This window comes from Bacillus rossius, chromosome 3 (assembly GCF_032445375.1).
Source record: "Bacillus rossius redtenbacheri isolate Brsri chromosome 3, Brsri_v3, whole genome shotgun sequence".
NCBI lineage: Eukaryota > Metazoa > Arthropoda > Insecta > Phasmatodea > Bacillidae > Bacillus > Bacillus rossius.
Genome location: NC_086332.1, coordinates 89787154 through 89859242, shown reverse-complemented (window position 1 = coordinate 89859242; position 72089 = coordinate 89787154).

The following is a 72089-nucleotide window of genomic DNA, read 5'->3' as shown; positions in this document are numbered from 1 at the left end:
ATTAATGACATGCGCCGTACTTGGTGGCAGAGAGTGAAGATGTCACCTCAAACAGTGATCATTGATGCACTTAATAAAAAATGAAGTGAAGCGCCAAGATCATTATCTGGCTCGGGCCAGAAATGTTTTTTGTTGTTAAATATGAATCATTAAAGCTGTGATAGTTACTTTCACATTTTATCGTGATGTTCGAAGGCATGAGAAGAGTAAATGTGAGAAAAATCCTTCTCGTATTAAGTTACGTTGTGACCAGTGTCATATATGTTTTTCTCATATTTACAGTTTGAAACCAATAACTCTAAATACGAAGTTCGTTTACCTACTGTACAATTACCTGCATACATTTCCTTACTCTGATTGGTTTGAAGCTTCGCAAGCGTACAGTCAGTAAAGCATATGTTCGGCACATATCTAAACAACACTGTGCTCGGATTAGCAACATTTGCTTATGTGAGAGTTTAAATGTCTACTACTATTTAAATAACTTAGGTAAGACAATATATATTTATACTTTTTTTTGGTGATATCAAGCTGAATAAAATAAATCATTTAACGGATGATGTAGTGACACACGGAGTTTTAAAATATAATTAATTGTTAGACTATGTATTCGGTAAACCGGGCCCACTTGAAAACTAAGTGAAGAAGTGTGATTACATGAGGATGAATACTGTCATTTAAATTTCTGACTAAGCAAAGCAGTCTGTAAAACAAAGTATTGAGAAACTCTGCCGGGAAGAAACAGACTTTATGGAAAAAAAACAATCTTTCTGGTTGTTGACTTCATTTGACTGACTGAAGTTGAGAATCGAGGAGCAGGCTGGAACAACGTTGTGACCTGTGACTTCTAAATGTTATAGGAACCAAAAAAAACTGTATTACACAAATTGTGGTTTTAAATAATGCATTTATGTCTATAAAAACTGTTATTGTTTTAAAATATTATAAAAAGTGGGAGCTATTATAAAAGTTGCAGTTCAATAATTTTATTGTATAATTTCTTGGAACATTGTTTCTTAAAATTATAACCTTTGACAAAACCCATATTACTATAATGTTCTTCGCTGCACACATTAATATCAATAATGTTCTGCACAAACATACTTTGCTGACAATATTGTTATAATAAAGACACGTCACACACAAACTTAAAGTAGTGGTGAGGAATGGTTCAAAAGATTACTGATTGACTACTTTATTATGTAGCATCCAAGATCGTATAAGAGATGAAATATTTTTTCTTCACTCTTAATTTTATATGTATATAAATTTCTATAAACAAAAAAGTTTTTTATTAATATTTTGTACCATTATCGAACCAACTAAAACACTACACTGAAAATATACATTGACACATAACACTCTGCAGTAGTTATAGCACATTAAGAGCCTTATAAAACTAACTAGCTTCAAGCAAGTACATGAACCTAGTCAAAAGGGAGATACATCTTATACATTTACTTATTCTCATTGAGAGCAAAGAGCCTATCGCAGGGAAGGAATCAGTGGCTGCTTGTTAGAAACTTTTGGCCTACTTGTGTGAAATAGCTCGATGCAATCAATGAGGAAAACATTATAAGCATATTTCAGTTGTTGTTCTGGTCTACACAGCGTTCAGACCAGACAACTACTTTTCGCTCTTCGCCTTACCTGAGAAGCGTAAAATTTTCATCAATGTATCGCAGGAGGCACGATGCTATTTCTGTTGATCCATGATCACCAATAGCTTCATGCCAGAACTTTATAGTGGCTGTGTTAGATCCGGTATCTTGTATGCATTAATTGTAACTAGAAAGCTCTCTCTGGCAAAACATGCGTGAATGGTGAAGGATAGTACAGAACAATACTTGCTGCAGATCAGTGAAAAGAACTATCAAATGAGGAGAAAATTTCGCTGCTTTAGTCTTTCTGGAGATGCCTTTAACCTTGTTCAGATTTCTTGTGGTGTATAGTTGTTTCATTGAGTGTTCTAAGTTTGCCTTCTCCATTCTGTGCTGCACATTAATTGACTTAATATACATCACAGGTGCTGCATGTGTAATATCTGGGCACTCCAAATCGAAGATGGCAATCAGAATAGAATATGTTTGAATAGGTACGTCTGTAAACTGTACTAAGGTATACTGTGAGGTTCAGATCTTCTGGAAGTTAGTTTTGTGACGTCGAACATCTATTTTAATGACTTACCACAACAATGGCAATATGAGAAAACGAAACGAGTGCCTGCTGAGCGAGTATACACGGTTATGGCATTCTGAATAATAATAATAGTGTTAAAAGTATGCACATTTATGGGCAATTACAGGCTAATTTATATTTATAATAATAACAAATGCGTTCATGAAGTTACAACCTTATTAACGGACCTCAAAAGGACCAATTAATGCAGGAACAATGCCACTTCGTTTACTGGTATATTCTTACCCAGCATCTATAGCCTTCTTTCTTGAAATAAATTTCCATTCTGAAATATTGCTGCACCACTTTTTTGCCTTTAGTTCATGTGATTTGACATAGCTACAGACAACTTGATATCAGCATCTGTTGCCATGGTGATAATAATACAAAGTTATTCCAGGATAAACAATTTTCACAAGACAGTTATACTTTTATTTGCAGTCTGTAGTAACATCTCTTTTCTCGCAGCGTATACTTCGTCAAATACAATATTTTTTTCATGCAAAACAGGCATTCCGGATAAATATAAGTTGCAACGTGGTTCTGGCCCCATCTTAAATTAGTCATTTAAACACATTACAGAAGTAGATGTACACATACAGCTTACTTTTGCAAATGGTCTTGTAGAATACAATTTATTTATAAATATATTGATTTATTTATTGTAATCTTACATAGAATTTAACCTGGGGGTTTAACTGTATTCGTCGAAACTTATTACTTATTTTATATATTGACCATTCATTGAACCGTAGACCACAATTCATATAGTCAATCAATATAGGAACAAGTAATTTTATTTAATGTCTTTTGGAATCTTTTCTGAATTTTTCGAATGATAATTAAAGACTTTTAGACCGTGTCTAATATGGTCTACAAGAGGGCGATCACTAAATACCTAAGTTTAATTTTTAGTGATTTTCGTTCGTGCTCTCTAGCAGATGGTTAATAATCTAATATATTGGCAGAACACTGTACTCAGTGAAAATAGAATCTAACATGGCGGCATCCAAGATGGCTTTATAATAACGGAAATTAAACATATCTTGGTGGTAGGCAGTCTGTTTAGCGGAATTGTTTATTGAAATAATTATATTGTTTAGTTTTACATGTAAATTCGCTGATAGTCGAACCAAGCTAATTCAACAACAATGACGTGAGAGATTTTTTATATAAAATATACTAAAAATTTTTTATGATTTTATAAAATTTATGTTTAAATACCTTTATTAATTTGGGTGGATGTGTTTATTTTTTATAATATAACTATTTTAAAAAAAAATTAAAGCCGAATTGGAATGTCGGTGTCGTATTTCACTCCAGGTATTATGCAAGGCACAGTCCCAATTTTTGATTTCGGGGAATAGTAAGTCACTTTTGGGATTTTTCCAGCCTCCGTTTATTTTTGGGGAGTGAAAAGGGAAACTTTGCTCAAAACGAGAATTTTTCCCTTGAAAATCGGAAAATTTTAAGACAGTCTGTGGATTTGTGAAAAATGTTTGGGGGCTTTTAGTGGTAATTTGAGCTTCTGTGGCGTCAAAATCCAAGTTGGTGGTCGTGACAATGGCTCCGCCTGAAGTCTGTCTCCGATTCGCCACATCTATGCTACTACGTTGTATATAATTACTTAATTTTATATAATAAATTCAATGTATTAAAATAAAATAATTTTTAAAACCAGTTGACGGAATTCACTAGTTATTAAACACTCGAAATAAGCGGTCGACATCAAACGTTTACTATGTTGATTAATTTGATCATATTTTGAAGGACATGACATTAATTAAGTCCTACTTAAAAGCTATGAAGTGAGAGGGAACACCCTTTGACGTGTTCGGTTGAAGAAGCAGAGCCTTAGGAGAAGACAAGCCGTGTCGTGTGGGCCGAGCTGATCGCTCGCGTGTTCCACACACAGCGCGTCCTCACGGCCGGGTTGCTGTCGTTATTTAGAAACACACGTGATATAATTTTCTAAGTCATGCCTGTTCTAAGTTGTGTGTTTCTAAGTTACGTGTTTCTAAGTTACGTGTTTCTAAGTTATGTGGATTTTTTCGATAATTTTATGTTATGACGTTCTATGTTGTGTGATTATAAGTTAAGTGTGGATCCTTTCACGGTCCCGAGTTGCGCGACCAGGCATCGCGAATCCATTTATCGACGGCGGAACCCGGGCAAGAGAAGTGTGCATTTGCTCCCGAACCCCGCTTGAGGACCGGTGTAGGAGGGTTGGGGGTGGGGGGATTCCCGTTCCCAGAGTTATTCAAAATATGTGCTATTCATCAGGAGCATGCAGGGCACGGCCAGGCGCGCCGTGATGAATGCGAGGGAGGATTGAGGCCAAACTGCGAAACTGGGCCGCGCAACAAACAACGCGGCACAAAGAGGCGAAAAAAATGTATTTTTATAGCAAAGAGACAATGGAGGGCAGCAGTTGGAGAGGCGAATATATAAAATGTATGGAGAGGGTAATTAATCACGGAGGACAAAGGACGCTTGCGAGACGGTTGATGGAGGGGGGAGAGGGGAGGGGAAACAGTCAAACAACGTCATGGCAGGTTTCCAGGGGATCGGGATGGTGCAAGGGGAGGGGGAGGGGTAGATGAGCACTCACTTTTGTTTCGAAAACAATTTCGAGGCAATTACAGGGGGCTGCGTGAAGCGAGGAGTTGCAGCTGGGAGCTGGGCGACCGTCGCCTGCCGCGGCTCTGCTGCCCAGGTAGGGCCTCTGTAGCCTCGCAAGGGGAAACTGGCGTATGTTGCAATGCATTTCTGTGCCACAGCTCTGCTTGCATAAAACTTGCTTGTTACTTAGCCATGTCTCTACGTACGTAAACGTTTGAAATAATCTGCTTCCGTAAAAAAAAATCCATCACATCAACTCCACAATATGTCAATAAAATAATGTTCCAGTTTTAAAATTTAATGGTATAAACTGTAAACGTTGTAGAGATTTGGTTCAGGTCACAATTAAAAATTAACTAAAACAGTTTTAGGTTAGCTCATGCGCGATTACTGTTTTTTTTTTCTCGCTTGCAGAGCGAAATAATGGCTCTTTCACCAATTAGCAGAAGGTGATCATGTAAATTTTATTTGAGATCAGGATGGAGCCCCTCCCCTTTGGAATCTCTTTGTGCGTGAGAGGTTGAACTTTCCAAGTCCCTGACCGTGGGATTGGTCATAATGGTCGGGACAACAGAAATCTTTTTCGCTGGCCTCCACGTTCAATTGACATAATGCCATGCGATTTTTTCTTTGGAGCTTTATAAAAGAGCGTGTCTACGTTCCGCCGCTACCTAATGGTTTTCAATAGTTGAGACACAGTATTGAAGTGGCTTTTGCTTCAATTACTCCGGATGTGTTAACCAAAGTGCGGGAAGAATTGGTCTTCAGTTTGTACGTGTACCGTATAAAATTATAAGTTCACATAGTTTACCAAGAATTTGATGTATGATTTGTTGTAAATAGTAAAACTGTTACAATACACCATTGAAACTGGGACATACTTTCATTGGACATCCTGTGTTTTGGAGAAAGCATGCTTTACTGAAAACCAACGTGAAATATATTAAAATGACCAACTCTTGTAGTTTTGATCGCAACACTCAGGAATGAAGATTTCTTGGCATAAAAATACCATAGTTAAAAAATGTTTTAAGGAGAATCAAAAATGTTCATCCTTCGCTCATTGATATTTAAATGATGTGAGACCTATCCCGTAGCACAAATGACACTTCATTACTCCACTTAACATGCAAATATAGTTATATAAGAAGGCTTAGAACTTTGTTAGTTCTACACTATGGTTTTTCTTGCTAAAATAAATTGGTCAGAGTGTACAAAAATGAATATTTTTTTGGTGATAGTTGATACAAGGGAAGCAGTTGAAAATTAACAAGTAAACAAAGTAAGGTTTAAAAAATGATTTGCAAATGTATATGAATAGCATAAAAATAAATAAAAAACACTAATACCAAGGGAAAAAATAGTTAATTTTACTTAAAAAACTGTTTACAGTGGTAACATATGTATGCTGAAAATATGTCAACAATGGTTGATTTGGCTGAACGCACCATACTTCAGAGACTCAAATGAAACTACAGTTAGTTATCGCTTAAATATTTGCTTTAACGCATTCCCATAAGCGATCACTGCAGGATGCACAAAAAAAAAAGCAAAATGGAATTTGCAGGCGTATGGTTGTATTAGCCAAAAGAGCTCCAATTAAAATATCTCAGTGTCGGTATCATGGTGGTTCGGAGTCCGTTATACGCTTGGAGGTTCTTTCAATTTATTCCTCACAGCGTACCCAAGTGGCGTTAAACTGTATAAAACACATTTAGCTCACTTTTACGCAACAATAAAGTCTCCAAACACAGATAGTTTCCAGTGGAAAAAACAGTACTGAAACTGTTAAAATATAGTATTAAATAATAAAATATGGACATATCTTAATGAAAATTACAGTCAAAGGATATCAAGAAGTTAACAATAAATAATCGGTTATAGAAATTAATAATACAGCCCCCCAAAATATAAATAAACATGGGTATACAAATAATTATATATTAGCTGCCACACAAATTTAGTCTAAGGTTCGCAATAATATTTTTTGACGAGTTGGTTTTCGAAAATTATTTTTGCATAACGTAAAACAAGATACGGTATATACCAGTCAAATCATGAGCACAATTTCAAATATGTTTGTACTGAAGACATGCCCTAAAAATTAACCTGTAATATTTCTTTAAAGAAAAGGAGGGTGGGATAAAATAATGTGTACATGAGTGAATAAAAGAAATAATTAAAGGAAGTTGTAAGTTGTAACATTTCGTGGTGTTTACACACTGCCACCGCTTAGGTAATAGGGTTTGGTTATTTATGTTATGCTGGTCAACATGTCGGAAATTGTAGTCCCTAAGTTTGGTAGCAAATCATAAATCATATTAACACTTTTTTTTTGGATAATGCATTTGTGATGCAGGCAATGGAGGCACCAGTAGGCCTAATGTGATGTGGGAATTTGGATGGCAGCAATGACCATGCATTGTTTACGAGAAAGTTTATTTCTGCAGCTGAAACCGGTTTGTTGCAGACAACGTGCGTAAGCGTGCGTCATAATAATTAAATTTTAACTTCCTACAACTTTCCCCAACAATTGACTTTGCTAAATTTGTTATTTATCGATTTGATTGTAGATAATAGGTAAATTTTATGAGTGACTTTAATTGATTTTTATAGTGACTCTCAAACGTAAATCGAATCTTTAGCAGAGCTCAAATAAACTTTATTTATGTACATAGCCACACAGCAAGAAAGGTCGCTTCATGCTGAACAGCGGAGAATTGAACAGGTGGTGAAAAAAAAAATTGGAAAAAACCTAGCAAAGTTTTCCGAGTATACTGGATATGAGTGGCAAAGTGTTGATTACTATAGGCTGTAAAAAAAAATTAACGTTACAACAGATTATGTCGTGCAATACAAATACTTGACCGGCATTTTAGTTAAATTTTTACTGTTAACCGCAGGTGATACTACGGGGCGCAAGCTGCCGTGAATAATATTTATTGTGATGGTTGTTCGATGGATGTCAGATAGCGGACAGGCTGTCGCTGTGTCCTGGCAGGTTGGCGCGCACACAGACTCTAAACTGCAGTCCTGGAACAGGCTTTAAGCCCCTGCTGTCCATTCGCTGAGCGTCCAAAACCCAGCAAGGGTTGTAAAAGGGGGGGGGGGGGGGGGTGAGGCTGCGGTGGCCAGCACGAGCGCACAGCAAAAAAGGGGGGAAAACTTTCGCTAATGTTTTTCCCTCCTCGCTTCAGTGGCGAGGCCAGAAAGTTGTTTTTTTTTTTTTTTGTTCATCCCTTGCGGCTACTAAAACGAGGGTGCCTTCTCCCCTAAAAAAAACTTCACCCCTTGGGTGGTCGTACCTGCGCGCACTAAATCTGTAATGGGCTCACGTTTAAATGCATTACTTCCGCCCGGCAGGAGGACGTACCCCGTGCGTCGGTCTCTCTGTCAGGGAACACTCGCTGTCACTTACGGCCGGCCCGCTGTCCGGGCTGGAACAATAATTAAAATGGGGGTTAGTGAATATTCGTGCGTCATGTTTTAATGTGTTGTTGCGTGAATTGGTTTTCTGTGTCTAACATTGTTGGCGTTATTGGCAGGCATAGTTTTCAATATGCAAGTGTTTGGGTCTGTGAAATGGAGTGAATTGGCATAGTGCAAACAGCTGTACAGCGAGGAGAACGATTGGTTACTTTGGCTGTGGGTGAAATAGCGACCTTCACTCTAAGCTCGATCATGTGCGTATGATAGAACTGGTTTTATAAGTTTTTGTTTCGTTTATTTGGATAAGTTTGTCATTTATTATTTACATTTTTTATATAAATAAGTTTATAAATTGGATTTATATTTCATATATAAAATTAACGTCTGTGTGTTCGTATTCTACACGCTCAAGCATCGTTCATCCGATTGGGTTGAAACTTTGCACACTTGACCTTCGAAACCGGGGAAAGGTCACCGTCTAGGTGATATTTCGATAAAACAAAACCTTAAAGCATAATTTAATTATTCTTGGTGAAATCTCGCCCTTCCATCGTCGTAGTACAGACTAACCACGAAAGAATGAGGGCTATTTATAATGTAGTTCACTCGGCACGATACAGAGCGTGCGCGTTGAATGCAATCGAGCATTCAATATCGATAATGAACAATGAGAGCGCTCTCTATTCAGTAATAATAAACTTAACCAAATATGAATGCGCTATAGATAAATACTACAGGATTAAAAACGTCTTTGAAAGAAACTTTACATATTACCAACTTCGTATTTCTGATAATTAAATAAGTAACCGGTAATATCATAACAAATAATGGTTTTCAACTTTAAAATATATAGTTTTATACGAGAAAATTATTTTATTGGCAACATCTTCAATTGAAAAAAAAATTATAATAACGCATATCTTATTATTAGCGGGAACGAAACATTTGACCTTTTATAGGTCATTATTATTGTAATGGTAAATACCATAGTGCGTCTAGATGATATTCTGAAAAAAATCCTTAAAAAAAAAACTTTTTTAATAACATTTCGTCATATTGATAAATCATAGCTCATCCATTCTCTATGAAATTTTGCATGCTTGACCTATGAAACCATGGATGTATTATTATATGGAATAGTCGTCTGTTCTGAAGTATCAGATATATTAGCTGTATAAATGCTAATATGCTACAGATTTGTTTAATAGCTTGAAAATAACTCGCTAAGAAGAATCTTAAATATGTCATCATGTACTGAATATTGCTAAAGAAACAATACCAACATATCTACAAGAAATTAGGGTTAAACGTTATTATAACCAAAAATAGTTTTGCAATGCGGAAGCGAAGAAAGGGGTTAGACGTCGTTCTCATTAAATGAGTCAAATTTTGACTTCATGTATTTAAATGGCAAAGTTTTTATAATTGTAAACACTAACTCTTTTTCACCTTACCTCAATGTTTAAAACACGAGGAAGGTAAAATTTCGATAATACCAACTATTAAAGCAAAAATTAAGGTGGCACGCGAGTAGAGTTGGATAATTACCAGTAAGTACTTTATGTCAGTCACTCTATTCTATGGTCCGAATAATAAATTTGGCGTGCGAGTCGTGAGTGAGATAGAGATATAAAGAAAGATAGATAGAGAGAAATGAGAGAAAGAAAGAGAGGCAGATAGTGATGGAGTGAGATTGAGAGGGATGGAGATAGAGAGAGTGAAAGAAAATCCAGAGTGATGGAGAGAGATATAGATATCTAGGTAAACAGAGAGGTATAGAGCTAGAGAGAGATATAGAGAGTGATATATATATAGATTAAGAGAAATATAAATATAAATATAAATATAAATATAATATATACAGATAGGCCATAGATACATCAAGAGATAAAAATAAAGATTAGATGTATAGAGAATTATATAGCTATATTTTTATAGAGATAGACATATATATAGATATACTTATATGAAGATACATATATTTTTTGGACAGATGAATATAAAGAGATATTAAGAGAATTTTAGAGTTACAGAGAGATAAAGAGAGTGATAGAGAGATATGCTTTGTATGTGTGTACAATCTTTAAAAAAAATTTAAAGTGGCATTGAAACGCATGCTGGGATTTAGCTAGTTTTTATATAATTACTAGCTAATGCCCGGCAATGCCTGAATAAATTTTCTTTGTAATTTGTTTGAAGTAGGTACAAATATGCAAGGCCTCTTTCTATCTCTCTCAAATTTGTATCTCTTCATCTATCTCTCTTTGTATATCTCTATATCTCTCTTCACTCTATGTATCTCCATATCTCTATTTATCTCTCACTATCTCTATTTGTATACATCTATATCTCTATACATCCCTCTATATATCCCTATCTCTCTCCTCCATATACCTATATCTATATATGTCTATGTATATAATATACTCTATAGAAATGAAAATATTAAATATCTGTTTAGCCCTATTTATATTATTATCTATCGTTTCTTCTGTTACAGGGGTGACATAAGTATATAAAACACGTGCTACTTCGAATGTAACGTTTTTAAAAATTTAATATAAAACGGTGAAGAACTTTCGGAGATTTAAGATTTTAATAGAAAGAACATTTAAATTTTTATTTATATAGATATATTATTTCACTACGCCGAAATGACAGGTTTTTTCTTATTGTTACCACAAATTTTAATAACGTTAAAACAAAATAATGTTTCGGGTGAATTTTAATATTGGTCATTCGTTTTCTCTGTCACTATTTGGTACGATTGAAACAGGTCTGCTTTACGCCTCGCACTACCATTAGTGGCCGAGCTTGCTTACATGGCCTGTGAATTCTTCCGCGAGTAAAACTATAAATGAACCGCACTTGTAGCAAAACGTATCAAATATGTCGATTCGCAATGCGCAGTTTGCAGTCAAATAAATGTATTCACAAAACGCAGCCAAAAAGTCGTCGGTCGAGCAGTTGGCAATCGTAGATGGCTGAGATAGATCTTGGAAGGCTGCATTGCCAAAAGCATAAAGATTAACCAATTTAATGTGGTTTTCTGCATATATCTTCAGTACACTGGTATCGATAGCTAAACAAGTTTTTAAAACAATGCAAAATTAGTGAAAATAATTTACTACCCATAAAATATGTTTGTTACGTTAACAACTATATGACGGTTCACTATGTCATGGTACGTGCACATATTGCGCATACCAACTGTCATCGTTGCGAATACACACCGATCTCGTTTGTCAATGAACAAAATTGTTTTACTGAGTACGAAATTGTGGGAGACATTTAATGCATAATTAGCTGTTTGGGACAGTTTTTTTTTACTTTTATGCAGACACTCGTTTAAATATATTATGAGATATGGTCTCAGCGGTTTTCGTGATATTAGTACATTGTTTTTAATTTATAAGTGATAATTTTGGTTGTAACTTATAATTGCGTGAGTAATTCATAGTGAAAATCCTACCTATTACTCAAATATTGATACTACTCTTCACAGTTATGAATGATACCAGTACGTGATAGAATGCTGAAACCGGCTGAAACAGTGGGGGGGGTGAGTTGTAAAACATTCCATTAAGAAGAAAATATATCTCCAGAACAAATGTCCATTAAACTGATAAACGTGATTTGGTCGTATCGAGCTTCACGTTGCATTGAATAAACTTTACGGTGAACTGCATAAGTCATAGTTTCTTAAACCCATATTCTTGCACTCAGGACTATCACACGTTGCACCGCATGTTGTGTGCAGTTTAGTGACGGGTCACTATATCTGCACATAGCATGAGTGGAGACAGAAGCCAGTTCTGAGCCCTGCGTGTGCAGGCGATCGCGTTCTGCATCGCTATTTTTTTTTGCTTTTTGACGTGAAACGTCTTTGAAATCACACCGAAACATACAGGCATCCTAACAGAAATTTGTACCGAAACGAAAATGTCTATATCGTCTTGCAACATTAATTCCCTAACTATTAGACTTAGAGACGTAAGTGTGGTGTCGTTATTTAACGTATGAAGTCAGCCCACTGATATGACCTTTAGTTTGCATCGCGGGCGGGCTGGCGGGGAAGGGGAACCGCGCAGATTGGTCAAAACCGGCGCTCACGCTCCTTTCTACTCAGTGCAGCTCATGACTCAGACGTGATGGCGCAGTGATTCGTGTGTTAGTTTATTTATATTGACCGATTTAAGCCAAACAAGTGTATTTTCGAAAATATTTATATAAAAATGTAAAGTAAGTCTATAAAATGTTTTATAATACAGTATGACAGCCTCAGCCGGAACTAAACATCACGCCTATCGTTGGAAAGAGGAAGCTATGGGCCACACATAGGAACCTAGATGTCTGGTGGCGACCATTACGCTAAGAACAACTCTCTGACACAGATGTTTCACGTTTAACTAAAGGCTGTGGTGTCCCGACACAGCCCCACCCAATTATTCTCCTTAGCCTTGAACACACACTTATCAATATAAGAAAGGAGAGAGTTTGTCTACCTGTATTTCGTGTAGCGCAAGACAGAGAGGCACAGACCCGTGAAATTCGTTACAAATATTCGGTTTGCACCTAAAAGAGATTAAAAAGCGATATTTTTATTCGAATTTTTTTCCCCCCAAACATAGATTATTAACAATATTCAGTGTGTGTATTTAAGTTGAGAATCAACCGACAGCCTTTTGTTGGTTCAGCGTTGCCATATTTGTTCCCACTGTAAAATTTTATATTCGGCATATTTCATTTGAACAGTATGCCTATATCTCTGCAGCAGTCGTGTGTGGACGTTAACATTGTTTTATTTCTGAACTTAATCGAAACTGCAATATACATGTTAATACTTACGATGTTGTATTTTTGTGTGAATAAAAAATGCTATCTTCTTTACTTAAAAAAGGCAAGTTTTAAATACAAAGATATTCATATTCTTAAAACAATGTTTATTCTTAAATTAAAAAATATAATTATTTTGGTTTATAATTGTCCCCGTTATTTTTAGTGTACACGCAAACACACACATATATCATAGTTACTTTAAAGCACTATGATTTTTTTTCCAATTAATGCATAATGAGCAGAGTGAGAGTGTTCTGCCTGTGTACGTCAGCCCATGTACGGCAACCATTGGTAAGCTACTACTATTCGCTTTGGACTCTACCAGGTCACTTCCTGCGTGACGTGACAGCCACCGGAATACAGTTCCTCATTTGAATACAGCCACTTGTGAAACAGATTCAACGCTTGCTCGTGCATGATCATTACATCTTGAATGTTTTCTGTCGCATGGTTCGGATAACAAGTTCCTGTTGCGTGCTGCAAGATTGCACAGTCATTGCAAGCCCAAATTTCGTTCGCTACCTTTTGCCATGCGCCACTGATGACAGCTGTTTGAAATTACATATCGTCAAATAAACTCCCTGAAATTATTTTCAAAAAAATTTCGATTTAATATTTAACTTATTCGTTATGTTTATCAGGACTACGCACACTGTTTTGTATGTTTTAACTTAAATGCTGGAACATTTGGCAGAAAAAAACATATTTTATAAAAGAAACGTAATAATTTCTTCAACGAACAGCTGCACTAAAACGTCGGCTTGTTAAGTCGGGTTGCTGTTGCTCGCGGTCGGCGACTAGTCGTGCTCCGAGAACGTTAGCTCGACACGAGAACCGTATTGCTTCTCTCCGCCGGCGGGAGTTGTTTGCGCAGAGCAGAACCCCCTGCGGAAACACCGCTGCGGGTAATTGCTCGCAGTCCGGGGACTTGACGAAGTGTTTTACGCCCTCCGGCTTAATTCGTGCGCAAACAGTGGTTTATGATTCGTCCCAGGAGCCCGGTGCAAATAACGACATCTTCTCTCATCTGGGGACCGCCCTCAGCCGCCGGCTCGGAGCCACCAAAAACCCCCTCCCCCCTCTAAACCCTTCCTTGTTCGCTCGTTGTCTCTCTCCTCGGCCTGGTAGACGCCGACGTCTTCATCGCGCCAGCCTTAACTCTCCCCCGCGCTCCCCTCCTCCACAGGTGCGTCCCCTGTGTGCACAGGCATCCCAGCTCGGCAGAGCTTCTGATCCGACCAAACGAAATAACAGCTAACAAATAACAACGGTTAACGCTTTGTTTAAAACCAGCATTGTCTTTGCGATTCTCCAGAGTACACTTCGTGTACTGTGTGCTATTCATGTACTTACATGCATGTGATTCGCTACTACTGCATAAAATTCCTTTTTTGACGTGACGTCTAATAAATCGATGAATGCCGGCTGCACGCACGAAAAAGTGTCCCGTAACGCTCATTTTCCCGTTACGCTGTGTCCCGTTAAGCTTATTGTACGCTTGCGCCGCATCTATCTCTCTTCCACTCGATTGGAACAACCATCGATTTGACTTTTTCGAGGCACATTAAACTTGAAACACTCCCATTCGTTTCCTACTTTTCCAACCATCGTCCTATCCTTAACAGAATAACACAGATTGGAAGAAGTTAAATAGCAAACATGTATAAAAGTTATAGTTTAAATAATCTCTTCGTTGAATTAATAAACATATTTGAATTAATGAGTGCAAATAAAATTAAATTTATCAATTGAATTGTAGATTTAATTTCACTCCTTATTTGTATCCATACAAAATAGTAATAATTCAATAAAAATGATTCAATTTTATTCATAAAAGTATGCAATAATTTCATGAATATTTGTTATGACGTTGTCACGTTAAACTATCGTCCGTAAACCACTTTACAGACAACCCATTTTTTTATAAAGTTATAATTCTTTGAGCGCGTTATGAAAATAATGATGAGAGTAAATTTTTACCCTACGCGCACATCAACGGATGTTCACAGAATGAAAGAAAAGGCTCCATCCAAATAAAAATTATATATGTCCTATTAAACCTTATACTTAAGTGATTGAGATTGAATATTGATCCATATAATAAAAAAAAGAAATTTATTTATTGTAAATATTAGTGTAAGAAATGTTGTTATTATATTTTTCAAGTGTATTTAAGTAAGTAAGGTTATGTTCCCCTAAGTATAATTTATTTGCATTAAAAGTTATTACATTATTATTTAATAAATATTTAAATTTAATAAATTATAATACATATTCAATTTTTTTTATTTTTTAAAACTAAAATTTATCGCGAGTATTTTACTAAATTAAATATTTATTTCATACACATATTTATTATAATACTGTGCATTGAGTATTTACTTAAAATTTTAGTTTAGTTAGACTTATACTTTACCCATGTTATTGATTATATCAATCCACCACTTAATTATCATAAATAAATTAATTATTTTTATGCAAAATTAAAGATAGTGTTTTACTACGCCAAGTAATTATAACTTCTAACGCGCTTACATTAGTACACGTACTTATTGTGTGTGTGCGTGTTTGTGTGTGTGTGTAGTGAGACACTACATTAAATTATTTTTATAATTATTCTTTCCAATAATTTCCCTTTGACTTACAAATCAAATTTATTTATTATAATTTTTACTTTTATAGGTCAAACATATCTTTCGTTTTGCTGAGCACTTACATAAAAATTTAATTTCGAACTATCACAATGCGCCAACTGCGTTGTTTTGTAAAATATTCCGATATTTCCTTCTATGTTTGTAGCCCAGAGTTATTTCCAGGCAAGAAAGTGCTGAATTAAAGAAAAATAACTTTTACAAAAAATAATTTGAATAACTTATAAATAAATGAAAAAATCTTTAAATAAAACAATAGGAAAGTCTTAGATATACATGGAAAAAAGTTGTATTTATTATGAAGGTATTTTAGTATCTATTTTAATGCTTGCTACAAGTATTTTTACGAAGACGGTTATTAGTTATGTTATGTTTTGTAAAACCTCAAAACATTTTGAAATTATTTATTGAAACTTATATTTTCATGTTTAAAAGAATGTATTTGTTTAATCTACCAATTTTAAAATCTCTTAACTCGTGATTTTAATGTTTGCCACATAGAATACCAAGTATTTTCACTTGTACTAGAGCGGGAATTTTATATATTTTTTTTTAATATAACAAATTTTACGGCGTACTGTTGCCAGGAAATATTTTGGCAATTTGTTTTAAAACAATTCTGCAAATGTACCACTAAAACATTACCTTTTCAGTAAAAATATTCTATTAGATTTAACGACTCAAGAAAATATCGTGCACTGTAAAGAAACATATTTCTTGGTATAGACTACTGACGTTAATATGCTCATCTGCCTAGCTATTAAAAACTTACATTTTCTTTCCGGCTTTTACATATAAGAGGACTAGAATGGAAGCACACAGCATACTTATATGGTTTTATATGACAATATTCATTTTGAAGTAATGTTTGGTAAAACTAAAAATGCTCTTAAACAATTTCTTATATAAAATATTAAGGTTAAATAATTCATTGTATTTATGATATGTTTGTGTTTTTGCTATGTATTTTTGATGAATAATCGTATGTAAAGAATCAATATTTTCTATTAAATATAGTCACAAATTTGTGCAAGTTGTTAATTTACGCATTTTAATATTTTATTAAATATAAAAGAACTTTAGTTCAAGTTAAAAATATCGTTGAGTTATGCTTGATATGAGAAAAATTAAAGAGTATATACACCTTTAACGATTAGGATTGAAGCATTGTTCGTTCTGTCTATATCATATATTTTAAATTCATAAGAAATTTAAAATTTTTGTAATTACAGTTAGGAAAGACAATTTTAAATTTCTTAGTTAAAAAGTATTTTAAGAAGGAAAATAACACATCAGTTCAAAGTGCTTAAAATAACTAAAATATTTGTTACATTCAAAGTAATCGTTACAGAAATCATTTCAATAAAGAATGTAGTTATTGTGGTAAACATAACAATGTTTAATGGTTCTGATATTGATCCAGTAAGGTTTTATCATTCAACAAAAACATTTACTGAAACTAAACGCAAATTTAGTTTATTTTTTTTTAATATCTTTAAGCTAATTTAGGGCATTTAAACAGCTATGGTTATATCGGACTTATAAAACTAATGGTTCTGATATTGATCCAGTAAGGTTTTATCATTCAACAAAAACATTTACTTAAACTAAACGCAAATTTTGTTTAATTTTTTTAAATATCTTTAAGCTAATTTAAGGCATTTATACAGCTATGGTTATATCGGACTTATAAAACTATCAAATAACAAATTTCGTGTAGTAATATGATTTTTATTTTATAGTGTTGTAATAATAAATTGGTATGTAAAGAAAGTAGGTCCTGTTCCCTTTTTTCAATATTCATACAATTTTAATATTGCATTTCAAGATAAAAAATGTTTTTAAGTAGCTTGGCTTCTGGGTTGTAGCTGTGTCCTTGGAAAATAATACACCGACGTTTCGGCCCACATTTCAGTCGCCATCATCAGGGAGCAGTTACCTACTGAGGTTATTACCAGTTGTCCTGCCTTTATACCTATACTCTCGCCTGAGGGGAAAGTGCTTCCTGATTGGCTGCTGCTATGGGCCAATCAGAACCTTCCTTTTTTTCTGGTTGGCTGGGCTGTTTTGCCAATCAGGGGCGATTTGTCTGATGTTGGCTGTGGAGTTATGTTTTGAGGATTTCTAAAGAGTGGGTTCCATATTTTGCTTAATTTGTAGCCATCTTCTCTATTAATGTTTGCTGGGTGTTTTAATATTTCTATTGATTCTCGAATGTATCTTTTATTGTATTGTCGGAGAAAAGATACAAGAATAATTAATTTGTAGATGCTAAAAAAAAAATCCAAAATCTATGGTAGAGTCAATCGTTAGCCATTAGAAAACTCAGGAGGAGGAGGAGGCAAACACAAGTAGCGTTACGAGAATTCCGTAGCATCACTGCTGCGTCATTTATACCTCTCTCCTGGTGATTCCTCATTCGGCCGTTACTACTAGCTTATAGCGTACCTATCCCTCCCCCCTTGCCAACTTCCCATTGGACCGCTAGTGCATGCGTTGGAGTGGCGTTGCCACTGATGCACTCTCCTACTCTACTGGTTCCACCACGTACCTAACTGTGCGATCGCAATTTTCGTAAAATTGTAGGCCCCGAAGAAAAGAATTTTCATTTTAAAAATGAGAAAAAAGAAACAACGTGGTAAAAGCGAGCCAAAAAACTGTCATTATTTGAAAGATCAGTCCTATAGTTTCGAAGCCAGGGTTTGACGTGACACCGGTGAATCTGGCAGGTCCTGATCTATATCGTTATATACTTAGCGGTCGGGGAGTGGTTGGGGTTTAGAGGAGGGGAGGGGGGAAGGTAAACAGGCGGTCTGGGGCGGCCGTCGAGAGCTGTGGCAACACGGCGCCGCGGGAAGCAATAAGTGGTCCAGGCGCGCGTCCCGCCCGCAGCTGCAATCTGCGCCTCCCCGGGGGACGCGCCAGCCATCCCGGGTAATGGAGACGCCGCGGGATTGAGACAAGACGGCTCAAGAGGCTGTGCTTCTCGTGCGGGCTCCTGCGGCGACGTCTTCTCCGGCCTGGCTGCGGTTTCATCAGCCCCGAGGTGGTGCTCTTTGTGGCAACCAACAGCTCTTCCCCAATGGCTGGCGCTCCATCTCTCTGGTGTTACACCGATGCGCCAGTTCGAGATTATCTTGCGTACTTTTACTTTCAATAAGTATTATTAACTAGCTAATTCCCGGCATGCGTCTCTATGCTTCTTTCATTTTTTTGTAATTTGTAGCATATAAGTTACACATATACAAAGCATATCTCTCTATCTCTTTATCCCTCTCTATCTATATATCTCTATAAATCTCAATATATTTATCTCTATATCTCTTACTCTACATATATCGCTGTATCCATATCTCTAAATTTCACTCTATTTCCTCTCTGCAACTTTCTATGTATGAAGGTATATCTCAATCTATCTTTCTTACTATATCTCTCTACATCTATATATATTTAATTATCTCATTCTATATCTCTCTATATCTGTATACATCCCTCTTTCTCTATCTGTATACCTCACTCTATATATATCTCTATAACTCTCTCTATATCTCTATATCTCTATCTCGATACTTTCCTATCTATATCTTTATCATAACAAAACGGAAGACGAACACACAGACATTCAATTAAATATACATTTTTACCATTTTATATTTTAATCTATATTTTTACATGTCACAGGTGTAACATAGGCATACAAAACACCCGCTTATTTAAATGCAATGTTGTGTCAAAATTTCAAAGAAAGCGGTGAATAAAGTTCTGAGTTTTAAGGTTTTTAATGACTGAACATTTTCATATATATGTATATATGCGCACGATACCGTCTTTATTTCCATAGTTTTAAGTACACGGGCTGACTGGCAGCCGTAGGGCGACGAATGAAGTCGCTCACCGCCACTGGTACCAACCCAGACGCGCGCAAGCACCAACGCGGACCTCTATGTCCAAGTACCAGACCCCGGTATGGTTGAAACACTCTGTCCCTAACCAACTCTTCTTCCGGACCATCCTTCTAGTCCTGTACTGAACCTGTCTACATGATGCTTGCAATATTGAACCCCGCATGAATGAGCCCAGGGTTTTCCCTGTGTCTATGCAGGTTATACCTGGGCCCAACTTAACTAGTTATAGTCTAGACCTAAGATAGGGGAGTTATTCCTGGCACCTATTGCAGCCAAGGCTGGCCAATCCTCAAACATAGCACACGGCGCATGCTAGCTACCGTTTCTGCATGGATGAAAACCAGCCTGATTAGGCATATAGGCTTCGGCGTGAGAAACACTTAGTCTTTCATAACCCATATCCCGCCCAAACAAATACAGTTATTGTTAGGTTAGGAAAATTAATTAAATTGATCCTTATAAATCTAAATACATTCAACAAAATCCAACAAAGCTAACAAAGAAAATGATTTTTTTTTGTTCTGGCAAATTAAACGCATTAAATATTTATGGTGATATGAAAAATTTGAACACGAGAAAATTTTACCAAAAAACCATTTGGGATCTACTTGGCGTTATTTAGTTACGATAGCCTGTAATAATTCAAGAGCCAAAAGATATATCATCAAAGTAGAATCAACAAGCGTTTGAATATTGGCTTTGCAAATTTGTAGGTGTTACGGACGAAGTTATTATGTTTATTGAATTATCAATGAACTAACTAAATGCTACTGCTCTTTAAGAATTTTTTTTCAGTAGAATAAGAAGTGACGAGTTTTTAACTTGCATGCAAGATAGGCATTCCTCCCTTCTCCTTGACGCATGCGACACAGCTCTCGTGCTTCACCTTGCTAATTGCATCACCTTTAAAGATAATTAATGGCTGTTTCAAATATTTTGTAGTCATAATTGTTTCACGGCGAGAAATACAAAGTTAAATCAATAATAGGATAAGTTTAGCAAAAAGTAATTATCTCTACAGTATTTAGCCAAACATTATTTTACTGTAACTGCAACTTCTGTGAAACAGTTTTTATTTAATAATTTAAGGAGAATATTTATTACTTATTAAATATCATCAATAAATTAACAAAACAAATACAATTAAGTTAAAATAATTCGTATTCAGGAAGCATTTGTAAAATAAAAAAAAATTACAAAATTAATAATGCATTGATATTTTAAAATCATTTTTTTCGGCTTCAAGCAACAATATATGACAACATTTTAATAAATGAAACAAACAAGACAATAAGATAATTTTTTAATTATAATTAATGCACTTTTTGATGTTAAACATGTGTTTAATACAAGAATGTTTTAACGGTTTAAAGTTTTCTCGTCTCTGTTGAAGTAATTCCACTGTTCTCGAATAATTGTGTACTTCATAGATATTCATTGCATAAATAATTGCAGAAATGTTGATAAGTTTAACAAAACTGAAACGAATATTATCCATGTTTCATGGCCAAAGCCAGAAACTTGAGTGTAAACAATTAATCAGTTTCAAGTGGTTTGAGAATTTCAGAGGAAGAAGAAATATTGAATGCACAGTCGGTACGCACTCCCGCAGTGAGTGAAGAACAGCTTGCTCAGGCCCTGAGAGGGGAGACGCACTGGATTCGTATTCGGGAGGTCACGGGAGCGAACATCGTTAAGGCCGTTCCGACTGTCGGTTTCTATGGTTTCATCACTTTACTCAAGACGAACTCTGACAATATTTCTCATGCATCTAGTTATTTATCTGTTGAAACTCAAACAAAATAACTCTCACTATACCTGTAGTAGTTCTTAATAAGCAACTGTGGTAGATACCAATGATAACTGTGTATCATTCAATTTGAAACATGTTGTAAACATATTTAACACTAATCAATAAACACAAAAATAGAAATATTTTATAAAATATATATTTAATGAAATGATTTCAATGTTTAAATTTTAAATTTTAAAATTTTTTTACAGTAAAAAAAAAAGCTTGAATTTATACTCAAATATTAATTTAAAAATGCGTTTAGCCTACTTTTGCAGATACATAAAAATTATTAATTATTTCGCGTGATTAAAAAAGGTTATTGTTAACATCAGAAGAAAGAGATCGCTCAGTTTTCGTCTCATTATAGAGTCCCACCAAAGTTGTAAATATCGGTGCCAAGTATGCTCGGCAAATAAATTATAATTTATCTGATGAAAATCAATTGCAAAAACTGTGTTCGATGGTATCAGCAAAAAAAAGTTGTAATTCGTGTTTGTAGCTAAATGTTTAATATTTAAAACATAAATGCGTATTTTATTAAAAAAACTTTCGTTGCATGCTCTATTGTTAATTTATTTAAAAATCAAACTAATGATATGTTTACATATCTCGCGTTCGAACACAACTGGTTCGGAACCCGCATGCTTATTTAATACAGTTAAATTTTCCGTTGTGTGGTGCGCGCGCAATTAGTTGCGTACTTAAATTTCACCCTCAAGGTGCCTAGAGACTTATAACTCAAAAAATAAGTACAAAGAATCGTACCGTATGAAACTTCATAGAACATAAACGTTGGAATCATTTCTCTCGTTCCCAGCAGTTAATTTGCTCCGAGTCATCAAACAGTTGAACATAAAAACACATGCATGTTGTTTTGATTACGTAAAAGTTTATAAATCGCATAAGATTCCCTGGGATGCTTAAATTAATTTTCTTTATAAGACTGCTGAAAAGTTCCGTATTTATAAAATCTAAGAAGACGTTAGCTGTTATTGTAAGAGCTATCAGAGCAGCAATTATCTCCCTCTCAACCAACATCGTAGGGCTCTTCCAGTCATGCAAATAAATGGCGTGATGTCTTTGCTGAGCAGTTCAGCTAATGAAGGCGCCACATTATTAGTATAACAAAAAAGAGAAGTCTTATGAAAAGAATATAAAAGAAAATAGAAGTCAGAAATGGAAAAACTTCCTCCCTGTTCAAAAATAATCACCAACGATTAAAGTGAGAAAGAACTTTCTCCAAGTGAATATTTGCACAATGGAAAGAAATAAAAAAATAAAGACTGGGGAATAGAAAATAATTATATACGAACCAAATATAAGTGAAAAAGAAGTAAATAAAATAATTTTACATTATTTTAAAACGCATATTTAAAAATGAATATGTTATTAAGTCTTTGAAAAAGTTGTTTTATAAAATACAAAACAAAAATCATATTTTAAATCATGTTTTACTATATTTTTATACTTAAATTTTCCAATTTTGTACAAAAACAAAAGGTTATGAAAATTATGAATAATTTATTTTATATATATATATATATATATATATATATATATATATATATACAAAGAATAATGATTTTCAATTATTTTGATTTATTTAAAATCTTTTCCGAATATATTTTAATTTTTTTTATTTGAAATATTATAATAATTTTTTAATATGTATATCAAATTTTTTATAAGAAATAATTTTTTGGTGAGTTTGTCACTTTGCAATAAAGTTATTGCAATAGCTGTGAACTTCATCGTCTTAGGAACACACTAGTAAATAAAAAATATAACTAAGAATAAATTGTAGTTTTAAACAAGCATTAAGAACTATTTTAACTCATGTTATATAATATATAGTTTTCTTGGTATTATCCTGTTCTCCTCGTTATATTGTTGGTAAAGGTTTTCTGAACACTGAGAAATTTTTATGACTTATTTAATTTAATTGTAGTGCTTCTCACTAGGCCTTTATGTTGGTTTTCTCGTTAGACTTTTCTGTGGATGAAATTATAGTTATGTAACATATAATTAATTATTCTCGTTTCAACTAAAGCTAGTAAAATATTTGGTTTTTAGGTAATAAGAAAAATGATTTACTGAACTTGGTGTGGCGTAGCAAATTTAAGTTTATATTTGTTGGCACTAAGTCCATTGACAAAATGAAAATAATTAAAAAAAAATTTTAAACCAAGGTTTTTTAAACTGACTTAAAAATATAAAATAATTTTTCTAGCCCTATTAAGATTTATAACCCCATACATACTCCTAACCCCTTTACAGATTGTTTGGAAAATATGTGATTGTGAATATTAAATAGCTATGAAAATAATTATATGATAAAAAAATTAACGTGTGACGCATGCAAAAGTAAAAAGTGTAGGGAGTATATGTCATTGAAAAAATAATTCCCAACTGTTCATATCATTTGCAGTGCAATAAAATTGGTAATGACCGAGGTCGATGATTTTTCCACCAAGAAGTTATTTAGTGTTTCTTAGTTTCTTTCTGGCTAAAGAAAGCGCAAAAAAACCTGTCTCGCTGGTTCAGTTTGTATCAAAAAAGTTGTTTCACTGTTTGAGCAAATTAAGGCTAATTTTTCTAAAGTAAATTATAAAATATTTTAAAAGAGTTGTATGTATTTCCCGCATTTTCTTTCAGTATAATATTAATATGTAATTAAAACTAATTAATTACAAAGTTTAGAGTTTTTTACATTTTGAAAAAGTCTTAAAGCAGGGAAAGGATTTTGTTACCACTGGGGTGGTAACGGCGTCACCCAGTTACCTATGTTTTGTTAACGGTATTTATGATTAATTAATTTAGATTTATTTATTTCTAGTAGCAGGTAATATATTTTTTTTAAATTTCGAACTTTCCCGTGTTGGTGCGGTCTGAACGTACTGACAGTTTGTGAAGTTGGCACCAGTGTGACTGACACCTTCGGGGTTTTTCGGTGGAGTCGAGGATTGCCGAGTGAGGAGCCGACGAGTGAGTGTGCGGCTTGCGCGACTGAGGACAGTGCTGGTCTGGACGCCGAAGTGGGCATTTCGGGAAGTGGCGGCGAGGCCTTGCAGATTTGCGGCCGAGCAAGTGTCGTCTTCGGGGCTAGTGGAAGTCCCAGGGTATGGCGAGAGGTATCACGCGACGCGAGCAGCGTCGGCGAGTTCCCTGGCCCGGGCGAGCGCGGAGGTAGCGGCATGACAGCACAGCGCAACACAAAGTAAGGCAAAAAAACTACATTATTCACCACCATGAGAGTTTCCCCGGCTACATGGCATATGGAGAGTTTAATCGGACCTAGTACTACGATACTCGTGTGCACTCAGTCACGGCGAAGAAACTGACGTCTTTGATTAACTTTGATTTAATTTTTATTAACTTCAAGATAATAATAACTTTTTCGTGGGACAGATGAGAATTAATAAATGGTACCATAAGTATAATCAAGTAGCGCGCTGCGGTTATGTTACGTTGCTCAGTTGGACTCATTAGTGGACTGTTAGTTTCTTAATATATTATTATTTTTATGTGTATTATAATATTATTACTAGTTGCATGTATAGGAGTATGAGGATGGTGATATGCTTGTTTATTGATAGAGCTCGTAACGGAATAGGCGCTGAAGGTTTTTACGCAAATTAGGCATGATAGTGATATATATATATGTTTTTAGTAAATGTTATTTTTATTAAACACGAGTTTTTATGTTAGATGTTGAGCCCCATAGTCTCCCATGCCACCTTATTACTTGTTGATGGTAACTGTATCCTACACCCACGCAACAGGGAAGGGCAACGTTGACTTTTTGGCTTTCCTGTAACAGTGGAGTGTGGAAGGTTTTTTGTAGACCCCCGGTGCTTGAGCTATAGGCCAGGGGCTACAATTTAGATTTGTATTTTCTCAGAATGTGAAATGTGGGGCCAAGTATGTTAATAAATTTGTAAAGGTACCAAGTAACATAGTTGTAGATTTTATAAAAGTTTGAGGTTAAATGTTATATGACGTTTATGAAGTTATTCCGAGCTCCATCCTATTGAAAATAATATCACTGTAGCAGGCGGCGATGTAGGCACCCCTGCGTAGAGCTGCGTTACGCATCACGCAACATTGCACTGTTCGGCTCGTAGCCTAACGGGGTATTGCTAAACAAAACCAAAATAATTGTTCCGAACAAAATATTAACAAACAAACACAAGCAAGGAAGCGAGTTAGTATTGCATTGTCATCCAGTTATGAGTTATGTTTAAAGTTTAAAGTCTCTAGCTCATCGCTCAGTTAGTTTAAAATCGATTGTAAAATTTATACCGAGTTAATATAAACGTAGTTTAAACAATCATGCTGTTGTGAAAATGAAACAGTTAAAATTATTTTTCAAGTATTTAAAAACACTGTAATTCCCAAACAAAAAGTTTTCTGGCTAGAATTAAACATAAGGTCTTTTTTTTTTAATTAACAATCTAATTGGGATTAACTTGTATCTACATTTTGGAACTATTTATGCCCAAGCTTTGTAGAGTATTAATACGTCATAACTTATGCACACTATCTTCCTACTATTGTCTGCGCCGAGTGTCGTTGCTGGTGTAAAGCCAGGTTGTGCAACTTTGGCTGCGAGATTAGGATGCAACTCGTTCTTGCTACGTGTCAGTCACCTGTTTGGCCTCCTTGGCTCTTGTGTGTTTCATCCTCCACGTTCCTAGCTATCCGCAATTTTCTACATACACTAGTCTCGACCAATCGCAGATCCCTAAAAACTTGTTCCTTCGAGATGGGAGATGACCACCAGGAGTTGGGGTGTGAAGTGACTGCCTCGCAACCAGGTCTGAGGTGAAAGCGGAGGGGAGGGGAAGCATATTCTTTTGGCAGAAATGGCTGTTAGGCTCCTTTTATGCATAGGGTAGGGTCAAAACACTAAGCGTCTCCTACGTACGGCTACGGGCTGTCAGGATTAGATAATCGCACCCCAAGGCTTGTCAGCGGCAAGAGAGGAGGGAGTTGTGCGGCAGACAAGGCAGGAAACCCAGGGTAAATGGGGGATATGGCAGAGACCACGTGATCTGATCTGTACGTTCACGCATCAGGGTTCCCTAGCCCTTTGACGTGCTGACGTTGTGAGCGACGAGGACAGCTCCGGTTACCAGCCTGGACAGCTGGAAGAGGTTGGGTAGGCCTCCACCGGACCGCGGGTTCGCTGGATGATTGAGGAGTCCCAGTGTGAGGCGGGAGACTGGGGTAGGCGCCAGAAGTGATGACTCCAGAGGGCTTTGGGAGCATCCAACTTGCTGGTGAGCTGAGTGGAGTAGGGGGCCGGAGGTGGTGCATAAGCTGGGATGGGTAGCCTCAGCCTCTTTGCATAGCCAAAAGCTCTAACGCTCTTCCTGGTTGCGTATGCGGCGTATCCGCATTCATGCCCATGGGGGTCCCAGCCTGGACATCCTTATAGGATATGAAGGCTGGGTTATCAAAAATGGAGGAGAGATCCCCAAAACTTGTACGTTCACGCGAGGTCGCACGGCGCAGCGACGCGCTAAATAGATGTGCTCATTGCTAGCTGAAGCAGCGACAAACTTCAACCCAGATTCTTGTTACAAGTTCCTGCGTTAAGGACAATTGCACACCAGCATCATAGTCAACAAATCATTGGAAAATATTTGAAATATTCTGGTGTAAAATTTATTATTATGTTTTATATTTTTAAACAAAGTTATTGATAATTTTTTGGATTTTTAACATTCAAGCTTAAGTGAAAACATCTTTAAATAATTTAGTGATATAACTTTTGAAAATAATTCTTCAGACATGAGAAATATTATTAAAATCATTATTTTATCCGTAATTATTATTAGTATACTGTATATAATACTTTAAATTTATAATTTGTTTTGCAAAATAACGTGCTGTTCATTTTAGAGTTTAATTGTGTTCACGTTTAAATTACATGTTACATTTATTTGTCTGAAAATTTTACTTTATTTTAGTGTTTAGTTTATTACAGTCTGAACTTACGTGGTCGGAGAGACGGACTGGTGTAGCTGGGCAGACAGTAGCAAATTTATGACGAATAGAAGTTTCAATTAAATAATTTAAATATTTAATTATTCAAATTGAGAAAAGAGAGTTACTCGAAACTACCTCTAATCAACATTTAATGTGTTTTAGAAACAAATAAGTGGTTCAGTGCGTACATACAAGTAGCAGTATCATTACCATAACACATGCTTAGGAAACAGCAGATGTGTAACAGGGCCTTTTATTGCCGCTTTTTGCGCCGTTCAGTTCCTAGCAAAGCGTGACCAATGAACACGGTGTTCAGTTCACAAGATTTCCGGCTTGCACTACAGTTCGTTATCTAGAAGCTACCAATTTTCCTTTATATTTAGTATGGCTCAAGTGAAACTAATTATTTTTTTTGTGTGGTACGCCGTTATCAGTGCAAATAGTTCACAGTAAAAAATAAAACTAAAAAAAAGAAGTCTAGTTCACAAGTCGGAGATTAAGATAGCAAACAAACCTCAACACGTTCTCTATAATAACAAAGTAAAGTAGTTTCCTCGCGAAACAAGCTGCGTGAAAAATACAGCACGTTTTATCCGTACAAATTGTGAAGAAGATAGTAATTTTTATAGTAATTTTTGTCCTGAGTTCATAAATGAAGAATTTTATACAAGTGAACCATTCTTTTAGTGTTATTAATCGCTTTCGCTTAGGGACCAGGGATATATATGTTTAACAATAACTAAAAACCATATTTCAGTTGGAGTAACATTACTTCTGAGTTAATGCCCAAAATGTCTGGTTGTGGTGTTTATTATTTTGGCAACACGGTGCGGGAAAGAGCGACCAGTATTTTTATTTATGAGGTTCGAGGAGTGCGTCGCACGCACCCGGACCGAGTCGCCACCCCTTCCTCCCCCACTCGGCGCTGCGCTGTGTCGGCGCCGGGCGTTATTAAATCACCATCTTTATAACTCAGGCCGGAACGAGGATGCTTATTGCAGAGCCGGCGGCCATGAAACGCGTTGATCGAAGACCCGCGAGGCGACCGTGACCGTTAGGCCGCGCGCGCTCGGACCCGACCTCTCACCCCGGAGAGAGTAACGGTCGCTCGTAAAGCCAGCCGGCGCGCTCCCTCGGCGCGCACGGCCGCTCTCCGACAAGATGGCCGTTTCCCGTTCTGCCTGTCGCCTGTATCCGCTCCACCTGTCACTGCTCCGCCTGTCGCCGCTCCGCCTGTCGCCGCTCCGCCTGTCGCCGCTCCGCCTGTCCCCTCTCCGCCTGTCGCCGCTCCGCCTGTTGCCGCTCCGCCTGTCACCGCTCCGCCTGTCCCCTCTCCGCCTGTCGCCGCTCCGCCTGTTGCCGCTCCGCCTGTCACCGCTCCGCCTGTCCCCTCTCCGCCTGTCGCCGCTCCGCCTGTTGCCGCTCCGCCTGTCACCGCTCCGCCTGTCCCCTCTCCGCCTGGCCCCTCTCCACTTGTCGCCGCTCCGCCTGTTGCCGCTCCGCCTGTCGCCGCTCCGCCTGTCGCCGCTCCGCCTGTCACCGCTCCGCCTGTTGCCGCTCCGCCTGTTGCCGCTCCGCCTGGCCCCTCTCCACTTGTCGCCGCTCCACCTGTCACCGCTCCGCCTGTCGCCGCTCCGCCTGTCACCGCTCCGCCTGTTGCCGCTCCGCCTGTTGCCGCTCCACCTGGCCCCTCTCCACTTGTCGCCGCTCCACCTGTTGCCGCTCCGCCTGTCGCTGCTCCGCCTGTCACCGCTCCGCCTGTTGCCGCTCCGCCTGTTGCCGCTCCGCCTGGCCCCTCTCCACTTGTCGCCGCTCCACCTGTCACCGCTCCGCCTGTCGCCGCTCCGCCTGTCACCGCTCCGCCTGTTGCCGCTCCGCCTGTTGCCGCTCCGCCTGGCCCCTCTCCACTTGTCGCCGCTCCGCCTGTTGCCGCTCCGCCTGTCGCCGCTCCGCCTGTCGCCGCTCCGCCTGTCACCGCTCCGCCTGTTGCCGCTCCGCCTGTTGCCGCTCCGCCTGGCCCCTCTCCACTTGTCGCCGCTCCGCCTGTCGCCGCTCCGCCTGTCGCCGCTCCGCCTGTCACCGCTCCGCCTGTTGCCGCTCCGCCTGTCCCCTCTCCGCCTGGCCCCTCTCCACTTGTCGCCGCTCCGCCTGTCGCCGCTCCGCCTGTCGCCGCTCCGCCTGTCCCCTCTCCGCCTGTCGCCGCTCCGCCTGTTGCCGCTCCGCCTGTCACCGCTTCGCCTGTTCCCTCTCCGCCAGGCCCCTCTCCACCTGTCGCCGCTCCGCCTGTCGCCGCTCCGCCTGTCACCGCTCCGCCTGTCCCCTCTCCGCCTGTCGCCGCTTCGCCTGTCACCGCTCCGCCTGTCACCGCTCCGCCTGTCGCCGCTCCGCCCGGGTTCTGCGTTGCTCGGCTGCCGTCACTTCCCTCGCGCGCTCGTCTCCGCCACTCACGCCGGTTCAACGCGTTCAAACACAACGTGAGGCTTGACAGCCATGCAAATGCCTAGTGACACACACACTATCTTCAACAAAAAAATTAATATGTTAATCTTCGGCTGAATAATTTAATTGATAAAGATTTATCGTTAATATTTTATTCAGGTGTAACATACTGTTGTAACTTACGTATTTGTTCTCTTTTAAATATAAATTTGACGGATTTTATGTAAATTTGTTTACTGAAAATATGTAATACTTTAACATGTATTTTAATTTTTTGAACTTTTTTAACTTTTACCTTTATAAAAACTAATGTAAGTTTTCTTGTTAAATGATTATTTATTTGTTCTATTGTTAAAATTTTTTTAATGTTTACATTAGTCAAAATACCGCACGTAGATTAAAAAAACTATATGTTCTCACAAGTTTGCTTTCTTGAGTGTTAAATATCCTGTGAAATTTATTTATTTTTAGAAAAGATTTAAGAAAAACGGAAATAAATAAAATTATTATTAATCTTTTTCAAATGCCTAGTAAAACATATTGATTTTAATACTACGATTATTGTTGAAGTACGGTTCTTTATTACTTAACAACTCACAGGAGGTTCAAAAGACGATGTTCATTTACTCATACCGGTGTATTTACTCTTATCTATACTAACGTACATTTTAAAGCTTTTAAATTGGCTGTAAACGTTAAAAAAAAGTTATTGCAATTCATGCCTCGTTTCATGGAGGAAATTCTATCTCTGCAAATAGCCAATTATGAATCAGATAATTGGTTTTTATAAATCTGGAATTCCTTATGACAAGTAAACAGTGTTTCACGTATGTACGGCTTACATTTAAATGCAAATATGAACATTTGAAATATTATTATTCCCAGTCCGTTTAACACATAACTTAAAAAGCTACGTCAAATACTTAAAAATTTAATTATGAACTTACTGACAATGAGCGTGGCGGGACTATAGCAGGCAAATGTCACTACTTATAACTCGTTATGAACATTTCACAATGCTGTGAATGTTACTATCAACACTTTTTTACGCTCTACCCATTAAGCTTATTAATTTTCAGTATTAAAAATATATTTTTTAAATCACTCGATTAATTACTCTTGAAATATCACACTTACTCATTTAGGTAAAACATTTGTCATGAATTGAAAGCAATAGGGGATATAGTCCTAAATAATGAATGAATTGAAATAATATTTTTACTGGAAATGGTAGCATTTTAATGCAGTTAATGTCATTACGAAAATTACGTTTTGTTTATAGTTTGAAAAAACTTAGTTTGGATACCTAAAGAAATTTCGACTAGTTTCTACCTTTCGCTTGATAAAATAAATAAATATATTTTTTGTAAATCCAAATCTACCCATTTTTATCCCTTTCAGGATGAATAAAATAGGCTAAAGCTTAGTTTAGGTCAGAAAAATAAACTTATATCATCAAAAGAAATCTAATCGAAAATTATGCAGAAAAAACGAACAGATAGAAATGTTGAAAACTAGACACTAATTTGAGTTGTAAACATATATTAATTTTAGCTGTTACCCATAGAATTTTTTTATAAATCTTTGCAATGCACCAATTTTTAACTTAAACAATTTGTTACTAGTAAAATATAATATTAAACATGCTTAAATACAATTTTAAGCATGTTATTAGTTTTTATTCCAGCCTCACTGTAGTCATTGAGAAACGTTAAGAGCTTTGTATATGGTTTCCTCCAATTAGGGTAATTCCAGGAGAGACGCCACGATAGGTAAGATGCCGCGCCCGTGGTAGTTCACACTCCCACACGCATCACAACACCGTCGAGCAGAACGAGCGTTTTGTATCCACGCAGTGACGCCATGTTAGTACTCCCGAATAGCAGCTTCGTTACACTTGTGATAGCCGATTTTGTTTACGTAAAGCAAGACGTTTTGTTCCGAAAAACTATAATGAAGGTATGTATAAGGCCTTGTTACTATTCGAATTCCTAAGTTTATTGCTTAATACGGTTTTATTTACTTCTCTGTTGTGTTGTGAATCTTGTAATGTTCAAACATGGTAAAAAAAACCGTTTCCTCACTTCAGTCCTTAAGTGCCGCATCTCTCCTTCAACATTAATAGAGATGTCGCACAAAAATAAACGAGAGATGCCGCAGTGTCAACAATATATTTATTATGACTCTTCACTTACGAATAGCTACAGGATACTTTATTTTATTTGTTTTTAATAAACATGTTTGCCGAGATTTAATATATTTGCAATTAGTATAATTATTTGGATATTTATTTCAGAAAACTCTAGGAACAAGATATAAATAAAAATTGTATAGCATTACAAGTAGGTATTTAATAACAAATTGTATATACTATAAAATTAATCATACCAAATTATGATTACACTTCTGTATTTAGTTAAAATAAAAAATAAATTTAATATTGTACAGCAATTTTATGAAATTAGAGCTACTTTACTTACCGAGTGACAAAAATAGTCGCAACAAATAGTTCCTAAAAATATTAAATGCAGATCTGTAACTTAAAATTTCCCGTTAAAAACAAACGCTTCATTTTTAAGGCTATTATAAGAAAAAAATTCCCGTTGGGATATGTTTAACAGTATAAATTATGGTATATTTATTCATTGTAATATTAATTTTATTCTAAATTTTATTCTATATTTTAGCTCTTATAAAACTTTGATGTATTTGTTTGAGGAAAACGCCTAATTGTTACCAAAGAAAGTCAGACCGAGCAAGGTGACCAGAAGAAACATTGAAAGAAGTTGTTTCCAGAGTGAAGGCAGGGGACACATGTAAGAGAGAGAGAGGTAGAGCATTATTATGGAATTCTAGACCAGACGATCTCTCCGAGAATTGAGAGGAACGATGCACAAAGAGGGTTCTTAGAACGAGAGATTTTTAGGTACAGAAAATGAGAAAAGGCTTGTTCGTCACATCGAAAATCTTTGCAATATTGGATTTGCTCTTGACAGACAAACATACCTTGTTATAGCTTACAAGTTCACCTAAAAATTGAACATCAAACATACATTTTGTAGGGAAGCTGAATTGTCTAAACTCATTTCTGAAGAGAAACACGAAATTAACGATAAGAGAAGCCGAAGGTATTTCTGTTGCTAGAGGTGTATGGATGAATCGTGACGAAAAATGCCATTTTTCAGAATCCTACAATCAGTGTTAGATGGACAAACCACGTCAAATTAATTTTTAGTGTTGATGAATCGGGATTCCCTCCCATTCATAAACAGGGAAAGTGATAGCAAGCAAAGGTTCTAGAAATTTCCGCACATTGACACTTAAAGAAAGGGAAGAAAACATCACGTTTATAGGATGTTTTAATGCAGAAGGAAGTTACTTACCTCCTGTCCTTATGATGAAATGTGTAAACAAAAAACAGGAGTTCTTTGATGGGCTACCTGCTGGTTCAGATTTGTACATGAAACCAAAATCCTCCTATATAAGTGCTGAATTATTTCTTCGTTTGTTTGTAGAACATTTTGTACCAAGAAAAACAACAGGAAAAAACATCGCTTTTGCTTGATGGTCATGCTTTTCATTTAAATGCCCTAGATTTTTTGGAAATTGCTGACAAGGAAGATGTTATATATTTTTTTCCCAGCCATATAACTCAAGCACTCCAACTACTGAAACTCTAGTTTTTTGGGCCTTTTAAGGGAAACTACAACAAAGCGGCTAGCATGTGGAAGCGAAAGCATCCAAGCCGGAATACAACCAGATATCAAGCAGGAAAGATCATTGGTAATGCACGAAAAAAAAACTGACATTTTTGGCAATGCTGTTTTAGGAATTGAGGCGCCGGAAAATTTCACTTTTAATCCTGATGCGATTCCTAACCATTTTTATTAAATTTCTGATGCATCTTCGGCTTCTGTAAAAACTGGATGTAATCATGCTGCTCCTGAGAATTTTGAAACATTTGATGGACATAGCCCTAGTAATGCTCATACTACCATAGTCTTCTACAGTTCCAACTGAAATCTCATTTCAGTGTAAAAACCACAGTAAAAAAAGATTCTACACCGTCCATTTCTAAAGAAACTCTAACAAAATATCTTCATGATATAAGCCTACTCCCACAACTACCTCCTCAATAGAAATGACGATTTAAACAATGTGCAGAGATTCTCACCACAATAAAGAATTTAGAAAGATTAAGAAACAAAAGAGAAAGAAACCCATATCAGCATCACCCGAAACGACCTAACCTGTGGCTTCTTCTAAAGGAGTGAAGAGGATAAAATATCTCGGAAAGAATATTACAAGAAAAATCAAAGTTTTTTTATGACTCAAACTGTTATCGACACTGACAATATTTTTTGTGAATTATGGGAAATTACTTTAAAACTACTTCCAATGTGGAATGGATTCAGTGCAGCATGTGTGACAAACTGGCTTCGCAATTTGTACGGAACATTGTGTAATGAATGTGGAAGAGAAGAAAAGAGGAAACTTAACTATCGCCAAAAAAAATAATAATAATAATCTATCCTCATTAGTGCGGCATCTCTCCTATAGGTAACATTATGCTGAGAAAAAAAAACCTAGAAATTGTTTAGTTATTTCGAGACATATTTTTATGATAATAAGTTTATTAATTTTTTTTCTGATAAAGCACAAAATGTAGTGTATATAACATTGTGTATGAAAAATTCTTATCAAATACATTTTTTCTACAGAATGTGCGGCTTCGCTCTTGGAATTATTACAAAGTTGATAGAATGCATTATTATGATAGATCATTATTTTCTGTTACAGATTATTTTAATAATCTGCTTTTAAATTTAATCATATTTAATGTAAAACTGTACTTTAAAAATGCCTTTGTAATTAGAAATTACAGCAAAAAATTTTAAGAGTCAACAATTTGTTAGACTTTGTTACCTGTCGTTCATGTCTATAAGACTGAATTATTTACTTTACTAATGTTGCAACATAAACCGGGTGGTAGAGTTTTTCATTTATATGCTTCGCAAGTCGTTGCAAATATTATTCATTCGGCTAATTTCAACGCCGTTTATCTCAGAATAATCTACATTAGAGTCATAAAGAAATGCCAATAGTAATAATTTGGTTTGACTACGTTCTCAAATATCATTTGACCTCATTTGTTGTTAGGTTAAACACTGTGAACCTTCAACGCTTGATTCTCGAGCACGGTTTGCGGAAGTTCGTACATACTGTTCTATCAAACGTTCATCACTCGATTCCCTAAGCCAGTTTTCTTCGGTAATTTTACGTTGACTCTCCAACCTATTCATACACTCATCTTCCGTTTCATTTTCAGGTAAAAGTCTCAGAAGCTTTGATGTTGCAGACTGCCGAGAAAGCTGAGATTTCCTTCGAGGCGTTTTGATTGAAACAAAAAAATCAACTATTTATTTTACTTGAAGAACTGTTTTCTTGTCAGAATGATATTAAAATTTTTCGACACAATCAAACTCTAAGAACGTTCAGTACTCGATAACAATTTCATACGCTCATCTTCGGTTTCATTTATATGCAGAAGTATCTAACTCTGTGATGAATTAAACAAAATAATCAAAACAGAATAAAAGTCAGCTATTAATTTCACTTTAAGAACTTTTTCTTTACAGAAGAATGTTAACAACTGTCAACACAATTTGAAAAAAAAAATTTATAGAAATATTAGCTTTCTTTTGTTAAAAAAATTATTTATTGTAATATATATATAAATGGAACTACCAGTATTGTTCCCCACCTCCCACCGTGTCGCATTACCCAAACACGCTATTACGTCGTTTTCGCTTAGCGTTCTTTCTGATTTTTTATTTGGCTCCTAAGAGTCGTAGCGTGATGTTAAACTTACTCATGAATTGGGCTATCAAATGCAAAAATAGTTTTCTAAATCCAACTAATCCAGAGATTAGAGCGTTCAATCAAAATACACCCTTCAGCTTTATGATAATAGATAACGTAAAATATACGTCCTGCTCGATTAACTTTAGAGAAAGAACTTTTGTAATAAAACAAAAATGAACGTTTTTAGCCCTTTTTGGCGGCCAAATTTTTAAGGTTAAAACCGGTTATAAAATAGTATCATGTTTGTTTTAATTTCTTTTTTGTTTCAACCCGCTTAATTTGTTTGTATATATGTTATTAATAAAAAAAACTTATTTACCCCTGTTTCACTACATAAGGAGCCGAATTTTAAAAAAAATTGTTAAACACTATAGGTTCCTTAATTTTTGAAGGTTTTCATGATGAGTTTCTTACCTCCCGCTTTATTTGCTTGAGTATTGATTTTTCATGGCAAAATAAATTTTACCCTATTTTCATCCTCTGAAAGTCTAATTTCGATAAATAAATAAAGATTTTCATAGTTTTTTTTACATTTAGATGATATATACTGTAGGATGTGACCTTGTTTTATTAAAACCAAAATCACCCGGTTCACACCCAGGGACGTAACTAGACCTGTATCCATGAAGGGCAAGTACTCATCGTGGCGATGAGTTTTTTAATTACTAATATTTACATTAATTATCAAACCAGCAAAACCAAAAACTTTCCCGATACCACCTCATATCGCCATCACATATTGATTACATTTTTCAAAATATTTTTGATTCAACTTAGATGGTACAGAAATATACTTATTTGCAATAATTTAACATTTAATAAATTATATGTGGAATTATACGCAAAAGAAAAAAAACAGTTTACGTATCTTTCAATACAAATAATTCAAATCCATCTGTCCTCCAACATTTTTTTGTGTGTTCTCGCATCACGCTATTTAAGTTAATTAAGTAATTAGTTAAAAAAAACTCTCCCAGTTGAGCGGGCCCCTCATATGTGGCACCCGGGGCACAAGCCCCGTCTGCTCCCCTCTAGTTACGTCCGAGTAACACCCCTTAGAAGTGGTATTTGCAAAATAATAAAAAAAAACTGTGTTATTTATTATTTTCAATATTCTTACCAAATATATAAAGTCATACTTAAAAAGTTAAAAAAATATTATTTTAATCTTTTTTTCAAACCCCTAATAAAATAATATAAAAAAATCAGTAAATGTTGTTACTACTTAGTTTCTGACCTCTAGTTGTAATACATCGTAAGTTTGCATTATTAGTTTTAAAAGCATGCTTACCCCTTTTATACCTCTTAAGGGGTCTAATTTCGTCAAATGTTAAATATTTTGTAGTAGTAATGATATTGCTACGACCTATGTGGGGAGAACTGGGTTCGTAAAGTATAGCGAAATCAAGTTTTATTACAGTTTTTTTAATTACTAATATTTAAATTAATAATAATTGTACTTAACATGTCCGATCACAAATCACTGACACATAAAAATTTTTATTCTCAAGTCACTCAATGTCTGTCAAGTTCCAAAGTTTGCAATCCTCACTGGATCTAGGATCAACAATGGTCCACCCCTTACTTCGCACTTGTCCACACACACATTCTCTCGCCATTCAGTCGTCGCACCCTCGCGATCCAGTTGAACTCCACGTCGCGCCACTCTCGGGGGGATGGATATGGTGGGAGGGGGGGGGGGGTGTTACATCCCTCTTTGCCAACGTCGCATTTCCGTTCCTTCTTGGAGCTCTCAGAACTCCGGAACTGTCACGGGACTCGCTCGAAACTCACTCGGAACTCCCGCGAACCCGCGTTACCCTTTTATACTAGTCGGTCGTTTCTCCAGAACCAACGAGAGCAGCGGTGACGGGTCGCGTCATCCCGGACCGACCCGATGCCCGAACAGTCCAGAAAGGCGGTGACCATTCACGCCACTCCGCACGGCGGCCTGCGGAATTCCTAAGGCCGCTCGGCGATAGATAAAAGCGCGGGGAGCGGAGGGGGGAAAGAGGGTAGCGACGACCCTTGTAATCCAGAAGGGTGCGCGTGGCATGCCTGACGTCAGTGGACCGCAAGTGACACGGCGCGTGACGCCAGTGGCCGTGCAGGGCCGCCAGCCAGCTCCGAACCTGGCATCGCGGTCTGGTCTCTCGCGTTCGTTACAATGTATTTAATATTAATACCTAATATATTTTTTAATGCTAGGTTAGCTTCGTAGACAAAATTCAATATTTTAAAACCGTATTAAATTTTTTTTAACCTATTAGGGGTTGAGATTCAGTAAATATATTTAGATTATTGATTTATGTTAGCAAAGTCCCTACTAATAAAAAATGTTTTATCAAAACCCGTAAAATTGTTTTAGATTAATGCCGGAACAAACATATTAACAAATAGAAAAAAAATACGAATATTATAAATATATGTGTGTGTGTGAGTTCCAGATAAAGTTAGTAGCGTATTAAAATAATTTATTTTCATTATTTTACTCGTACAGGTTTATTAATATTATATATTTTATAATGATTCATTATTGCAACACTAAAGACGAGTGAGATTTCATGTATCTCGTGATAGCTTGGAGTCAATGTTAACTCTTTAATGGCAACAAAATTAAAGTCATTACAATATCAAAATACACTAGAAACTTGATGCATCTACAGCTGGGATGACCGAGACAGCTGGCAGACAGTAGTGCTGTACCTGGGGGGATCGTCAAGGAACGCGCTGTGGGCCGGCAGAACTCCGGCCTCGAGACCCGGGGACACCAGGCGGGAGCGAACGGCAGGAGGGGGTGGCAGCAGCCCCCCACCCGCAAGTAGACATGTCGAGGTGGAGACCATTGTAGCCACCCTCCCCCACGCCGGCGCTCTCTCTTCGCCCCCTCTCCCCCACCACCCCTTCGCGGCACGAGACGCTAATTCAATTTCCTGGCTGCTATCTGCCGCCTGTCGACAATGCCGCGATCGGCTAACCGCGGCGCGCCACGCGATAGGAATCCGCCGTTAATGGACTTAGCGCCGCGACGTCGACTGCGGCGTGTCTGCGCGCGGCCTCTCCCGCGTGTAGCGGGCTCTACCGGGAACACGAGTCGCAGTGTAGCGCGGAACAATCGCGGAACCAGGGGAACGTATGTCACGGGAGAGTTTTGGGTGGTTCAAAATGGAGTCAGAAATATTGAATAAAGAAAAAATTAAAATAACACATGAGCGAGACTTTCAGTATTCGCCAGTGATGTGTAAACATATAACCTCGGTAAAAAGAAAATTCATACGTTATCATGTTGCAATTGAACCTAGGTCACCAAATTTAACGTAGTTTTTTTAAAAAAAAAAAAAGGCCGATCGTAATAAATATATAAAACGTATTTGTTTCAGGAAAAAAAGGTAAAAATATTCTCCCCTTATTTAAATCTAACTACAATAATTGTGTTTAACAAGATAGTACTATCGTTTTTAAGGTTATAATTCTTTAGAAGCTTTGAGGGTGATATTATAGTATGCACCAGAAATGCAATGAAATAAACGCGCATTTCGCAACGGAAATCTTACAGAATATGCTATAGCCACGAGCCGAAGTCGCCAAGATGGTGAACCCACGGGTGATATACTAACCGTATTGGTATGCGAATTTAACTTTTTGATAGTGAACTATCCTGGAATACATTGTGTAAATTTTAATAGTCACAACAAAATATAATAGCTACTTTAAGTATACCTATAATGTATTATCCAGAATAATTGTGTTGCGTCGAACATGGCGTCAAAGATATTTCATATTTGTTTTTTTCTCTAAAAAATTGCGAAGCGGCGCCATCTTTGAAGTATTTTTCAAACTACAATTTGCAGTCGAATTGATCCCGGATTTAGACCTGTTTTTTTGACAAGGAATTATATTAAAATTCCGGCATCTGGTTCAAATTCATTAAACAGCTAATAGTATAAATTTTCCACACTAAAATATTAAACTGAAATATTTTAAAATATATAACACTAAGTAAAAGTTTGTGTATTTGTTTTACGCTTCAACGACAGAAATCAGTCTTTAAATACTCCATACAAACAAACCTTAACCGTATTAAGCTGATACATTCTTATAATATATATTATAATTTTGTTAAAAAAGTTTAAATAAAAATTCATTTTCGACGAGATTTGAACTACGGATCTCATGCTATATAAGCGCACCCCTTATCGTTTTGCTACCAACACCATTAGAAATAATCCAGGACCGCTCATCACTGACTTAATGATAGTGTAACGCTGTAGGCTATATAATTTTTATTGTTATTTGTTAACCTGTACCTCCTAGCACTGCGACCGAGTACGTGATGCAAAGATAATATTTTGACTACATCTTGGTGTTGGGTATGCCATTTTACTGCACATCATAGGTGAGATAAGTATCTTAAATGTATGATTCTGTGTGTAAGTTGATTTATATAATTCTGTTAGTGAATGATTATGTGTTTGACTATTATCTTCCCAAATATATATGACCATTATCTTTCCATATGAAGCCTATTATCTTCCCTTATGTCGTTCTGTGTTTGAACGATTAATGTCATAAGGTAGATGTGTGGACTATTCTTTTTTGTTTGTATCACCTTTATATGCAATGAAATATTAAATACACAGTTTATTGTTCAATATATCTTCAAACGACCAACTGTATGTGGCTTTGTCATGATCAAGAGTTGCAAGTCAAGTAAAAGTGTATATTGAATCAATCAACAGCGAGGAAGATTATTGAATCACCAGAGACAATAATTATGCTTTAAGTATATAAAAATATATTAAAATTAATTGGATTTTTAATAAATATTTCGTTAATAATATAGTGTTTTTTATATTCATGATTTTTCTCCGGGTGCCTTAGATGCCTTACAGGTAACTAAAATTACGCAAGGAATTAAATATTAAATTAAAATTTAATGAAATTATTATTGAAGCTACACTTCTTTGGGCGCGTAATGAAAAAATGATGAGAGTTAATTTTTATGATGCACGAGCATCATGAAAAAAAATCACAAGATGAAAACAGGCTACATACAAATTATACATAAGTTAGGTTATGTTATACTCTTTTAAGGCACGTTATAAAAAAATAATGATAGTGAATTTATACAATGCGCGCACTGCATGCATAAATAATTGATAAGATGAAAAAAGACGATATACAAATAAAATAATTAGATGTGCTTTTAAATCATATATCTTATTTTAGTAAATTATATTTAATAGGTACTGGTTCATATAATTAAAAACATGTATTTATTGTGGCTATTAGTGAAGTAGTTGTATTTATAAATTTTTTCAAGTGTTTTTAAATAAGTGAGTTTAAGTTCCCGTAAGTATTATTTATTTACATTACAAAATATACATTATTATATTATTATTTTAATTCAGTGAGTTTTTTGATTTTGATAAATAAATAAAGTTTATCTCGATTATTTAACTAAAATTAATAAATAATTTCATACACGGATTTCTGTTTATAATTAATAGTGCGTATTTAATGTATTTTTTTTTTAAATTTCATTAAATGTAATCTTTACCACCGTATTTATATCACTACAGTCATTTTTATTATTTTATTTCTATTAATTATTTGTATGCAGCAATAAAGTTAGTATATTATTTTTTATTGGGAGTGAAAAAGCAATGAAGCGTAGAAGGGCGTACCCACAAGAAAAGACAGTGGTGTCCCTCAAGGAAGGGCAGTGGTGTACTCACGAGTAACAGAGAGAGACTTAAGTAGCGTAGAAGTCACCACTGACTCATCATACAAATTATATGGTAATAAAAGTTCAGAAATCTATTTATTTTCTTTATCAACTAAAATTTATATTGATTATTTCATTAAATTAAATAATTACTTTTATACAATTGTTTACATAAAGCCTATATATAGTTAGAAAATTTGCCTACTCCATAGATATGTGTATCAACTAGAAAATCGAAGAGTAATAATAGAGTAACATTTGAAATACAGCTACATAAGTTGAACACGTCTTATTATCATTAAATTAAATTAATATCATTAAACTGTTTTTTTTTTTTTGTAAATCTAAGTTACACCACTAGTAATATTTTGATTTTATTTTGAATTTGTTTACTATGCCTTTTCGAACATCTTTGTTTTTATTTTTAAATATATTATATATATTTTTTTTATTTTACTTAACCACCGCTGATATTTTTATATTTTATGTATATAATATATGTAAGTATGCACGAAAGATTTTGGCTGATTTGATTTTTTATACTTACGACCTTTTGAATTGTTATATTGTATTCTTCTTTTGTGGACACTTAAAATCCTTGCTGCTAAAATTATCGGTAAATAGCATGAATTCCATTTTTATTTATGTAAATATATATTATTTTTCGTAAAATATTTTTATATTTTCAAATTTATATCAGGAAAAGAGTATATAAAATTAAAACATGTTAGGTATATTCATCATTTTTCAACGGGCGACTTAAGCGCCTTACAACCTCCTAGTATGTACTATAATTGTTGTAAAGCGAGTTATTTTAAGGTTATTTAAAACTTAGGATTACTTTTTACAATGACTATTTTAGTTTACCAATATATATGCAAGGGTAGTTTCACTATCATAAAGTTTCGTTTGGCATACCAATACGTTTGGTAAGTACCCTAATATTTATCAAAGTGACGATATACGGTATTATGTTTGCTACACCTGCGTCCTCCTTCTTTTCGAGGTTTCTGAGACTTCTGCGCATACGCAACACTTTGTGTATCATTTCCTTTCCTTTTTCACGAAATGTTTACAACCAACGCTGTAGCCTATACATTCAAAAGAGGCTATATAAGTAGTATATAATAGGGCATCCGGAAACTGGGTTCTGGGTGTGGTGCTTGGTGCCGGCTCCGCCATCTTGGATTTGTGACGTCACGGCGGCAAAAATTCCTCAAAATTCCTCAAAAATGACTCAAAATGACTCAAAATTTCCCGTTTTAAGAAAAAATTTCCCGTTTTCGAGGGAAAAATTCCCGTTTCGAGGGAAAATTTCCCGATTTAGTCCTTAAAAATCCCAGCGGCTGAAAATTCCTAAAACTGGCTTAAGGGCGCTGGAAGGCTAATGCAGTCGCCCGAATTCCGCTAGGTAGCAGAGGCTGCTCTATCCGCGGTGGCGGCTGGAAGCGCGCCTTATCTCAGTTACAATCTGCGGTTGCCCTCTCTCTCGCACCCGGGCCGTGCCGAGCCGCGCTGGCGACAGGCAGGGATCAGCTTACCAGCGTTGTCAACTCCACTGACTGACATCACACCCGAGAGCTTTTATCAGCGAGTCCTGTCCTTGAAGGAACACATGGCTCTTGCCGATGAGTAGGGCCTACTCGGCTTTCTGAAGCGAGTGGTTGCCACCGTATCTTAGCATATGACCTACCCGAGTTAAATATAGACAAATTTGTATGATAAAATATTCTATAATGTACATTCCTAAACTTTTATACTTGCATATAATTGATAATGTATTTTGTGTTCCGTTGTTTTGTATACATTAGCTATATGTGAAATTGGAAATCTAAAAACTACAACGCCGAGAATTACGATTTATGTAATTATTATCTTTTAAATAAACACATATACAAACATAGCGTGTAATAAAAATTATATTCTAAAGGAATGGTGTCGCTTACGTATCACTAATGTGCCATGGGTCGTGGGTTTTATCCCAACACTTTTTGTCTTAGTTTATCAAAACTGAGTTGTTACCACAGTGATTGCATGTGTAATTTTTGCAGTCTAATTTGCACATTATTACATCGTTTATTATAAGATGTTACTAAATTATTGATGTTTTACTACACATAAAAAGGTTATTTAAAAGGAAATAAAAAAACGGGATTTTTAAGTTATATCTCAAACAGTTCTATTTAAAATTCTAAGTGATCTAAACTTCATACGTAACAGTTTTCTTAGTACATAAGAAATGGCGCGTGGCTTGATCGTTGAATCTTGATAACTTAAGTAAGACATGCGGACTCATTTTTAATGATAAACAGCCCTAGCATTAAAACTCTCTATAGACGGGAACACACAGTTTAAACTTTTAAAAACCGACAAAAGAAAAGGAATATACTTTATTACAAACCAAAAACTTTCATCAAGAAATATTCTGCTTACTAACAAATTGTTTGGGATCCCAGTTTTTCTGTGTTTTTTTTAATGAAGACATTTTTTAGTGATTAACTACCTACCGTGTTTATTGCCCTACAAATCTTTGTAGTTGTATTACAGATACATATTGTTTCGATATCGCCAAACATATCTAAATGCAAACTTGATTTATTTATAGTAGACCATAATATATTCTTTTATATACATACATCAATTACCATTTTGGGATTGTGTCATTATTGAGTATTACAGTCTATGGAAGTCTCCAAACAGCGTTTTATATTTTTATATACTGTATACATATTTACGTATAAAAACGTTACGGCACGATATTTAGCGAGATGCTTAGGTTCAGGAATCACTAACATTAATTTAATGAAACATTTATAACTGGCAATCACCAACAGCAAGGCCCTTCCTCAATTAAATATTAATGTAACAAGAAATTTGTAAAAATGTTTGTCCACTGCCTCAGAGAAAGCAACTGGAGGGAATTATTTTTATTTAAATATTAAATTCAAACAGCTAATATATTAACACGCACAAAGTGATTGACCAAATATGGTCAATTGTTTGATTTATTTTTTGGCAAACCTTTTTGTACAAAAGCAAACAGGCAATGTAATAAGATGTAATGTCTCATTAGCTAACTATTCAGCCAAATACTATTAGAATATTTTTACTGTAATTTTTGTTTTGATACTATTAACATATTTACAACACAAAAAGTAGAAACACATTAACAGTCATCTGAATACAAATTTAAACACAAGTTCTATAAGCCAATAAATTAGACTAAAAAAAGACAGTGCTGACGAATAATTAGAGGAAAGCTGGAAACTGTTTTAATGTATTCAGCATACCCCTAGTATGATCACATTAGGTTTTCCCCAATTTCCGAGTTAAGCTTCATCCGCCATTTTGAAAAAACTGAATATTTTTGTTTGTTTTTGAGGTTTTTCTCAAATTTCTCCAAAACGAAGCGACCAATCAAAAAGTATGTAAAGAAGTTAAATTTAGATAGTTGAATTTCGCTTCAAATGAATACCATATATACAAAAAGGGGTATTGCGTTTTCTTTAGAAGACAATTTGAAAATTACTCATTTATTTAGATTTGTGGGAAATTCCAAATCTATCGGTTTTGCACTTTCAACATCTCTGAAGCGGCTCATCATTAAACAAAAAAAAAGGGGTACATCATTTATAGGAAATTTATTTCAATATTTAGAAAAACCTAATTATTTTACTAATTTTTTACATTAACAGGTATATGCGATTTTACATGTTGAGGTGTGAATGATTTTGGTTTTTTTCCCACTTATAGATAATTCAGTAGAATGCTTGCATTTATTCATCGTAAATATGTAGGTTAAAATCAAGTATATTAAACATTTGATTTTATTAGATATTCATTAAGTTATGAATATGGAAACCATTTACATGTACAAGTAAGATGTATTACAGACAGTACTCTGGCAAAGTGGATCTCTTCAATGCCTGCTGCTATTGCGATTTTAGACCAAATTGAAACATTCTGTGGAGTGTCATTTGCGACAACTGAGCAGCATGTTGATGCCAGGGCATCACGTATATTAAGAGACGACATTGATGTACAGAAATTGCTGGACTGGTTTACCTCTCATTATCCATTCCCAGTTAAGGAAGAAGTAATGTCCATAAGTACTGGACTGACAAGAGAAGAGAAGATTAACTGCCACCTAGTTTATGAAGCCGGAAATTTCAGCATTTCGAGGATGATTGGCAGTAATTTTGGTATTGTCAAGTTTCAGCGAAAACAAAGAGTGATGCCCCTACGATGTGTTAATTCTGCTGTGAAAATTCACAAGGAAGAAGTTACAGTCAACCCTGTTACGATTTTCCGCAGAATTTCATTACATAAAAAAATCAAATGAACAACTGAAACAATACTTTCAATTTGAGCTGGCTCCGTATCCGTTGTCCTTATTTGACGAAGTTGGTGTGCGTAAAACACGCAAATCAGCATTCTACGAACTGTTTACTCCTGAAAAGGATTCAATGGATATGAGTAACTCTGCTTCTGTCATAGATGGAGGCTACCTCTTACACCGTGTGTTGTGGCAGGCCCGAGAACCATTTTCGTCAATATTAAATAAATATGTCGAGTATGTTAAACATTACTTTGAACAAGGTGCAACCATTGTTTTCGATGGATATCCAGATGAAACAAGTGCTAACGGTATAAAATCTGCGGAACGACTTCGAAGAGGCAATAAGCTGACAGCAGCAAATGTTATGTTTGATGAGACAATGTCGGTGACAATGCCACAATAATTATTTCTATCAAATGAACATAACAAGAACCGTCTTATCTCCATGTTGAATGAGAAATTTAAAGCTGAGCAGTTTGTTGTAAAGCAGGCGAAGGAGGATGCTGACACTAATTGTGACCAGTGCAATTGTCATCGCCCAGCATGCTGATTGTGTGGTTATTGTGGGGGAAGACACTGACCTGTTGGTGATTTTGACTGCATTAGCTCCAGACTCCCCCAACATATATTTATTGAAGCCAGGAAAGGGTCAACATAGCAATGCACTTTACAGTCCACGCAATTTCAATTCATCCAAACCTGCTAAGGATAATATCCTATTCATTCATGCATTCAGTGGTTGCGACATTATATCAGCTTTTTTCAGAAAAGGAAAACTGAAATTCGTTAAGATGCTGGAGAAATAGAGTCAGTTGCAAGAAGCTGTAAGGGTGTTTAACAAAGCCGAAACTACTGCAGATGAGGTTGATGTGGCAGGACTGAAATTCATTGCGGCAATCTACTCTGGACGTAGTGATATACCACTAGATGAAATACGCTACAAGATTTTTCAGAAATCGCTACAAAGAAATGAATTTAACCTCGCTTCTTTGCCTCCAACTCCAGCAGCTGCTCGCCAGCATTCCTTGAGAACATATTTGCAAGTGCAACTGTGGAGCAACAACCACACCGATCCACTGCTATGGGGCTGGAAGATTTCCAAACATGGTCTAGTCCCTGCTACAACAAAGAGTTGCAGCACCCGAAGAGCTCCTCAAAACTGTGTCTTGCAGGTGTGCCAAAGGCTGTCATGGAGTCTGCTCTTGCCGAAAAAGTAATTTGAAATGTACAACGATCTGCAAGAATTGCAAAGGCCTATCGTGTGCCAATTCCCCAGTAGACGACATTGTTCAACCAAACTTCGTCTGCAACGAAGAGCATATAGACCTCCAAGAAGACAAGTGTTTATCAGACTATGAGAATGAGATCTTAGAGCAGCCACCTGAATTACTTTGTTCTAAAAGAAAGAAAACATAAGTGTGTGTATTATGTACTTAAAAAGTGATTTATTAGCTCACATGTTATGTACTGTTTTGTTTGTAAAAATTGTTTGTTATAACTGTACAATATAAATGATAATGAAATGTCTCTTGATTATCATAGATGCACTGCTGAATGATTTGGTTTAAGATGAGAAGGGAGATTGGTAAATCTACAGAGTTAGAGGCACCATGTATTACGAATAACTGTCTGATGTGATATTATTTTGAAAATATGTTAACATATCATTTGTGTTTTGTTTTAATCACATGTGTGGTTATGTAAGCAATAATATGTCATATTCTCAGTGTCGAGTTAACTGGCCAGTCTTTAAATCATTATCATATGTGTTTATTGTATTCTCTGTGTTATAAATATTTTATTTTGAATCGTTATTATTTAAAGAGAAACTGTTTAATTCTCCACGAATGCACAGTGCTAATTGATATTAACAAGTTTCTGATAATGTTGTCATGAGACTGATAAAGCCATAGTACATTATATTGAATATATTTGATAGAACAAGTTTCTAGTTTTTTTGTTTTATTATAATGTTATATTTGATAATCACTATTTTGTATTTATCTATAAAGATACTGGTAAAACATTTTAATGCTGTTTTTAATCACTGTGTTTCTATATTTTCGGTAGTATGTATGTTACGAGTATCCAATAAATCCATCATATATGATAATTCTTAAGTGCTAAAACTTTCAATGGATTGTATGTATAGTGTGTAAACGAATAAGTATGTATATTATTCCTTCATTTTCAGTAACAATAGAACTTTTTCGATTGTCAAAATTATTTCGGATTAGGAAACATTTATTTTATTTTTTACCTTTGTCGGCACCCAGCCTTCCATTGATTTTGATTACCTTATTTTCAATATATTTATTAAGTCACAAAACCATTTCTTATTCTCAATACAACAGATGAAGTAAAAGAAAAGTTTATATCACTTAAGTGGTTTAGCATGTGTGATCCTTTTTAAAGTGTTTTTAATCCTATGTTGTATAAAGTTTGCGTTTCCTACCAAATCAAATTAGATGGTAAATGTTATGTTTGACCAAATAAATATCTGCTTATCAAAAAAAAATTCATCGAAAGAAAGATTTCTCACAACATAACCGTTTTACAATAGTGGCTCAAATTATTAATTTATATATACAAATGTATGTGTACTAAATAAAACTCAGTGTTCGTAAAAAGCATAATAAAATGTTCTTCAACTTTTATTACATTAATTTTTCGGTTAGGATGGGCTATTTCGGATATATTGCTAGTAATTAAACTAAAAAATTAAATATTTAGAAAATACTTTTTAAAAGGTGGTTTTCAAAAAGTGTTAATTAAGTTAAAAAATAACTCATTTCAATGTATTTTGTACTCTTACGAATCGTAATTTAATAAGCTACATTTATCTTCGGAACAATTTCTTTGATTGGAAAATTCGTTTTCGAATATTGAGAAAAATCAGGAAAAAAATGAAAAAATATACAGTTTTTTAAAAATGGCGGCCAACGCTCCACTCGTAAATCGGGGCAAACGTAGGATACTCTTACTACGAATGAACTCCGTCGATTTAAACAGATTCCAGCTTTCCTCTAATTATTCGTCACCAAAACCTTTATTTTACTGGCCTATATTGTCTACCAACAAAACACCAAATTACAAGACCGAATCGGTGGATGATAAGTTAGTTTAATACAATGTACACAAAACTCTGAAGTTAATATTCAATACAATTTACATAAAACAACCCGAATATTAAGTCAAATAATAAGAAGGGAAAATGTTTACACAAAGAAGTGACTAATCAAGGTATCAGAATTAATCCCGGTAACATTTATATACATTTTATATTGGCTACTAATAAAACTAATAATAACAAAAACATATTAACTCACAAAAAATGTCAAATACCTAACAGAGAAAACAAATGCCGATAGTAAAAATACTTTAAAAATAATATCACGTTATTTAGCATTTACAATGTAGGTATAGTGATTATTTAAGCTTCCTAATAATTTTTGATGACATACATATCTTGTATTGCCTACCAATAAAACTTGTTATTGCAAAAAAACATGACAACATACAGAATTACATGGCAGATGCTTAGAAAAACATTTCACTACACTATTCACAAAATAAATGTAATAATTTATTTGGCGTAAATATATCAATTATAGCATATACAAAATAGACTATATTATTTAAATGGATACATTCGTTACTAACAAACGTGTATGTATATATATATGGTGTGTGTGTGTGTATTTACTGCTGCCACAATTTTTTATAATACACATACATAAAACAAAACATGGAAAAACGCATCAATATTTTTATCTTACATTAAAAAATGGATGGCTGGCACCTAAAATAAACTTGTGTTCTCAACAGTCATACAAAATTAAAAACGAGTGGGAAATATACACACATATATGATAACTTAAGACATAAGAGAGAATATTATTTAAATAAAAATATCAATATACAACGTTTTTAAAACGGACTAAAAAGTATAAAATAATTTATCCTAGTCTCATACAGATTTATAACCCCATCCAGATTCCTAACTCCACACAGATTGTCCTGTAATATTGTATTTATGAAATTTTAAAATCTATGAAAATGCCTGTCCACATAAAAATGAAAACAAATTACATTAATTTAATTAGTTAAAACAACTTAACACGTACTTCTAATGTAAAAATGCTTCTGGGCTCATGAATAAACCTAGTTTTTTTTAATATGACCCACTACCATGGGCGCCGTTAGCGAGGGGCAGGAATTGCCCCCCCCCCCCTCCTCTAATATTTTAAAATTTGTGCCCCCGGACCCTCCTGTGCGCAGTATTCCATATTCTCCCACTCCCTAGATTAGGTTCGTCCCCCTAATTAATTTTTCCTAACGACGCTGGTGCCCACTACTATGGAGGCACAGTTTTTTATGGTCTATATCATAGGCGGATTTATGGGGTGTACCCTAGAAGGGTAAAATAGGCACTGGATAATATGACTTATGCAGTAATACACAGGTATTATACTAGATACAGACTACCCGTGCACCCCCCCCCCCCTCCCGTCACCCAAAGGTCATTCCGCTTGGGCCCCCCCAAAGGTCATTCCTATGCCCGTCCCCCCCCCCCCCAAAAAAAAAGAAGGAATTCCTGGTTCCGCCCCTGGTCTATAGTAAGGAACCATCCCGGCGTTTGCCTGGAGTTATTTCAGAAAATATTGTGGAACGGGCCTTAGAAACACTGTAGCACCATGTAAAATTAGTAATTACAACCAACTCTATTTTAAATGAAGCATATATTTTTTAATTCACCCTAAGATAAAATTTAAAGAAAGTAACTGACAAACCATTTTACATTATTTTGTGTAATAACTTACCGCTCATCGGCACATTCTTGGTACATTTAACATTCACCGGAATTAGATGCTGTAGAAACAGTTAATTGCACGCATTCGGAAGTAGATGCGGTAGGTGCGCACAATTTTGAATCGGAACCTTCACATTGTTGTGAAATATAATTTTTTAATTTTCGCTCTGCGTGAAATTTCTTTTTAATCCTCGCTTTCTTGTTGTTTTTTGTTTTCTTATAAGGCCGCCCAACCACAAATTTTTGTAGGGCCATTTGGAAACAAAATAAAATAAAATCTACTCAAACGCGGAAAAAACCCACTAGTTTGTGTTGCACACTGAGCGATGCTAGCCGCACGAGTGGAGCTACGGGCTGCTGCCCGGCTGGCAGCGCGGCAACAGCGCGCGCCACGAGACCAGGCCGTGCCGAGCTGCGCTGGCTCCAGACGCGATAACACCAGACACCGCGGCGCCTCCAGTGCTGCGGGCTGCATCCGATATATTCTCAGAATGCCAGGCGCAAAAAATACATGCACTGCTTGCATCCTACAAATCTGCTGCAATTTTATTACAATCCAGCATTGTGAAACATGAATAATAAAATGAAATCCAAACGCATTTCGCGCATGTTCTCATTTTCTTATAAGTATTACCATGACGTTTATATAGTCTAATGAAAAATGACTTATTTACATGCCTGCACACTTTTTTCGTAACAATTTATGAGTAATTTCATTTAATCCCTTCAATAGATTACTTAACATACTTCAGTTATACCAAATTTCATTGACATATCTTATCTTGTTTTCAAGATTTGTATAATGCAAAATTGAAAAAAACCAAACATTGAAAGCGATTTATTTAAAAAACTATTTGCCTAAATAATATTAAATTTGGTACAATCGATGCTCTTCGCAGGATGAATAAATGTTACAAAGAAAAACGAAAAAATATTTTGCGAGCAGCCCCCTTAAGCATCCTTAACTCAAGCCAACGTTAAGCCATTTATAGGATTATGACGTCACCGCTGCAGTTTCCGTTACGCCCGCCATCTTTAAAATTAGTATCCAATTTTAATGAAATAGAAAATTTTTTAAAATTTATAAAAAAATTCAATTAATAAAATTTTAATAAAAAATATTTAAAAAACATACGTTAACGACACGGAGCTCGGAGTCCTCGGTTCGAACCCGGTGAGGGCGAAAAAAAATAAAAATGGCGACCGATCCTTCCACCACGGAAGTCACCTACAGACTAACCTACCACCACCAATAACAAGGTCATCTAGTATGACGTCATGACCGCCATCTTGTCTTCGATGCTGGAAGCCATCATCATTGTATTGTCGGCTAGAGTGCGCCTCATGACATGTTAGTTTAATTCGTATCCGCTAGAGTGCAGTAATCATTTATTACTGTGACACCCGCCATCTTGTCATTTGGCCGCCATCTTGAAAATCCGTAATTATTTAGCTAGAAATTCGGGAAAAGTTCCAAAATTCATTAAATAAATCACTCATTAATTTACATATTGATTCGATCGGTTCCCGTCCTCGGTTCGATACCCGATCGTTGCAGTAATGTTTAATCTTATGTAAAAAAAATTTAAATAAACCATGTTCAACATTCGTAAAGAGACTCTAAATTCTCTACGACCACCATCCTATCAGACATTAAACAACCATATTGGAAATGCGTAATTTTAATGCTAGAGATCCGGGAAAAGTTCAGAAATCATTAAATAAATTTCCGATCAATATACTGATTAATTAGATCGACTAAGGTCCTTGGTACGATTCTGGACGATGAAAAAAAATAACAATTTAACATAATAGTAACTGGTTCGAGAAAAAAACAAAAACAACACAAGTTCTTTCACAAACATAATATTTATTACATAATATATATTCTACTACAGGATCACTTACGAAAGCCAGCAATCTTATAATCATTTAGTTCCGCAGCGGTGTGAAATGACTAATTCTTAGCTCCAATCGGTTTATACTAGACAGAGTCCAGACAGAACCTTTACAGACATAGTCCACCTCTTCTTGACAAGAGTTTCTGGATACCGTTTTTAACAGTTTGCTTCACATCGTTAGAACTGTAAATTACTGCAGCCGATGTCTTGAATGCGCACTTCTCCACTTTGTCATCGAACGGATATGGCTTTCCATATATACAGTCCAACCACAAGTTATATTTCAAAGGTCCGTTTGTTGCTACATCATCAGTAAGCTGATTGATTATCTTCTGTCTGATATCGTCAAGAAAATTACAAATGTCCTTCGACTCACCGAACGTATTTAGATAATAGTAGTCTTTCAACGTTCCACGAAATGCAGACTGCGCCAAGTAGAAGCCATTATCGTTCACTTGTAATGCTCCGAACACAGTCTTAGGTTTAGTTCCATGTTCAGACGTCATACCAATCGGTTGCTGCACATCGGTTTTTTTGGTTGTACGCTTTCGTGTCTCCGATCTAAAGCGAGGAGTCGAAATGTCGGCAGGTAGTTCAGCAGTAGGAGCACAGACTCCACCTTTACATTTTTTCGCATGATGTCGCAAACTGTCAATTCGAGTAAACCATTTAAGGCACTCATCACATCGAAACTTCATGCGAGAAGGATTCTTCGTGCATTTGCTCCGCTCATGTCTTCATGCATCATGGGAAAATGCGAACGACGTATCACAGTAGCTGCAAGGATAACGTGGTGATGAAGACGATCCTTTCAGACCCGATCCAGATACAGGCGTTGCAACAGTAGTACCATTTCCAATCATTCTCTTATGCACATCGATGCATCGTTGTTGCGCCGAAACCTTTACTTTCTGCCGCACAGCAGGACCTTTGCATGCCTTCATGTGCGTTTTCATATTATCTTTTCTGGCAAACTGCTTATGACATTTCTCACAAACAAACATTTTACGATATAGGTTCTTGGCACATTCGCTCCTCTCGTGTCGCCGAGCATTGCTGTTGTTTGAGAAAACCTTGTAGCAGTAACAGCACCGATGTTCGCTAGTTGTCAAATCAGCATCCATTGAAGTCTCCATCGAGGTCGTATCGTCCATCGTCGTGGTTTCCTGCACATCCAGCTCTGTAGTCATTAAGCTATCTTCTGCTGGTGGTATCACATCTGTTGAAATCTCCTCCAATGTTGACGTCGTCGTCGTTGCCAACGGGATCTGCTCCAACATTGTCGTCGCTGACGTCAAGGTTCCCGTAGACGATGATACAACGTCCATCGAGTTCGGCGTTAAAGTCGGTAAAGATGCCATCGAGTTCTCAAGGACAGGTAATTACGCGACTTATGCACCAGATGAAATAATCTAGGTGATCCTTACACCGTCGACGACAGTAACAAACTGAGCGACCTGCTGTCTAGGACTCGCTTATATACATGCACCGGATGGAATAATACGCAAGTCAAATCAAGAACCATTTACTATAATACTAGAGTCAAAACAACATTAAAAATAGAAGGACCATCAACGAAAAGGCAGCACATTTGGAAGCACCGACAACGAAAAAGCAGCACCGACAACGAAAAGGCAGCACATTTGGAAGCACCGACAAAAAAAAAGCAGCACCGACAACGAAAAGGCAGCACATTTGGAAGCACCGACAACGAAAAGGCAGCACATTTGGAAGCACCGACAATGTAAAGGCAGCACATTTGGAAGCACCGACAATGTAAAGGCAGCACATTTGGAAGCACTGACAACGAAAAGGCAGCACATTTGGAAGCACCGACAACGAAAAGGCAGCACATTTGGAAGCACCGACGATGAAAAGGCAGCACATTTGGAAGCACCGACGACGAAAAGGCAGCACATTTGTAAGCACCGACGACGAAAAGGCAGCACATTTGGAAGCACCGACAACGAAAAGGCAGCACATTTGGAAGCACCGACAACGTAAAGGCAGCACATTTGGAAGCACCGACAACGAAACGGCAGCACATTTGGAAGCACCGACAACGAAAAGGCAGCACATTTGGAAGCACCGACAACGAAAAGGCAGCACATTTGGAAGCACCGACAACGTAAAGGCAGCACATTTGGAAGCACCGACAACGTAAAGGCAGCACATTTGGAAGCACCGACAACGAAAAGGCAGCACCGACAACGAAAAGGCAGCACATTTGGAAGCACCGACAACGAAAAGGCAGCACATTTGGAAGCACCGACAACGAAAAGGCAGCACATTTGGAAGCACCGACAACGAAAAGGCAGCACATTTGGAAGCACCGACAAAGAAAATGCAGCACCGTCAACGGAAAGGCAGCACATTTGGAAGCACCGACAAAGAAAAGGCAGCACCGCCAACGAAAAGGATGCACATTTGGAAGCACCGACAACGAAAATGCAGCACCGCCAACGAAAAGGCAGCACATTTGGAAGCACCGACAACGAAAAGGAAGCACCATCAACGAAAAGGTCGCACCGCCAACGAAAAGGAAGCACATTTGGAAGCACCGACAAAGAAAAGGCAGCACCGCCAACGAAAAGGAAGCACATTTGGAAGCACCGACAAAGAAAAGGCAGCACCGCCAACGAAAAGGAAGCACATTTCGAAGCACCGACAAAGAAAAGGCAGCACCGCCAACGAATAGGAAGCACATTCAGATTCTGCTAGCTTGTAAACTTATCATTGTTGAGCAAAGATAGAGTTCTAGTACAAGCCAGAATTTTATGTATTTTTTGTTTTTATTTTAAATTTTTTTATTAATTTATTTTTATTTTTAAATATTTTTTTTCTGTAATTTTATGATATCAAAGAAACCATGTGGCGTTTTTCTCCGTGTGCTCCTGATTATTCTAGCCATTATTATGATGGTTAATCCGTGTGTTTGCGATCATTCCTGCGGTTTCGGTCAAAGGTCAAAGTCACACCCATCCAAGATGGCAGCCGTGACGTCGCAATCCAAGATGGCGGACCGTGAGAAATCTGAGAAGCACTAGCAGGAAGGACGAACTTCCTTCTCCTTGAAGAATATCGATGCCATTCTTCTTATGCGATCGATAGTGAACAACCCGCATCCCGCATAAAATAAATTAATATTATTTTACCTGCAAGCAAAACGTGACGCCATCTGATGTTGAAAAGCGGAACTGCTTGCAGCAAGTACCTTTGCATGAAATAAATTAACTCTCACCACTGAATAGTGCTATTGTAGTCAGAGACAAAAAGTTTCGTAACCATGCGAACAATAAGTCATGCATTCTCGTAACCCTGCGTTCTGGAAGCTTCGTAGTCCTATAGCTTTGCGATGACGTAACCTTGAAGACTTGCAATCGCATAGTCTCGTAACCTCATGGCTCGTAGTCTCGTAGTCATGATGTATTGGAGCCTCGTAGACTTGAAGCTACGTAAGCAAGTAGCTTTGTAATCTTATAACATAATGCTGATGGTGTAGATGTAGCAAAAGAGAAAATTCCATCGAAGACAGATGCAGTAACTGGAGTCATGTAGACGAGTACCTTCGTAGTCAAGTACTCTTGCAGACTTGTAGTCCTGTATCCTCGCAGTCATGTAAACCTGTGTACTAGAAACTTCGTAGCTCTGTAGCCTCGCAAGCCATGTATAACTCGTAACCAGCTAGATCATTTTAGACTCGTAGCCATGTGGTCTCATAGTCTCTTAGACTCGAAGAATTCTAGCCTAATATATTTGGAGCCAAAAGACTTTTGGGACCAAAAGACTGTAGTTGTCAATGACTGATGGAGCCAATGAATATTGGAGTCAATGAATATTGGAGCCATTGAATATTGGAGCCAATGAATATTGGAACCAATGAATATTGCAGTCAATTGATATTGGAGCTCATAGATATTGGAGTCAATGAATATTGGAGCCAATGAATATTGGAGCCAATGAATATTGGAGCCAATGAATATTGGAGCCAATGAATATTGGAGTCAATGACAAATTAATGTGCTTCCTTTCGTCGATGGTGCTGCCTTTTCGTTGTCGGTGCTTCCAAATGTGCTTCCTTTTCGTTGGCGGTGCTGCCTTTTCTTTGTCGGTGCTTCCAAATGTGCTTCCTTTTCGTTGGCGGTGCTGCCTTTTCTTTGTCGGTGCTTCCAAATGTGCTTCCTTTTCGTTGGCGGTGCTGCCTTTTCTTTGTCGGTGCTTCCAAATGTGCTTCCTTTTCGTTGGCGGTGCTGCCTTTTCTTTGTCGGTGCTTCCAAATGTGCTTCCTTTTCGTTGGCGGTGCGACCTTTTCGTTGATGGTGCTTCCTTTTCGTTGTCGGTGCTTCCAAATGTGCTGCCTTTTCGTTGGCGGTGCTGCATTTTCGTTGTCGGTGCTTCAAAATGTGCATCCTTTTCGTTGGCGGTGCTGCCTTTTCTTTGTCGGTGCTTCCAAATGTGCTGCCTTTTCGTTGACGATGCTGCCTTTTCTTTGTCGGTGCTTCCAAATGTGCTGCCTTTTCGTTGTCGGTGCTTCCAAATGTGCTGCCTTTTCGTTGTCGGTGCTTCCAAATGTGCTGCCGTTTCGTTGTCGGTGCTTCCAAATGTGCTGCCTTTACGTTGTCGGTGCTTCCAAATGTGCTGCCTTTTCGTTGTCGGTGCTTCCAAATGTGCTGCCTTTTCGTTGTCGGTGCTTCCAAATGTGCTGCCTTTTCGTCGTCGGTGCTTCCAAATGTGCTGCCTTTTCATCGTCGGTGCTTCCAAATGTGCTGCCTTTTCGTTGTCGGTGCTTCCAAATGTGCTGCCTTTTCTTTGTCAGTGCTTCCAAATGTGCTGCCTTTACGTTGTCGGTGCTTCCAAATGTGCTGCCTTTACATTGTCGGTGCTTCCAAATGTGCTGCCTTTTCGTTGTCGGTGCTTCCAAACGTGCTGCCTTTTCGTTGTCGGTGCTTCCAAATGTGCTGCCTTTTCGTTGTCGGTGCTGCTTTTTCGTTGTCGGTGCTTCCAAATGTGCTGCCTTTTCGTTGTCGGTGCTGCTTTTTCGTTGTCGGTGCTTCCAAATGTGCTGCCTTTTCGTTGATGGTCCTACTATTTTTAATGTTGTTTTGACTCTAGTATTATAGTAAATGGTTCTTGATTTGACTTGCGTATTATTCCATCCGGTGCATGTATATAAGCGAGTCCTAGACAGCAGGTCGCTCAGTTTGTTACTGTCGTCGACGGTGTAAGGATCACCTAGATTATTTCATCTGGTGCATAAGTCGCGTAATTACCTGTCCTTGAGAACTCGATGGCATCTTTACCGACTTTAACGCCGAACTCGATGGACGTTGTATCATCGTCTACGGGAACCTTGACGTCAGCGACGACAATGGTGGAGCAGATCCCGTTGGCAACGACGACGACGTCAGCATTGGAGGAGATTTCAACAGATGTGATACCACCAGCAGAAGATAGCTTAATGACTACAGAGCTGGATGTGCGGGAAACCACGACGATCGACGATACGACCTCGATGGAGACTTCAATGGATGCTGATTTGACAACTAGCGAACATCGGTGCTGTTACTGCGACAAGGTTTTCTCAAACAACAGCAATGCTCGGCGACACGAGAGGAGCGAATGTGCCAAGAACCTATATCGTAAAATGTTTGTTTGTGAGAAATGTCATAAGCAGTTTGCCAGAAAAGATAATATGAAAACGCACATGAAGGCATGCAAAGGTCCTGCTGTGCGGCAGAAAGTAAAGGTTTCGGCGCAACAACGATGCATCGATGTGCATAAGAGAATGCCTGGAAATGGTACTACTGTTGCAACGCCTGTATCTGGATCGGGTCTGAAAGGATCGTCTTCATCACCACGGTATCCTTGCAGCTACTGTGATACGTCGTTCGCATTTTCCTATGATGCATGAAGACATGAGCGGAGCAAATGCACGAAGAATCCTTCTCGCATGAAGTTTCGATGTGATGAGTGCCTTAAATGGTTTACTCGAATTGACAGTTTGCGACATCATGCGAAAAAATGTAAAGGTGGAGTCTGTGCTCCTACTGCTGAACTACCTGCCGACATTTCGACTCCTCGCTTTAGATTGGAGACACGAAAGCGTACAACCAAAAAAACCGATGTGCAGCAACCGATTGGTATGACGTCTGAACATGGAACTAAACCTAAGACTGTGTTCGGAGCATTACAAGTGAACGATAATGGCTTCTACTTGGCGCAGTCTGCATTTCGTGGAACGTTGAAAGACTACTATTATCTAAATACGTTCGGTGAGTCGAAGGACATTTGTAATTTTCTTGACGATATCAGACCGAAGATAATCAATCAGCTTACTGATGATGTAGCAACAAACGGACCTTTGAAATATAACTTGTGGTTGGACTGTATATATGGAAAGCCATATCCGTTCGATGACAAAGTGGAGAAGTGCGCATTCAAGACATCGGCTGCAGTAATTTACAGTTCTAACGATGTGAAGCAAACTGTTAAAAACGGTATCCAGAAACTCTTGTCAAGAAGAGGTGGACTATGTCTGTAAAGGTTCTGTCTGGACTCTGTCTAGTATAAACCGATTGGAGCTAAGAATTAGTCATTTCACACCGCTGCGGAACTAAATGATTATAAGATTGCTGGCTTTCGTAAGTGATCCTGTAGTAGAATATATATTATGTAATAAATATTATGTTTGTGAAAGAACTTGTGTTGTTTTTGTTTTTTTCTCGAACCAGTTACTATTATGTTAAATTGTTATTTTTTTTCATCGTCCAGAATCGTACCAAGGACCTTAGTCGATCTAATTAATCAGTATATTGATCGGAAATTTATTTAATGATTTCTGAACTTTTCCCGGTCTCTAGCATTAAAATTACGCATTTCCAATATGATGGTTTGATGTCTGATAGGATGGTGGTCGTAGAGAATTTAGAGTCTCTTTACGAATGTTGAACATGGTTTATTTAAATTTTTTTTACATAAGATTAAACATTACTGCAACGATCGGGTATCGAACCGAGGACGGGAACCGATCGAATCAATATGTAAATTAATGAGTGATTTATTTAATGAATTTTGGAACTTTTCCCGAATTTCTAGCTAAATAATTACGTATTTTCAAGATGGCGGCCAATGACAAGATGGCGGGTGTCACAGTAATAAATGATTACTGCACTCTAGCGGATACGAATTAAACTAACATGTCATGAGGCGCACTCTAGCCGACAATACAATGATGATGGCTTCCAGCATCGAAGACAAGATGGCGGTCATGACGTCATACTAGATGACCTTGTTATTGGTGGTGGTAGGTTAGTCTGTAGATGACTTCCGTGGTGGAAGGATCGGTCGCCATTTTTATTTTTTTTCGCCCTCACCGGGTTCGAACCGAGGACTCCGAGCTCCGTGTCGTTAACGTATGTTTTTTAAATATTTTTTATTAAAATTTTATTAATTGAATTTTTTTATAAATTTTAAAAATTTTTCTATTTCATTAAAATTGGATACTAATTTTAAAGATGGCGGGCGTAACGGAAACTGCAGCGGTGACGTCATAATCCTATAAATGGCTTAACGTTGGCTTGAGTTAAGGATGCTTAAGCCAGTTTTAGGAATTTTCAGCCGCTGGGAATTTTAAGGACTAAATCGGGAAATTTTCCCTCGAAACGGGAATTTTTCCCTCGAAAACGGGAATTTTTTTCTTAAAACGGGAAATTTTGAGTCATTTTGAGTCATTTTTGAGGAATTTTGAGGAATTTTTGCCGCCGTGACGTCACAAATCCAAGATGGCGGAGCCGGCACCAAGCACCACACCCAGAACCCAGTTTCCGGATGCCCTATTATATACTACTTATATATATATGTATATATATATATATATATATGTATATATATATATATATATATATATATATATATATATATATATAGGCCACTGTGCCACTCTGATAAGGTGGTATCTGTGTGGCTTTAACGTGACCTCTTTTCATCAATCTGAAAACACTTTAATACGTGTAATAAGTAAAATGCAATAAACTGTGGATAGTAAAACAATAACACAGTGATTCGGAATAGTGAGTGCAAAACACAATGACAACAAAAAATATGTTGGAAAATAAATGCCAGATTTTTAATTACTGTTAATTCAAAAATAACAGAAAATTAAATAGTTAAGGCAAATAAAAAATATAGGCACAAATTGAAAATTTTCCAATGAGGTTGGGCACAGTTAGCTACCAAACGTTCATTATTGGCTTTAAATCTCACAGTTTTCAATTTCAGGGTATCTTTAGAAGTTCCAGACTAGTTCAAAATCGGTATTACACAAAACAGTTCACTCTCGACTTCTGGCCTTGGAAGTTCAGATTTGTCTGCCTATGTATATATGTTGATATCATTAGTAATAAAACCACGGTGTATAAAACAATGTTAACATTTAATTACTTGCCCCTTTGGCTATGTAATGAACCACAAATCCACATTGTTACTGTAGTGCAATAGGGCCTAAAATGCGTTGGTGTCACTAGTATTTACGAAAACGGAACATTCCAACCTGGCGTACCTGGTGCTGTCTCTTGAAAGTTACAGATCAGTTCACTGTATGCGTTTTCTGTGGAATTTCGCTACAATTTTTACCACAAAATGTTCGTGGGAGTGTCGTGGTTCAACATAATTCCGCGTCGCACCCGCACACGCGAATTTCTCTTTAAAAGATCCCTGCCGCCAAGACCTCCTGACGGGCAGTCTCACTGGACCAAGCGGTGGAAACGTTCGATTTTCCATAATTCACGGTGCTAGGCACTTTGTTACAGCGCCGGCAAGCCTCAGCCAATCACGAAGCACCGTCCGAGAAATCAAAAGGAAACTGAATTTTACCACTGAAAATGTTCATAAAATAATAATTTAAATAAAATATTTAGTGTCAACGTCTCTCAAAAGGATTAAATACGGTTTAAAACTAAACACAGTTTGTAAACAAACATCCCGAGAATGTAAATAGAGCACCTATGACGTTGTTGTCGCTAGGCAACGGTAATGCAAAACGTAAACAAACTTTATCCGTACAGTTTCAGTACTCTGTAATACTGTGATATTACGACCTTGAACTAATATTTTACACATTAAAAGTAATATTCTATTAAAGTGCATTCATATGTTTTAAAAAGTAATTTTCAAAAATTATATTTTTCTATGATTTTTAAGATGAGGAACAAAAGTTTTAAAAGAAATAAACACATTAAAATGGTGCTAAAATGGTAAAATATTCAATTTTAACAAAATAAAATTTAACCTATCATAGGTCAGGTGTGGACTGGAGTATGTTTTATGTTATCCCACAAGTTTATATATTTGAAATGTAGGTTGATGATAAAAAAAATGGGGGGAGGGAATCGCACTAAATACGGTATACAATACTTCTACCCCTCCCCCATAAAAAAGAAACTGAATGTTTTAGCTACCTATACAAACAGTAAAAAATTGTGTGGAAATGGAATTCTAATAAGAATACAGGCCATCGAATAATTTTTGATTACTTTTCACAATGAATCTTCTCTGAAGCTTTGCTTACCATTTTGTGACTCAGGAAGGCAGCCATTTTAAAGTGGTAAATTTTGTGATAACTACTGAATTTTAGAAGTGTTAATCAGCATTTCCCCCACAACTATTGTAAAATTTTACGTTTCAAAATTGATTAACACAATGTATGATTCTTTGTTTGGTAGTTACTCTCCCTTAATAGTAATATTTGAAGTTTCATAGTTGTAAAAAATCCATTAATAATCAAAATAAGTGGAAACAAAATCTCAGAATTTCATTAAAATTTAAAAAAATACAAAATATTTACTTTTTAAAAAAGCGCAGAAATAATTTGAAAAATTTGCAGTTAATTAAAAAGGAAAAATGGAAGATATTATGCGTAAAGTAGGCCTACAACATTTCTTGTATAAATTAGGTCCAAAAATTTAAAAATACACAAAACATTTAATCTGATTACTGGTTGGTACTTTTCGGTGTGTAAAAGTATCACAAATGTAATGTCGCTATTTGTAAGAATTAACAGCACACAGCTTCACCGACGTTTCTGTTGAAATATTCTGTAGCGCTTCAAGGGGAAACATATGCTGTGTTTCAATAATGTATGGTGAAACACCAAAGTATAAATTTATTTTGTGCTATGAAACATTTAGTATAACTGGTAAAACTTTTTATAATTCGAGATAAAATATTTATTTTAATTTTATATAATACAGAATATTTATATATTTTATAGTATCCATAGATTTTTTGATCAATATATTTCGGGATATTTAAATTATGCAAATTGGCCTTTAATATCTATTTGCTGTTTAAAACTTAACAAAGTATAATTTTTAACTAAATTTTTTAAATAAAAAATATAATTGGAATTTCTTCCTAAAAATGTTCAAACGATTTTTTAAAATGTAATAAATTAATCAATTCTCTGAAAATAACTGAACATTAATCTGATTTCAAATCGGAATATAAAAAATGTTAGATTCTATTTATTTAAGTATAGTTTATAATATATTGCCGAATTTCTAATTTAGAGTCTAAATAAAGTGATATAGTTTGCAAAAAATTTTTACCAAATAACATTCGTAAAATATAGAGTACAAAAAGACTACTAAATATTAAATTTTATCGAAATCGCATGAGAGTTAAAAATATAATTACATTAAACACCTACACAAACCTCTATAAGTACACAGAGAGACACGTAATTCTGGCATCATGGACTGCATTTCAAAAAGTTCAACAAATCATTTATTCATCTTCATTTTGCTACTTTTTGAAGCTTAAAGAAGAACACTTGTATTGCATTACCACATGCCTTGCGTTATTTTGAAAAAAGTTGAAAACTTTTCTTTAATAGGCAGATATATAATTTGTAAAATATAGGCTATCACTGGTTAAAATAATATTTCAGAAAAATCTCAAACAGTACTGTTTTAGTAAGAGTTATCAAAGGGTTAAAATAAATCTATAAATAACCAATATAAATTGTTTATTTTAGTTCAAATGACAATTAAAACTGTATAATTTCGATGTTATAATTTTTTAAAAGAAATTTTACCAATATGTCTTTTTTCAGTTAGGGAAATGAAGAGATAAAATAAATAATTAAAAACTTATATAAAAAATTTAATTTGGTTTATTTTAAGTGAATAATAAGTCTCTATGGTGTGGCATTTTATGGCAATATTTTAATATGAATCTTTCCCGGAAGCATTAAATGCTTGTAACATGATATGCACTACAATGTTATGCTCTATTTAGGAGAGGTGCATGCTGGCGCCGAGACGTGGACCTGGGTGTCATAAATTATGTTAATTGCCATATTAATGTGCAGCTGCATTGCAGCCGGCTGGCTGGGCCGTCCGGTGGGCGAACGGGCGCGGTGCACAGTGGCCTATTCACAGGTGATATACCTCACGGCAACACTTCGCAGCTCGCGAAGCTCCGAGGCCTCGCAGCCTCTACGCAGGGTCAGCGACCCCTCGCAGCCTCTACGCAGGGTCAGCGGCCCCTCGCAGCCTCTACGCAGGGTCAGCGGGCCCTCGCAGCCTCTACGCAGGGTCAGCGGGCCCTCGCAGCCTCTACGCAGGGTCAGCGGGCCCTCGCAGCCTCTACGCAGGGTCAGCGGGCCCTCGCAGCCTCTACGCAGGGTCAGCGACCCCTCGCAGCCTCTACGCAGGGTCAGCGGCCCCTCGCAGCCTCTACGCAGGGTCAGCGATCCCTCGCAGCCTCTACGCAGGGTCAGCGATCCCTCGCAGCCTCTACGCAGGGTCAGCGGCCCCTCGCAGCCTCTACGCAGGGTCAGCGGCCCCTCGCAGCCTCTACGCAGGGTCAGCGGGCCCTCGCAGCCTCTACGCAGGGTCGGCGGCCCCTCGCGGGTGACCAGGGACCACGCTCGATACCAGCGACCCCCCCCCCCCCCGCCCAGACCACCGCTTCACACTTCGCACCTCAGGCACATGTGTCTGAATTGGGGTTCAGAACCGGGATTTCCCCGGTCCCGAAAATACCGGGAATTCGCGCCACTTCTGATACAGTAAAAGAAACTGGAATTTAAAATCGATTCCAGGTTATTTCGGTACTTCCGGGACTCTACATCGACATGACTTGTTTACTGGATGGCACCTCAATTGTTAATGTTTATTCAGAAAATGGAATGAAAGTTGTAGTTAGTCAAGCTTAAAAGGCTGACTATATTTAAATCTATATATATAAAAATGAAACCCGTTTTCCTTGGTCACGGCATCACGCGTGAACGGCTGGACCGATTTCACTAATTTTTTTTGTTGTGTTTGCTATGGTCAGGAGAAGGTTCTTATGAAAGAAAAAATTAAGAAAATTGTGCGGAAAATTAGAAAATTTAAGAATAATGAATTCCTATTTCCTTTGGTCACGCCATCACGCGTAAATGACTGAACCGATTTCACTAATTCTTTTTTTGTTGTGTTTGTTATTGTCACGAGAAGGTTCTTATGAAAGAAAAAATTTAACGGAAAATTAGAAAATTTTAGAATACTGAACCACCATATATAAAATTTTTTCCAAACTAACCCAACACTTTGTACAATATAAATATTTTTAAAGTAACCTTATGACATTCAGCTTTAAGCGTTTACAGTTTCCAGTGCGGCTTGCATTTGCATTGTCAATAAATAAATCGCAAGGGCAGTCGCTAAGTGTATGTGGCATCAACCTAGAAAATCCATGTTTTTCACATGGCCAATTATATGTCGCCTGTTCCCGTGTCGGAAAACCATCAACATTATTTATTTACGCGCCAGAACATAAAACTAAAAATATAGTTTATCAAAAAGCATTAGAGTAGAGAGAAGCAGTGAGGGGTACAGAGACTATAAGTTGATTTATAGAGCGCGCGTGGTATTGAGCTCATTGTTTACTTAAAAATGCCAAGTTGTTCAATAGCAATTTGTAAAAACATTAGTGGAATTATTGAATCCTATGGAATAAACACTATTTTGACAATATATATTTTGTTTTTTATTTAATTAAATTAGTAAGATCCTTTTCAGTAATAGTGATACCAGGGAATTATGGATTCATTTTTATATGGAGGATATTATAGATTCCAGTTCAAATTGAATAGTAGTCCAATCATATTAGGCAAAAATGAAGGCAAACCCGGACATTAAAAATAACAAACCGGGACCACTGGGAAAATGTCGAGGACACTTTCCGCTGCGTCCATACGAAAATCCCAAAAAATCCGGTTGCGGGTTTTCCGCCATTTTGAAAAATACTGTCGCCATTTTGAATTTTCACATATATTTACTAAAAAAATCGTAGCAACTAAACGGTTTCACTTTTCGGAATGTTTTTTTTTTCTACATACTTCCTATAAATTTATCTTTCCATAAATGTTACTATACACATAATTTCTTTACATGATGTTTGCGTTTCGTTGTTTAAAGTATTGCCGTTAATCGTTGTTTTTACTTTAGGCTGAAAAACTTAAGAATTTACACCAAAACGGTAGATCTAATTCAAAAACGTTTCAAACAAAAGTTGTAGAGCATAAAAAAACCTATCGAAAACAATTTTAACATATAACATACGCAAATAATTAGCCTTGTAGAAAGTTTTTCTCTGCGCGGTGGCGTTAGCTTACAAGGGAAGTAAATACACAACATATTGCAGCAGAATTTTTATCCTAAATTTGAAACATTAAAGTGTATTTCTTCATGCAATGTTATCCTAAGTCTCGTCAATAAAATAGTATAAAATTACTGTTCGAGCACATACATCAACATTCGAACCGACGCCATGATGATGCGTAACTGTCCGTTTAGTCCACAGATCGCAGCACTGTCCCAAGGTCCAACGTGTGGTGCAAGAAGGCACCAAGTCGCACAAATAAAAAAAGTACACAGCAACCCTCAACAATTACTATTGTCGAAGTCTGCCCTCTCTTTTTTTAATAACCAATAATATTCTCGGAAATAAATTTTTATGTTATGAGATATAAAACTTAAACTGAATTTTTTTTAATCTATTTCAAAATCTATAATTTTTATTTATTTCCAATGTACCACAGAAAGTACAGTTTTAATGTCAATATAATTTCTCCAGTTCCATCTGTAAAACATATATTTTACTGGTCAGCATGTTTTCTGTTATTTACATAAATACACTGCAAGTCTTATTAATAAATAGTAAATACTATTAAGCATTAAAACAAAATGTTAATGAATGCCGTGTACATGTTAATTATGTGTAAATGCAAATGGTCACCAAACAATTTTATGAAAGTCACTTTGTACAAAATATTGAAATTGTCACAATTGTTTAAAAGTCATTGCATCCTTCAAGACTGACATATTTTGTGGTTTATATAAATGTTTTTTGCAGGTGTTTCGTCGGAATTAAATTTCATATAAATATTAAGGAATTAACAAACAATTATATACTGAATGGTAAACATGATTCCTTATTTTCAGAATCGAAGAACTTGAAATTAAACATATGAAAACAAAGAAAATTCAGACACTCAATTTTGTCCTATCAAATTTGAATCAACAGAAAGGAAATTATTAATTTAATGCACTTTGCACATCAATGTCAGCTACTTTTTCTTCTTCTTCACCAAATTCACAGTTGGTGCTTATAAAAGGACTATTGCTACAGCCATATCCAGAACATTGATCACACATACCAGAACATTCAAGTCCACTTCGTTTGCACTCACAGTTTTTTCCACATTAAATTTTGCAGTTGCACATTAAAAGTTTCATGAGGTTGTCTGGAGCAGGTTTTTGTAGTGTTGTAACTGGAAGGAGCCTATTGTTGTTAAGCATCCAGTCCCATTCTGTGGGCGACAGATCCACGTGTTTCCTCTGCTGCACTTGTAAATAAACGCGTAGGGAATGCTGGTGTGCTGCTGCCGTTGTGGGCGGGAGTTTTGCTAAGTTAAAGCTACCACTGACTTGCTGCTTGCCCACAGTCTTAAGGTAAAGGTGATGTCTTGCTGTGTCGAGATCAGATTGTCCCTTAGCACCATACATTGCTAGAAAAAATTTCTCTCCGGCATCTGCAACTTAATCTTTGGATGATGATGAACTATTAAAGACTTAAATTTGACTTTGAAGCAAATCATTATCAAAAAGCAGTTTGTATACATTCTTTTTCCCTTTGTTGAAAGGAGCAGAAGTGGTATCGCACCCTGTAAATGCATGAAGGAACAACATGTATTTCTTCATGTTCCCTAAACTGGCTTGCAGCTTCTGACTGCTATATATGCGATCTGGTTTTGTTTTCGTACCATGTATCAACATATGTGTGTCAGCTGTTGCATGCGTGATTAACAAGACTAGCAGATCAGTATCTTCTCCAACAAGCACAGATGGACCTGGCAATGCTAACTCTGTGGCTTTGGTAGCAATAGCCGTATCTGCATCTCCATCTGCTTCGTAAACATTGCACCCAGCTTTTTTGGAGATATTTTTTCGTAAGTTTGATGAATCCATCTTTGTTAGTCTTGTTTGACAGAAAGTCTTGTTGTGAACACTGCACATGAATATTGTCTTCAACACTTACTTTTACTGAATTTCAATTTTTTTTGTCTGCGTAGATGCTCAACATCTTTTGTGCTGGGCCCTGCTTGATATCCGTCGAATACGATGTAACAGTGAACATAATGGTCCTCAACATATTTAACATACTGCTGACATATCTGCTTGAATGTTGCTGGACGAAGCCAAACAACTTTGTGCAGTAAATGGCCACCATCAATTGTATATACTGCATTATCTGAAAGAGACAACTGATTTGACGACAATTCATCAAGGAAATGTACAAGAGACGACTTCGTGCCCTTACGAATAGATAAATCATCAAACAGCAATGGTGGATGAGCAGCCAGTTCGTATGCTAAGAAGGATGCCAGCTCTTCATCACTTCTTACAAGGCACAGCTTTCTGTGGAAAAGTTGGTTTGGGTTGATTACAATTTCTTCATTGTGTACTCTTACAGCTTTACTTGCATTGTCTAAACACTTCACCTTGTCTGTGCGTCGGTAGTGAACTTCAGAAAAACATTTGCCTACAGTGTTCTTAAGATTTGATTGGCCAACTTCCCAAGCTTTGTCACAGTTTAAAGATTTGTCTCCAATCAGCCCACTGGAAAGAGAAGTTAGGTCATCTGAGAGTCTTTGAAAGGGATTGTGTTCATGAAGCCAATTTATGAATGAATGAATGTCAGATCTATCTCTATCCAGGTATAAGGCAAAACAAATAGTTCGTGTTAAAAAATTACATTCAGAGTGCCACAAACAAGTTTCATAATAATAGTTGATGGGGATTACGATAAAATTTTATAAAGAAAAACGCTTTAATGTTTTAAATTTAGGATAAAAATTCTGCTGCAATATGTTGTGTATTTACTTCCCTTGTAAGCTAACGCCACCGCGCAGAGAAAAACTTTCTACAAGGCTAATTATTTGCGTATGTTATATGTTAAAATTGTTTTCGATAGGTTTTTTTATGCTCTACAACTTTTGTTTGAAACGTTTTTGAATTAGATCTACCGTTTTGGTGTAAATTCTTAAGTTTTTCAGCCTAAAGTAAAAACAACGATTAACGGCAATACTTTAAACAACGAAACGCAAACATCATGTAAAGAAATTATGTGTATAGTAACATTTATGGAAAGATAAATTTATAGGAAGTATGTAGGAAAAAAAACATTCCGAAAAGTGAAACCGTTTAGTTGCTACGATTTTTTTAGTAAATATATGTGAAAATTCAAAATGGAGACAGTATTTTTCAAAATGGCGGAAAACCCGCAACCGGAATTTTTGGGATTTTTGTATGGACGCAAAGGAAGGTGTCCTCGACATTTTCCCAGTGGTCCCGGTTTGTTATTTTAAATGTCCATTTTTACGCCTAATTTGACTGGACTATAGGTACTCATACCTAAGATAGGTCAGCTATACAAAATAAAGTAGTGCATCATTGCTACGCTAATGCGGTACGAAGTTCGCCGGGTCAGCTAGTTTTGAATAATTTTGTTTTCTCTAAAATAGGTTGATACGAAACTGTGAATTGTAATTGCCAATATTCTTTAAATAACGATATTCGTTTCTTTTAAGATTGTTACGCAAAAAAGAAATTTTATTTTAATTTAATAATTCTGTGATATTGTATGCATAAGAAAAAGTATTTATTTAAATGTTTTATTTCCAAAGTTATAGATTGAGAGTAAGGCTGAGAATAAAGTTATTTGTTCACGTTAATGGATACTATTTTCAAAAACATATTGTTACACAAATGTTTGCCTTTTTTTACTTTTGACCACTAAAAATTGTTTAATTGTTCAAAAACATTACTATTTCAATTACCGACTGCTGCACCATTAATAAAAATAAATTACCTAGTACCGAAGTACCTGGAATTCTCAATTCCAGTGAAGACTAGAACCGAAATTCCCGGTTCTAAAAATCGGTTATGGTTCCGAATACCCGGGTATGAAATGGTGGTTAGTAACTAGCAAGCTGAAGCAAGCGACAGACTGTCAATTAAATGATATAAACAGTTTTAACAATCAGGTTTCGACAGTTTTTTTTAAATTATTATAAATAAAAATTAAAAATTTGAATTTTTTTATCTCATTCCATTTACCAGCTAGCTGCCTGTGCCAGGCTGTTGACTCGAAAGAGTCCCAAATTTCAGACTGATTAAAGCTATTGAAGAACTGTGCAGTTAAATTGAGTGATATTTATTCTTAAAGTGCATTTATAAAAAATAATTGATATCAAAATAGTATGTATATTTTATTTACGCTACATAACTGTCAAGTTTGATTAAGACGAAAATTGAAAACTTAAAGAAAATAAAAATAATAAATTTTAATACCGCTTGTTATGCTAAAAATCTTATACAAAAAATATTTTACTGCCATCTAAGTTAAAACATGGTCAGTTGGCTTAGGGGCGATATTCTTTTGGTATTCGCTTTATGTCACCAGAAGTGTGAGTGTGTTTTGTTGTGTATGGTTTGTGCACTGTTGTGGTGTGAGTTTTGTGGTGGTGGTTGTGTGGTGTGTGGTTAGTGTGTGTGTGGAATAAAATATGATTTGTTACAAGTTTAATTTTTTTTACAAACATTATTATTAGAGAACCCTATTTTATTTTTATTATTGCTTCATGACATTATGAAACCTAGATCGTCGATGTTGCTGGTTTGTCAGCCTAAATTAAGTAAGTTAGATTAATAACAAACAGGTTTCATCATAATTGTACTACAGAGTTTTTACACTTCCTGCAAGACGTATTCCAGAAATTCGAGAAAAAAGAGAACTACACAACACTATTATAGTGTACATTATTAAATAAACACGGTATAGCAAAAGAAGAAAAAAGAAAGATGGAACTAAGTATTATTAATAAAGTTTTACAAAATGAGAGATTTCACAAAAACTTTAAATAATAACTAAAAAGGGCAAATAACTATAATCAAGAAATAAGCTAGGAATCTTCCTTTGTGACTGTGGACGAATCTAAAGTAATCCATTCAAGTTGGTGGAGTACAAAATCAAAGATGTAGCACATTGAAAGATTCCTTGTGCACTCTATGCACGATACGGAACAATTCGTTATGTGCATCATTCCTACACGTCTCCATCCACAAAAGCGGGTTACTGGGTTCAATAAGTGGGGGTAGATCGACACTATCTCTCTAGCAGACGATCCTGACATTAAAGAGAGCTGACCCTTGCACTCTCTGATAGCTTGTCCTGGAAATTAAGAAGGCAGAAATGGCGGGATTATGCTTTTATACAGACATCTTCTATGATTTTACACACACAGCTATGGGTGAATTGTAGTCTTGCAGTTGGCGAACGCTTTCTGTAATGTATACAGAACAGTAGATCGTAATAGTATCTATGTTTCAACAGCGCTGTAGAATACATACAAAAAATAATGGAATAATACTTGTTAAGGAAAATAATTTCTTTAAAGCAGAGGATCTCTGTACTTTTCGGATTAAAAAGTTCTCACAGTTAAATGTGTGTTTTTACAGTTAGTTAATTAACATTGTGTTATAAGCTCCATCCATAAAATAATTATAATAAATAAATGCGACGCAGAGTTCAGTGGAACTGGTATGCAAATATAACAACAAACATTTAAACATGTACAATAACTTAAAAATAAAAAAAACGCAAATTGTTTGGTTTGTATAGGCTAAGACAGGCATAAAAAAATTAAGCAGCTAAGAACATACAGCCAAAACTAAATAAAATAATATTAAACTGTCTAGTTAGCAATGCCAATATGTAGGACACAGCTGTAGGTAGCTAATGTCTAAAGACGCTGCTAATTACTCTTCAATATTGGAAATTATTATGACAGTTGTAATCAAGAACAGTCTCAGGAATAATTTATTAAATAAACAAGCTAAACCCAGGTCAGTAAATACAATCGTCACCGTACCAGGACCTTTAGACCTGGTCATATATACGGGCTTGTATTTGAAAGTACTGTTGGTATGGACTGAGCCGAAATATTCATTAAACAAATATACTATTTAGTGCTCTAATGTTT